Below are 63,226 nucleotides of genomic sequence, written 5' to 3' on the forward strand. Positions count from 1 at the left end.
TGCACAAGACAATTTTTACCAAAATCCTACAGCATTATTTAACCGTCTCTACTGGACTCGATTAAGGTCTTTACATACAGTATATGGATGTGTACAGTATATGAATATACCGGATGTATGTGCTATAGTATGCTAGGGTCTGACAGTGTCCTATGCTTGAACAATAGTCATAGAATCTGTAGCAGCCAAACATTTCTGTCTGTCATCAATCCAAGGCCAGCATTCACAAAGGTTTATCACATCACCTTTCAAACCATTTCAAATTCATAATTCTGCACGGAACAAAGAAAAAAACCTCCTTCAAAACTTGTGTTTGTGAATTTCCCCTGATTTTCACACTTGCGTTACTCATCTATTTAAGCTGTTTTCCCCTCTATGGTCAAGCAGCCAGTGTTAGTGGGTGTGATTTCTTGTCATAATTAGAGCATATGAAAATTTGCAAATGAGGCCATCATTTGTCTGACTTTATTAGCAAAGTGAAATTAAAATTTCATCCCTCTATTTCTTGAAGGAGCCTAGAATATTGGCTTTAATCACCTGTCAGAGAAGTGTGTTCAAGAAGCAGAAAACGCTTGGTGAAAAGAGTAATTTTCTATTCTTCACTAAAATAATTTACTTTTAAATTCCATCTGTGACAGTAGCCTTGTTTAACTATCGAGTCTGGATTGCCCCCCTGGGTTGATTATATCCATTCTTTTTATGATTTATATACATATATTACTTTCAAATCTTCTTTATTCTAGACTGGAGGTATTTTCTCCTTTAACCTGAATGTACAATCACCTAAGACTGCAAATAGTTACACATCTGTAATAATATTTATGTGGTATGGTGACCAAAGGTGAACACAAAATATCCAAACTGATGTTTTACTGTTGTGTTGTAAACATTACATAACTTTCTCTGATGCAAAGCCAATGTTTCTTATATACCTAAGCATGGTTTTTGTTTTTTTTATATTCTATTACACATTGTCTTAATTCTCTCTTTCTGGAGCAGTGGTTTGCACTGCTGCCTCGTGGAATAGGGAGCCTGGGTTCAATTCCAGACCTGGGGTGCCATCTGCGTGGAATGGATGTTTCTAAATTTGCCATTCCCCCAATTCCTGTATCATCTGCAAATTTAACTGTTTTGCTAGCTACACTGGAATCTAAATCATGAATACATTGTACTGTTTATCGGGAAGAGTCCATGGACCAAAAAAGCAATTAGAGGTGGTACCCTTTAAAATATTTCCTATTTGTTAACCAGTTCTTGAGCCACATGCATACACTACTTCATATTGTTTTAAGTGGTCTTAACTTGTTGCTTGTTAAAACAATTGTAGTAAGTTAGCTTTTTATGAACTGATGTTACATTCGTCGTTCTCCAAACTGTGTGCGCAAATATCCTAGATCTACTAGCCTAGGAATAACAAACCTTATTTCCTTGAGAATTACTGGGAAAATACTACCAGGCCACAGCAATTTATTGGTTTTAAGCCATCGTGACCCCTGTACAACCTACAGCATACAGTATGTCAGTTATGCTGAAATTATCCAGTAATACTGGGGCTTTTTCTAGAATTTTGGACATACTGTATCATTGGCTTCTTCTTTTAGAAAAATCCTGTTTGATTTAATGTAGAAATCTAAATTCCTTTAGATACAGGTAGTTCAGTGAAAAAATGTAATTGAAAGTTGTAAATGTTAATTAATATCACACACCTTGAGAGTCAAGAGCCTTAATTCATAGCAGTGATCTTCAGCTTTTTTGAGACAGGAATGTTGTTACTCCTGAGATGACAGCCAGGCAGCGCGATCCATGAAAAATAAATAAAGATATTCATCAAAGTGAAAAATATGGCTGGATTCCGAGAATTACATTTTGAAACATTAATTTTGTTTTTGCGTCTTTGTTTCTTTTTATACCCTGAAAGGTTAGACAGCCCCCATTAATCAACATGGAAGGTGGCTGTATATCACACCACGACACACATGCCAGTTCATGAGCCACTGTGCTGCTCGGTCTGGGTATATTTGGGAGGCGCTGGCTGTGTTTGGAGAAGAAACTAAGTGTGTGTAGTGTATGTGTGTGCGAGAGACAGAGAGTCAGTGCGGAGGGGAGATCAGGGGAGGAGAGTATGAGGAAGAAAACAAATGTTTGTGTTTGGGGAACTGAGCCTGAATCAAAGCATGTGACAGACGAATAATTGAAAGCTATTATATAATCGCAACAGATCAGCGTCACGTTTGCGGCTAGCCGAGGAAAAGGGGAGGTGCTGTCTGAGGTAAATTAATGAATGAATAAACAGCGATCGGTGAATCGGAAATGATCAGTGTCATCCGCTCGCCTGCCTCACTCCCTTTTGACAGCTGTAGGAGAAAATCCAGGCCTTAATCCGTCAGGGTAATGTTGGGTACGTGCCTACCTGACAAGCGGCTCTGGGATATGGGGCTGTATTTCGCTCCCTGTGTCACTTTCTATCTCCCCCAACAACAATGGCAATTAGAATACCTGCCAAAGACATCCGGGCCTCTCTGTGTTCCTCAAGACTGGAGATGCAAAGCTGCCAGTGTCTCCATACAGCCCCTGTCAGTGTCACTTTTGTGTTTCACCAACTGAGGAGGAGTGGGACCAAACAGTGTACAGCCTGGCCTTGTGCTACGGCATCCAGGAGTTATAAAGGGTGCGAGTGCGAGAGAAAGAGAAGGGACAGAAAAACTTTGTTTCTTCTTTCACTGCACAACTAAACGTTCAGGTGCAAAACCGTATATGTGTACTGTACATATTTTCTGCATCTTCTGATTTTAACATTTGGAAACAAATGCATACAAAGCCCTTTTATACAAAAATCAGAACTCCCAAAACAGTGCTATTACCCGCATTTCTCTGACACCATTTTGCTTAGCATAGTTGGATTCTAGGATATCAGATTCGTGCTGCAAAGTGTTTCGGCAGATTCGAAAAGTAATCAAGGATGTTCATTTGCTTATGGAAAGACTCTCTTGTTGTTGTTTGTTTTAGAAATGTTCCCCTTTGTTGTTGAATAGCAAATGATAAGTCCCAGCCTTTAGTGAAAATGTATTTTAAAAAAAAAGCAAGGACTGAGCTTACTTGCAAAATCCCAAATATCGATGAATTCAGGTTAGCTGTCTACTGATGAAAACTTGGTGCATCTGAATATGCTCTGTCCTTAAGTACCGTTCGGTGGTATAACATTTCGGAGTTATCTGCTCAAAGACGTTTTCTGTCTATGGAGTATGAAATCACACAGGAAATGTTGGGAAAACTTTTTGTTCCAATCTGTTCTTTTTCATTTTAAAATAAGCTTTTGTGTAGCCCTTTGGGGCTGTCATAATGCCTGTGAGCTAGTCAAGAGATCTACATTAGACAATCTTTAATCTTCAGCACCTGATGTGGGATTTGGTTTCTCTCCACTTCAGTGCTTGATCCCCACCACCACTGATTCACTGACTAAGTCAGGCTCTGGAACACACTGACGGCCCCCTGCCACAGCCTGGCTTCTACTGCTGCTTAAGCGGAGCAGAGCCCCCACCAGAGCTCTTAATCTGAAATCACTTTTATGTTCTTATTGTTTTCATGTTTTATGGTCGTGGCAATATTACCCTTGCTAAGTGAACGTGCTTCCTTGCTCTTAATGGTGAGACGTGTCTTGTCTAACCAGGGTGTGCTTGTAGACAAGAGTTCTTGATCAAGGAGATTTCTCCTGGCCCAATGAAGGCACGGAGAGTGAAAATGGCACGATTGCATTTAACGAAGGAAAAACATTATATACAGTAGATGCAATGCCGTGGTCTAACCCATTACTGAAAATGTGGGCTTCTCCCAGAAATTCCTAAACAAATGTGCAGTTCCACGTTTTAGAATTCCCACAGACAATGACTCTGCATTACGTGTAGGATGTAATCTAACAAGGATTTAGTATAGTGTGCACAACACAGACTATATGAGCTTTTCTGCCTCTTAAAACCAGTATGGTTTTAAATACTGTCGATACAGTATGGTTTCAATAGGTGTTTGTATAGACTGATATGCATAGTTTGCTTGGAAAAGATGTACTGTACATCAGTTTCTCAACAGAATTGCATAGTTCCTTATTTTTGTTGTAGAGCTCACAGAACAGTGCAACTGGCCCGTAGGTGTTTGAGGAAACTTGAATGCCTTAGCACAGAACTGCTGTTAGCACAGAGCCCTTGTAGCAGCGCAGATTGGATACTGTCACGCTACACTGAAAGGCACCAAATAAAATTCCCTGCCTGCAGTGGCTGAAGCTCTAGCAGGGTGACATGTCCCAGATTAACTGTGCTGTAGTTCAGGGGCTGGAAATATCTGATTGTTCCTGCCTTTTAACTTTAGCTTTAAATAATTATAAGGCCACCTTGTGGTTAACGTTGACATGCGATCTAGTGGTTACAGCCACCAGTGTGTTGTGAAATGAAAGGAAAATTCGCAAAAGCTCAACTTGCTTCAACTGCAAAGTGAAACTGGTCATGGTAGTTGTCTTAATTAACTGACTTGAAAGCAGACACAAGTGAAAATCCATTTTTTTTCAGCAGCATTACTTTTACCGATTTCAGCAAATACTTCATTTTGTGTGTTAGTTTTACTTCAGCCTGCAGCATAGAATATGATGAGGGCCTGTGACCAAATGCAGCACACTGGGAAAATGTTCTGTTCTCTGATGCATGCACCTCTGGCTCTTATATGAGCTCTGCAACCTTTCACACTGATTAAAGAGATCCGTCTGCTGATTCTGTATTGCACACGACTGGCGTAATGACCTAATGACATTAGCATATAGCTCACTACTTGCCCTCATTATAGCGTTGTCCCTGGAAGCTGAACATCGCTGCACGGAGGAGTGGGAGCAAAGCATGAGCGAGATTTAATTTAGTAGAGAGGTGAGGTATATAAAAACCTGATAGCAGAGGGAGAGACAGCCAGGGAGATAATGGGATGCCTTCTAACTGGAGTGAAGAGAATACCTGGTGTCATTTGCAATTTTCATCTGGGGCACCCATGCTAATTTTTCTGCCAAGGCGGGGGAATTAAGTGGCCTGATTTTTTTTCCCCTGTTGAAAATGAATCATAAAAAGTGAAAAAAAAAAGTATTAACCTTTTTAGGCTGACACTTTTATGTGGGGTGTGTATTACATGCTCCTGCCACGGAGAAAGTTTTGATAATTGCCTAGATTTGCATATCATTTGAGAAGTGTCACAGGAAGCGAGCATATTAGAGGGGCACTGGACTGAGAGATTACAGAGAAGGATGAATGACTCTTTAATCTGAATTCAGTTTGTAAAACAGTTCGATTTTGCAAGAAACACTTTTTGGGGACATGGTGATTTTTAAAAGCAAACTCCTACAACGAATTATGGGAAGGTGAATATCAATTAGCTCTGGAAGTTTCACAATGCTAGAAAGCTGAAAGGAATCAAGAGAGAGATATTTTGGGAATGAATGTTAATTAGGCCTCGCAGTTTTGCTAAGCGACAGTGCTGTCTACCTGTCTAATCGAACACAGATTTCTAATTATGTTTTTTGCATATATAAACTCAAAATTAGCAGTTTTGCCCTTATTGGTGCTCATCAACCTGACATAGCTAACTTTACTGAACTGGGTGTATATACAGTATGTGCCTCACAAAGAACACCTTTGACACTTTTAAGAGCATACAGTAGCTTAAAAGTCTTTATTTCCTAGCTTTGTCTTTATATATAAAAATATGCATAAAGACCAGAATTCTGTTTAGATAGTTATGCTTCTCAGTATTGTGAAAAAGCAAAATCTAATTAATATTAATTCTCATGATTAATAACTACAGTATGTGCTCTTAAAAGACACTGTAATCCTGAAAGGATTTTCTTTTAAGAGAAATAAGGGACACAGAATTTAAGATTAAATTCATTTTTGTATCATTAGTTTGAATGTATTTAAATCAAATAGGACTTAATTAAAAGGATACTTACTGTATTTTTCATCTAGTAATAATAATCTTTAGGTAGTATACTAAATTATTACCATATACAACTAAATATGAAGTAAATAATACTGCTGTAATATCAATAAATGTGTAAAATGTTTGACTGACAATAATCCTTGTAATTCTGTCAGAGATAATGAATGATATACAGTATTGGTATAATAGAGATAATATTCAATCACATTTCAAGGGACCTTTAAAATTAAGATTAAGTTTTTCACTTCCATTTTTTTTCCTGTCACTTTATTCTGATCATTATCCATATTTTTAAATAGGAGATGTGTGAAAAGCCTAGGAATCATATCATTAGTTTGATTACATAAGAATTTGATTGTTACATTCACTTACTGCATGCAATCAATAAATTTCTTGCAAGGACATCTCAGTATTATGGCTGCTTTTATGCAGCATGCAGTGTTGTGAAATGTCAAAAGCTAATTCTTATTTATTCCTGGTATTGATAAAATTCACATTAATTGCATTTCAATTGTATACTATTTACAACAGGTCTACATATTCCAAACAACATTATTTCCTCATATGATTATAATTCAGGTTAATCGTTTAGCTGAACTGTATCAGATTAGCCCAGCATTTCCAGTTATAATACAAATCATACAGGGAGTTTCTGACTCCACTGTGCATAAAATGAAGTTAAGGAAGTTTGTAAGTTTGCAGGTTCAAATCCTCCTGTGCCTGTATTTCCTCTCCTAGTGCACCCACAAAAGGGTCTATCCTGTGGTCGTGCTTTGGTCCCTGTTGTATGCCTGAATATCAGTTTATGAAGGAAGAATTTGCCTGATAGTTGGGCTTTCATCAGGACAAGGAGTCAGTAAATTACTCAGTTTAATGGGAGACAATAAGAGACTTCAAAATATACAATAAATGCTGAAAGCAGGTCACTTACAGTATACAATATATACAGTACTGTGCATGAAGTAAAGTATATATAAACATAAAGTATATACAAAGAAACAATTATCATTAGACCACATCCTTTGGGTCTTAGCAAAACTTTAAATAAATGCTGTACTTCCAAAGGATCACATGACAATTCCAGGGAGAATATGGAACAACACTGACATATTATAGACAACGTTCAGACCACCAGACACACTACTCTGCATTTTCCTCTCACTCTCACTTCTCTTCCTTAGCTTATCTACTATTTGTTTCTTTCCTTTCTTTTTCGTATGGCCACTGTCCAGAAACCCAAAGGAAAAAGAAAAAAAATGTATAAGCCAATAAGAATGAGAATAAGACTTTTAAGCTCTTTTGGGCTGTGAGACATATTCATTTATGATTGTATTATTTGAGCTGGATTTATGTACAGTATGTGATTGTATATGATTCTTCAGATTGTATTTTTTATCTTTAAAACAAGCCAGACTGGTCCTCAGGCACTGTTGAAACCACAGAGCAAAATCTATGGAGAACACAGGAAGCCCACTTCAAGAGTTGGCAACAAAAGAGCCTGGCTTGACTCACAACCTCTGCACGTTTGGCTTGAAAAATGCTGTTTCAGGCTTGGCTCACAGAAGCACTTTCAGGAACAGCCTGAAAGAGAGCTGGAAAGGGAGGGAAACTGCACCCTGCATGTACCCTCTTAAAAAACAAAAGTGTCCATGTTTTAAGGTCTTGTAGAACCCTGCTGAAACGTGGGAAAAAAATCTGTGATTTGACATTTTATGCCATTACCTCACTATCCTATAGAAAATTTTTTTAGGTTCTTTTGTTAGGACTTTGGAGAGTGTTTATGAAGGAGATTGAGTCAGACAATGTTCACCCTCCTATCCTCTCACATACTGTAACTCACCTTCTAAGGTTGTGTAAGCCTATATTGTTTTCCTTGTTCCTTGCCGCATGAACTAGCTTTGGAGCATAAAGTACAAAACTATCTTACTGCAAAATTAGTACAAAAGACTTAAAAGTGCAATTAAGGTGAGTCATGTTGTGTATTTTTATGTATTGTAGCAGTATATTGAGCCTGATATTGTAGTCATGCATATTGAAGTAATAGTTTTTGACAGTCTGTTCCTTTGCAACAAACTGCCATATAAGACCCATGTCTCTGTGTGTGTGAAGCCTCCACCTTATCTGTCAGTGTTAATAACAGTGTCAGGACACAACGGATGAGCCTCTCTCCTCAGCTGCTTCCACACATGGGAAGTGCAACTCTTCTCCTCACACTTGTGTTAGCAATAATGCAAAGCACATTGATAAGCAGCAGTCTGGAAAATTTGATTGACTTCCGCTGTAACATGAAGTGAAGGTGGCGTGCTCCACAGATAAGCACGACCAAGATCAGAAACATACGGCAAAGCCTCACAAACAAAGAAACAAAACAAATTGTGCAGTAGAATACAAGAAACTTAAGCTGATGTTTTTCCTTTCTTTACCACATTAATTTTGTATTAAAAAGTGTCTATAAATTTGACAGGGGCATTTCTCCTAAGTAACTTATATTTTTAGCCATTTCTGTACAATAGACGCATAGCTTTAAGACACAAAATTGAGTCACATATATTGCTCATGGGTACAGTGGCAGTGCTCCACCTGGAATTTAATCACACATTTTAGTTAACAGGTCAGAGTTGTGTCCACTACTCCAGACTGATACCTTAAAGCCTACAATTCTGGAATAGTCAAGCATTAATAACCTGAAACAACTGTTTCTTAGCATGGGAGAGATGCAGACAACAAACCTTCAGACAAAACCTACACTGTCAGACCATCTCCTTAGTTATTCTCAGAATCCACAAAGCAAACAACTGCGTTAAGACTTTGAGTGGAGGACAGACACAGCTCTTGCTGAAAACAGGGGTTGCTGTTACATGTCGAGGAACACCTAGAGAAACCACAATATAAATATAAACCCTTCCCATCCCAACATCCAATGGTGTGAATCAGCTGTTGCTGGGCTATACTACTCAGCCCACTCTCAGAGCTATGGTTAGGGCACTCACAGTTCAAACATCAAATTTCCTTCCTAAGTTACAGACTACGATGTGTAATTTTTCCATGATTTGAAGCTATTTGCTATTACCCAGGTTGGTTTTTTTACAAATCTCTCTTGAATGTGCACACTAATCTCAGACAGCATACTCTTAATTGGCTGTTCCCATAAGATTGAGCTTTTCAAGTTGTCCTGAAGGGCATGTTCTGAGAGACAGTTTCATATTTTAGGAAACATCTATATATTATGAAGAAATGATGAAAGAGGTAATCATTCTCAACATTTCAATATCTGGGGTGGTGAAATAAGGACAAAGAAACCTATGAAAACAAAGAGAAAAAATACAAGACAGAAAAATTAATTGAACTCTTGGTTTTCAGACCCTGATAGCCAGCAAGATTCCTATGTCATACTTACATTAACTGTACAAACTGCACTATAAAGGTTCTCTAGGATGTCCCCATGAAAACTGTAATGTAAAGAATGCAGTAATATAATCAAAACCATGGCAACAACTGTTGCCTCAGAAGCATTGGGATGGAGATGTTAAACTTTTTTCTTTTAATCATTTAACAAATTAAAACTTACTTGGGGAAAATGAGAGAAGGCAACAAAAAGCTTGCTAGTGAAACTGTGTATCTAAAACCATCCTGTGGAGCTACGTTTTTTCTTAGTGATGTGACAGCCTGATGGGCACCACTGCAAAACCATGCCACTGTCATGCATGGGATGATGCTGGCTTAGCATGGTCCTGGTACATCAGGGTACAGAATGTTTTTTTTACTACAATCATGGAAACAATATGGCATACTGTCACAGTGGTGCCAGCACAGCACAGCTCTCATGCCAAGTCACTAATATGCCTCTTTTGTCCATGTAACCAGCCTGTCATGTTTTGAAACCCATACACATCATTACCCAGGATGAGCCATGTTTACTGAACTATCTCACTGAATCTCCAACATGCATCTGCTTCCTGCTGCAATCAACAGGGTGAGGAAAGGTAGTAATGAGAGGAATATGTCTTTAGCAGGAGATAGGATGAAAGCACCAGCTTCATTAGCTGTTTTTTTAAAGGGTAACCATGCAGTGTTGTTTTATGTCTTAATTTAGCGGAACAGCAGCAGGCTGTACCCAATGAGATTCATTAACACTGCTGGGGAGGGGGGCTTGTGATGTCAGTGGAGTGTATCAGTTTACACAGCCACAGTAATGTGGCAGAGAAATGCATCACTCCTTTCCCCCCTGTGACAGCTGCACCCGTGACACACAGCTGATCACCCACAACTGATATGCACGGTGGAGGGAGGAGTGGTGCAGTAATTAATAATAAGTGTCCCTAGGCTGAGGTTGTTATCATTGACATTCAGACAGCAAGTAGGGGAAACCAGAGTTTTACTCTTCAATATCACTGATCTGAACTTTCACCTAACATTGGGATAGTTCAGACGCTTGGCTTTTTCAGACACCTGTATGATAAAAACTGTGCAACACTATACATGACAGTTTTGTACTCTGGATTATTGCAAAACATGTTCCCATTAAACCAGTGATGTAAGTGCCCCCTGTGATGTACTGTGATTATCCTTTGGAATGTGTTCCCCCAGTTCCATTTGAATGTGTACTGAATGTCATTGCTCCACAGTGCATGAATAGCACCTAGCATATTTTGTGGGAGGAAATATCAATATGAAAGCCTATTGCTTGGAACTGGCTCTAACATTTATTTATGAAACGTATTTAAAATGAATAGGGATCGACCGTGGAAGTAAGGCTCCTATTGCACAGCAGTTATTTCAGATTTTATCAGATGTTGACTATTCAATACAGTACATCAACACACCTGTCAAAGCAATATTAAAATATTTTTTCTGCTTCATTAAGCAGGCTATAGCCTCTGTGCACTCAAGATGGTAGAACACTGATTTGCATTGTTAACATTCCATATTTAAAAAAGATCTTTACCAGACAAATATGGATGAAAAATGTACCTGTCACAGGTAAATTTATATCATTTGTAAAATAATACATATGTATAAAAGCTTTCTGGGCTTTATAGGAAGCCTCTTAGCTTGTGTATTCTAGGTCCTGGCATTCTGTTACATTTTTACGTTTCCTGCAAGTCAGGTCTCCGTTTTATAAATAATCTCCTTTATACGGGTATGTACTGTAGCATATCGAAGAAATATCGCTAACAGACCTTAATTTCAACTCAACATTTTAGAATTGTCTTTCCCAAAGTTTTCTGGCGTAACAGGTTATCAGTTAATTATGTATATACACAGGTGAGAAAGACATGGTGTCAAGCACTCATTTTTCATGCTGTAGAGATCCATTATTTCCATCTTGACATAATAAACCTAAATGAAAGAGATTCTGAAACCCATTTTCTGCCACAGGCCTATTGTTAATTTCTAGCCTTCTCTTTGTATTCAAGAGATGAAACTGAATTCTGAATTTGAAACTCAAACAGTTCAAATAAATGCTCAGTTGAAACAAGTCAGGAGGCACGGGTGTCATGGTATACTGCATTTCAAATAACACAAAGCAGGAAAAGATGGAAATAAACTGCATTTATAGTATTTTAAAGGAATAAGAAGATAAGAAATGCAACAATCAAGAGGACCATTCAGCCCAGTTTTGTCTTTTGATAGCTTCATATCCAAGTGAATCTTAAATTTCATCCAAACATTTCTGAAAAGTGACCAGATTTCAGATGCCCACACTCTTTATGTAAAGAGGTGTTTTCTATTCTCCATCTTAAGTAAAATAATTTAATATTTCCAGTTTCATCCCATGTCCTTTTTTCACTACTGAGTTTGTAGAAGTCCTCTGGGTTTACCCTGTCTGTATCCAATAGACTTTTATATACTTGGATTAAATCTTTCAGTCTCCATTTTTCTGCACTAAAGACATCTATTCAATTTAACCTGTCCATAATAACACTCTCCTGAGACCAAGAATCATTCCTGTTGCTCTTCTTTGAACTGTTTCAACGGTTATAATAACCTTGTTACTGTGGCATACTGACTAAAACTAACTCTGTTCTAAATGAGGTCTCACTATAGCATTGTAAAATTTGGGCATAACACCCTTCGATTTAAATTCTTTATACCCAAGTGTAGTGCATGTTCCTACTTCCTGCATGGATCACTTAGCTCCTGTCAAGGTTTTCAAGTTTATTTTTCTGTACAGTTCATAATGTAGCTGTGTCTTTTTGCAATTCCCTTGCTGCTGTTAGCTTTTGTAATGGCCTTGGATGTTACCTCCATCTGCATATTTTACTGCAAACAGTACCAGAATATTAATAACTGATACAGATCAGGATGAGCAATAGACCTAAAATGGATATCTATGGTGCTTTCATCGGATAAGTTAAAGGTTATGTCCTTTAACACAAAGTGATTCCCAATCCTGGTCAGGGAGACTATTTTGTCTTGCAAGGTCTTGCATTTTATTCCTTATTCTTCTAGCACTGAGATGTACTGTAATACTTTCATCATAGTCTTACCTGATGTGTTATTTTTTGGTATGTTTTAGTGTTGGCCTGGGCTTTCGTGATCTCACTCGAATAGATCTGTGAACTCCACGTCTCCCTTTTCTCCAGCTTAAATGCCCCTCAACTTGCCTACACAAGTTGGCATTGATGCCCCTCTGGTTCAATTGCAGCCAGTTCCACTGCTTCACATTCCATTTGTTCCAGTAGAACCCTCAATATTCCAGGAACAAAATCTCAATCTCTTCACCAATCTTTTAGCCACATGTTCAATCTCCATATCTCCTCTTGCTTCCATTGGCTTGCGCATGGCACCTTTACAATTCCAGAGGAAACCACTGTTGGTATCCTGCTTGTAAATGTGCAGGCTAAGTCCTTAAATTTGTCTTGTAGATTTGTAATCCTGTTCTTCTCTTTGACCTTCATTCCAACCTAGGCCACGACACTTGTTCCACCCTAGCTACAATCAATAACCTGTCCTTATGTTGCACATTAACACGTGCATCCTGTCCTCAAAGCAGGTGTGCTTATAGTATAGTACATTTACTCTCTCATGTGCACGACACTACCTACACCTCGGACAGTTGAGGCCCCCACCATCACTATCTCAGTCTAGCTGACAGAGGAGGGCACCTGGGTGCCTCTAATGTCTCAGTCTGCCCATTTCCTGCCAGGCAAGTGTTGCCCAGATCTGGCTCATGTAAGACATAGAAGCTGTGGATACAGTGAAAATGACTATACAGCCCCTGTGTGGTCTGTACAACCTTCCATGTTGTGTGGTGTAGAGTCGCGCAGTTACTGTACAGTATATCTCTAACCATACTCTTATGCCAACATTTGCACATACTGTACAACCTCTCGAAATATCAGCTGTCTAGTCCTTTAAATTCTGAAAACAATTGTCAAAACAATTGTCTTGCTGTAAAAATGAACAAGCAGGGTCTCGAGCCCAAGAACTGTAGTACCAAGCTGCTCTCCAATCTCATGCTGTTCATACAGTAGATGAAATCTTTTCCATCCAGAAAGTATTTTTTTTTTATTTTTAAGATCAGCAAATTCATGTTTTTTCCACAAAGTGCTTTATAGAACTGTCAAAGAAGAAGAGTTTGATTTTTTTAAAGATACCTCACTCACACCTGATACTAGCCTTTCAGTCAGATTGCTAATTGTGAAGAATCATTGACAGGAGCAGAGTGTTCTTCATGGCTGATGTGGAGAAAGAGCATTTTTTTGTAAAAGACTTAGGCAGATTTGGGATTTTTATTACACCTGTTGTGACAACTGCTACGTCTGTGTGATGATATGATAATACACAAATGACATTAATTGTGGTTTGCTGCTGAGCACTCTAGTTACAGCAAACTTTGTTCACGCTAATCTCTGCACTTCAGTTGGGAAATCTGACAGATGAGGAAATCACAAATGTTTGCTTTGTAGCTGTCAGGTTTCCCGTTTTACCTTGTTTAAGTTCATATTTGTCGATGTGTTCTCTTCATACAGTTAAAAATGTGTTCGACATTGTGTAACGCTGTGGCGTCTACTAGTGCTTGGCCAAAAGATTTTGCTACCCCCCTCAGGTGCCCTCTAGCTTGACATGCGAATTGATTGTTGACAATTTTGCTGTTGTTATGCTTTTTTTCCCCTCTCCTCAGAAAGCAGGCTAAAAGCGTAGATGATGATCCTTTCTGGAAATTTCCAAATGTCACTCTAGCACCACAAGTGCACTATGTGAACTTAACTTCCAGGACTTGAAGCAACATGATTTTGAGTTGAGCTGTCGTGACTTTTGAGCTATCCCTGCAGGGAACAAATTCTGACAAAGTCAGCTACAAAGCCGTGGAATGTGCCAGGACAAACTGGAACGAATGATTTTTATTCCTTTCCTTTTTTTTTTTGCTCCAGTATGTTGTCTGAAAGTCTTTTATCACAAAGTTTTTCAGGTCACTTCTCTTCATAAAGTGCACCAAAGCCCCAGGAATGGAGGCACCAGCTAAACAAAAATGACTTTTTTCAACCGCTATCCCCGCCCGAGAACAGTGGCCCTGCAGGGCTTTTGGGACTGCGTTTGAGCAGAAAGTCACTTAACTGGCTGCCATGGTTGGCCTTTTATCAGCTTATTCAGTGGATGCCATTAATATGACACATGCTCTTCATGATCCTTTATTGTTCATTTTTAAACCCTTCTCCTTTCTCTCTCCCCTTGCTTCCTCTCCCTCTCTATTTATGTGCCATTTCCTTTTGTGATGGCTTCAAAGCCAAAGGGTTAGGAGGCTGTTTGTGGCTTGGAGTGAGAAGGCTACATTATCCAGCACTTCACTGGGCAGACATTTCTGCTCTCTCCCTTTCTTCCTGCACTGTCCTCCATTGTGAAGTTATGACTGCCCTACTGTGTTACAAATGGGTTACTTAATAACAGACACACACTGGACAGTATCTTGCTGAAATGTGTATGTGGCATTTTCTGAAGCAGAGAGTTCCTACAAAACACAGTGTCCTCCTAGGAGCTGTTCCTTTATGTGTAAATGTGTGTTAATATAGTATTAGCACAATTTTAAAAAAATAATAATTTTTCCCTTCCATGCTAGAGAAATCTAAACTTTACTAAATCCAAATTACAAAAAACGAAACCTACTGACACATGAACTACACATCTTAGACCTGTCAAAGTAATTGAAATATTCAGGGTTCAGTTCCATTCTCTGATCTACTGTACAAATGAATAAATAATGGAAGTAAATGGTGTACTGTCATAGCTGAAAGCTGGAGTACAAACATTTCTGTTTTATGTTGATGCTGTAGTGCAATGATGGATAATTAACAGCAGAAAATAATCAATATATTGGATCTACTGTAAATTACACACATCTTGTTTTTAAATTTTGAACATCTCCACCTCAATCACCCTCAATCTGCTATTTGTTCTTAACCATCAGATTTAGCCAAATTCCTCTTTTTCCTTTGTGCAGGGGATATTTCCATATCTGACCATTAAACGTATATGTTATATGATAAACAATGATCTCAAGCACCTGAGATCTAAACCTACTCTCGTCTCTCACGGCATCCATCAGAATTGCTTTCATTTGCCTCTGTGGTGCACAAACAGCAGGCAGAGCTATTTGACAAAGCTGCTGTTTAAAATGTTAATCAACTCCCAGGTGTCTATGTTCTGCAGGCGCTTCAAGAACCACAGAGTAGTGATAAGATTCTATACAAGCGCATCCGACACACTGCTAAGTTTTTTTTGTTTTGTTATTCTCCCCATCATTTTCTTTTACCAACACAAAATGATATAAGAAGAAACGTTGTCTGCCTGGAGAGGAATCGCGGCTTGTTGTTCTTTATTATTTATTTAAAAGACAAAAATCAGCCATCTGTGAACACAAATTTAAAAACAAAAAGTGAAAAATCCACAAAGCCATATCCCTTCCACGTCTCAAGTACGCACCGGCGCACATCACGTTTCGTTAGCCAAGAGGGTTCAGATGCTTCGCTCTCGAGTTTGTCACGGAGCCATGAGAGAAAAAGCACTCGTTTCTCTTCAGAACAGAATGAAGAGAAAAAACTTGAAATGTTGCGTTTCTTCCAAACAGATCTATTCGAAATGTGGCAAAGAGATTATACATTGTATTAGAATTGTAGCTGCATCATACTGTATGATTTTTACTGTTCTGTGCTCAGTTTGATATTTTGCACAATTCAGAATATCATAATCACTGCGCTAGCATTATCATTGCTCAAATGTCTTTATTGCGCGCAGGGAAGTAAATTAATCAAATGTTCTCTAAAATTAGTATACTGAAACTCAAATCATTTGCTCTTCGCATTCGGTCTCCAAAACTTTGCCACATCAAATTACCCAATAGTTAATACAGAGAGTATATTCTAATGAGCAGCACAATACGTGCAAAAACATACAGTGTGTTAGCAACAAAACCACACAAACACCTGTCTATCTGGTCTATTGGACTGCCGTGTTGAGCTGAGTTTACAGTACAGTAAGTGCTCATTTTAATATGACAAGGATCAGTAGCCTGAGACTGCCCTGCATGTTAAAAGTGTTATCTACTGTACCATTCAGGTTAGCTCAGTCCTGTCAGAAGCTATACTACTTTGAAGCATGAGCTTGTCAGAATTTAGATGTTAAGCAAAACTAGACTTGGGTTGGAAAAGCAGGTTGCTTCTGATAATGGTGTCCTGCAGTAGGGCGCTGGGGGTCTTTATGTGATGTAACCTTATTGCTGCAGAACCATAAGATGGATAACCTTCATGAAGCTGCCTCTAGGCAAATCTGATATACTGCAGCTAGGGAGTTTGGGACTTTGTCGTCAGGTATGACTCTCAATGTCAAGCAATAGGAGAGGTCAGTGAGCGGTCATCTGGAAAAACTCTCCATTGATCTTTTATACAGAAACATGAACAACATGTGGACTTCTTAAAGGGCATCCTATACAGATACATTGTCAGGTTTGTGAAAGACAAGGAAGTCTGGGGAACTATGCATTTCCCTTAGCAAACAGTTGCAAAAGCTGGAAGACAAGACAATAATGTGCTGTCCATAAAAAATAAACCCATCTCTAATATTTTCTACTTGATGGAGCATGTAAGTGTATTTGACTTCTCTTTTTTTATAGATCTGTATCGATCACTTTGAGGAACACACACGCTCCTCTCCAGATAGCAATCAAACCCAGCATTATCAAGCTTCCATTTCCTCAGCTCTGTCAGGGAAGATTGATTTTTATGGGTCTAGATTTTTTTTAGAACCTCATCTCCCATTTACTCTTTATTAAAAGCAACAAGCATAATCTTTTCTATGGCATGTGGTAGCACTGTAGCTGCACAACAGTCCTTGAAGTCATGCTCTGGGCTTTATAGAAGAAAAATAAAGCTACATTCAGAGAAATGTTAGGGTATCTGAGGTAAATGATGGCCAGGGAGATGAAACAGATTTTACACTGGTGGCATTTTCTCTTTAAATTTGTTGAATAGTACGTTAGCTCATTATTATAGCAATCCACCTTGTAGAATTTATGGTGGTTAAATGTTAGCTGATTACAGTCTACAGCAAAATCCAGAGCATCAAGAAAATACATTTGTGACATTAATTAGAGATCACAGATTCATTAAAAAACACAGTTCTAATTCTGCAAGTATGAGTTGTTGTTAAGCACGCATCATGTAGCTATAAATAAGAAAGGATATGTTTAAGATGTTTAAACATTTTTTAGCTATAGTGACAAGATCAGTTATGCTCAATCAAAGCATTCCCTTATCTTTAAAGATGAAGAGAAGTCTGACTCTCACCTTCTCATCTTTACTCTTCAGATCTCCCTTTCTTCCTGGTGATTTATCTTTACTGCAAAGACGAGCGGCTGAAGTATGTTACAGCTGGTTCTGCCAATTAACTTGAATTCTTAGGTTTTGCTAATTAGCAGGAAATTACTTAAGTGACTTGGCTGACCGCCGATTAAGAAGAAGCAACTCCAGCTGGAAGAATTTAAGAAATGAAGTGCAGGTGGGAAAAGGTTCTGCTCAGCATGACACTCAGTAAAAGAGAAAAAAGACAGTTAGATGCTACGTAGAGCCTTTGTGTCTGAAAGATATATAGAATATAAGCCACTTGACCTACAGTATGTTGTTCTTTACATAGAGGGTGAGGTCCTTCAGGCAAGGCATAATCATTTCATGAATAACTTTAGTAGCAGATGTTATGCCAAGGAATTTCTAAGAAATTCCTGTTGATGTTTGTTTGCTGCTATAAACATACTGTATGTACTGCTCTGCTAGTTAACAAAATGCCATACCTAGTATTTGCAATGAGTTCACAGGAGGGTTAACAAACGTTTCCTTGCTTAACCTCTCAATATATATGCAACTGTATGTAAGCCTCTATACAGTATGTGTAATTTTATTACATTATTTCTACATATCCAGGAGGTACTCTGAAACATATGCTGCACTTTTCTCTGCAAGCGATTTCAAACAACTTACAAGAGCGCTGCACAATGATTTTCCTTTGCCATGTGACTTCCTCCATTAATAACAGGCTCTCCCTGCCACACTTCTCAACTGTGCGGCACAGCATGTGGCTAATGCTGAAACAGAGCTGTGCGACTGTCGGATCCCTGCTGCGGAGCAATTCATTAATCCAATAGGACAAACAGTGCTGAAGTCTGTAATTTCACAAAATCTAAACTCCAGGCCTTTCGCACATTCCAGTAAATTTGCGTCTTAATCAGCTTATGGGATGCTGCTAAGCTCCATCCCCATTTCCATAGAAAATCCATTCTTTTTTTTTAATTGCAAGCTGCTGAGATACATCTTTTATAAAGCTGACAAACAAAAGGCTTATTACTTGCTAATTTAATTACGGGGGAAGCAGAGCAGAGCTAGCGTACTTTTTGCGAGCAGTACTGGCCATGTTTGGTCTGAGGAATTTTGTCTTTTAGTTGGGTTTCATTCTGAGGAGCAGTCTTTAGTTCTACTCTTACTTTAATGAATAAGATTTCAAACTAAGTAGAGGCCATTATTCCCATCTATTATGTGTGTTATTTAGGTAGCTAATTAATCAATATCTGCCCCATCCGTCTCTTGGAAGAATCAAGGTTTTGGCTTCAACAACATAAGTTGTTCCAGACTCCCACAAATCTTTGTGTAAAGTGGTGCATCTTATTCTCAGATATAAATGCACTCACTCAGAATATCCATTTGTGTTCTCTGGTTCATGTTTCGCTGTTAATGCTGGAGATATTTTCTCAGGTTTTGATTTATTATTTGAGTCACTGCTTTCTAAATGTGGAATGATTAAGAACATACTGTAAACCCCAAGAAAAGTAATTCATGTATTTTGAATATGCTCTGCATAGAGCAGTTATGCAATTTAAAAGCCTGATCTTATAAGATTTCAGAAGCAAAACAATGTTGCGTCTGTTAATGCTTAGTTGCTTCCGAAAGTGGTGCCGGTGGATGAGTATATAGCTATATTTTCTCTGATCTAGAAAAGCAGATGCTCAGTAAATAGATTTTGTGTTTAAACCTTTAGTGAAGTTGCAGAAAACCTGACTGCATATTTTAACACCAATTAATTAAAAAAGAAAACATGCATTATTCAACCAGCTCACAAATTTCTCAAGGCAGTCAGGATATTAGACTCAATAGTGTGCAGTTTGGATTTGGATACCCGCAAGTTAGATTATATTTCAAGCTTTGAAGATCAGTGTAAATCTGATGTAGTCAAATACAAATAGTATGCATAATAAAGGACAGTGGAATGTGCTGTGATGAATTTTGGAATTAAGTTAAAAAAAATATTTCCCAATTTAATACCAGACTAAACAGTGTTTGTCTGTTGCTACCAGTTCCTTGGATGATGGTTTTGTGATAATTTGGATGATTTTGTATGGGCAGGTTTTCACCATGAAGAAAGAACAGAGAAACCGACTGACAGTGATTAAATTTAACAGCGAAATACAACACTCTGGACCCCTTCTTTCACTGAACTGTAAGTGACATTTGCACGCTCATTGCAAACTGCCTTTTCGTATTTTTTTCATTAAATTGTTTTGAAATACTGTAGGCTTCTGCATGTTTGTGTTACTGCTGTAGTCATTTTTCTGCTTTTAATAGTTTTCATCCCTTCAAACAAAGCAAAACTATTATATTAACACCTTATATACTGTAGTTTACATGTTCCTGATGACTGTTTAAATTTATTGTTGTGTTGTCTGTGATACTATGTAGTGTCAAAGCCCATATACATTGCTGTTAGTTTACATATCTATGCACCTAAAGTAATTAAATGACTAATTGAGATGATTCATTTACTGCACTGGGATGGTGAATAAATGGTTTTAGAAGATGCTCTATCAGAATTAGTCAAGAAAATCTCCAGGTTCATACACAGTAGCTAAGAGCAGTCTTGGTTCAGGTGTTTAAAATCACTAAACAAAGTTTGCGAAATCAGCCCACAGAACTATGACATGCTCAATATTAAAACAAGCAACAAAGGAAATTAAGTGGAAATAAAATTTTAACTTAAATAGAGACCATATAGTTGCATTTCTTTACTTGAAGGATTGCAATTGTTTTAGCATCAAATTGCTCAGCTATTTTGTGATTTTGTGAGGATTATGCCTTGAGATCAAGAAAAACTGAAGAGACTTTCAATAAATAATCTACTAGGAAAGCAAATGAACGAGATGGACAAGATGTCACATTTATTAATGTATTAATCTATTGTTTTTCTTCAGCATCCACTTCAACTTCCAAATGATGCTTTTCTTAAGCAACTAGAATATCCAGAATACTTACTGTAGGCTGTTTGGGTATTCTGAATGTGGGTTATGAGCAATCTCTGATTCCTTCTCTGCAATGCTTAGAAATGTTTTAAATGCCTTCATATTTGTAAATGCCTGTCTATAGGTGATGCGATGCAATGTATGCAGAGCAAGTGGTGAGCATTTGTCTCAATAAGTGCCATCTTCTTCTCACAGCTTCGGTTTCGTGGCAAGTATGTAATTAGGTGCTTTAGATGAGCTACGGGTCACTTAAGCTTTTCTTGTTTTTGTGTGTGTGACACACTGGAGCTAGTGAGCACTACTTGTGAAACAATGCACTGTGCTATAAATACCCAGCACAGCAGACAGGAAAACTATAAAGGCAGGGAGTAAGAAATCATTTTTAATTTATTTCTTAGGGGGAACATATAATAAATATGATACAATAAAGATATAATAAGGGGGCATCTGAACTGAATTTTGACCTGAACCAAGAAACTGCAGTCTTACTTCCATCACAGGGAAAAGATTTGGAAGTGAGCAAAAACAATGGGAGTTTCAGACAGTGGAAAGAAAAGGAAGATTGTGTTTAAAATCCTACAGCAAGAATAACAGCCAAAACTAAAATGGTGTATTTGTAGCGGTCTGCTTCTTTCTTGTCTATATAAGTGATTGAATTCCTGATGTCGTTAGCATCCTACTTAAATATGCAGATGATGTGAAAATAGTGGCTATGGCAAATATAGAAATAGCAGCAAGGGAATTACAGAATGACTGATACACAATCGTAGAGTGGGTAGATACATAGCAAATTTCACATACTGTATAAGTACAGTACTGTATATTGCACAAGAGATACAGAGCTGTAGGAGCCTTTTGGCATTTATGTTCTGTAGATTGGCCTCCTCTTGTTTGTTTATGTTCTTATTATTGATTTAAAATTAATAATTTGTTCATATCATATCATATTTCCGTACTACTGTCATTAAATGGAACATGTTCTGGATTGCACAAGAGGACCACAGTCATCCCACATGACAAAGCCAAGCAAACACAGTATGCTGAGTTTGAGAGGAAGCAATATTATGGTTTCTGTCAGGAGAATCCATCTGTGGAGTGGATGTACAGAATGCAGAGAACAAAGAAAACATTCAGATAAACTAGCGTACAATATACAGTACTGTATATTTATAGTATGTACTGTACATGCACTTAGGAAAGTTAAAAACTAGGATTCAGTATTGTATTACTGCTTTTTAGCCTGACATGGTTAAGTACATATATATCTCTCATTATTAATTTCTTTTTTCTGAACTAATTCAAATTACATGCAAAACAATTAAAAACTCTAAACCTTATCCTACTAAATAGCCCTGCTGCTAATACTGAAGGACTCCAGGCCCATTTTACTCAGATAGCCTATCAGATGTATTTGACATTCTCTGTACAAGATCTTCATTGACAGTAGGGGGAAGCTGTGGCATGAATATGCAATTTGGGTCTTATATTTTTCTCCGGTAAAATGAGCTTTAAATGGATGATGACCGTCCACTCTTTAAAGCTGTGTAAAACATGAATCCATGATCAGGGCTTTTTCCGACATCTAATAGCACCTACCACAAATGCCTGGTCTAATGCTTTTAATCCTTAATGTTCTCATCTTAATCAAGGGAATCTAGTACACGTTCCTGACAGCATTACAATTAGTTTTATTCCAATTAAGAATGAACACTTAGCTGGAGGCCTGAAATCAAAAGGGCCCTTCTAGTGCAAAACAATATTGGTGCTGCCAAATTACTGGCTAAATGTGTGGTTCAGGAAATGCAGAATTATTACCTGTGAATTGTTAAATATGCTCTTAACTGCTGGACTCTGAACAGCCATGCATATCCATATTTGATAGCTGTCATTAAGTTTATTTCCTCCAGGAGAAATGGAGCATGTTTTTCATTATATTTGTTGTTGTTTTTGGCACATTTCCCTTCACCCCAAAAAACATACATGTACAGTATTTAAAAGTTTAGGTGTACTGTAGATGGTTTTCTGTTAGAAGAATACACATTTTCACAAATACAGGTAATGTTTCCTCTTAATTCCTTTCCTTCATGGAGCCTGCAAAACAACTTCAAAATACCTTCTTATTGAGTACATAAGATGAAATAACACAGCTGATAATGCTTTATGCCCAGAAACACATAACAAGCCCAAAAAGCATAACTCAAACCCTAATTCTTGCCCTTACCTTAATCCTACCCCTATCCTTAATTCCAACCCCCAGCTCTAGGCCTAATCATAACCATGGCAGTAAACCTAAAATATTCCATAATGAGCGCTTAGAAAAAATGTTATTAACAGTTGTGTATTTGCTTCTGTACAGTATGTCTTTTTTAACAATGGTCACACAGGATTTTAAATGTTAAACACCTTCTTCTAGGCTACATAAGATGCCATGAAGTTTTTTTTTTTGCATGCCACAAAATAGAGAAGAGGAATTATCCAAAAGATAATTTAAGGCTTAATGTGTTGTGATTAGAAAGGGTATTATACATATAGTTGCATTGCAAATTAAAAATTAATTTTGTTTTAACTGCATGATTAACCTGGAGCCTTGTGGACCTGAGTGTAGGTGCCTTTGCCACAGCGTGTAGTGCAATTGAACTTAGCATCCGAGTGCACAGACGGAGACAGTGAGGCAAACCTGGGGAGTTGACAATATACACCAGTATACAGAATTAACAGTCAGTGATGTAAAGTTGGTTGACCTGTTCAATCACCTGCATCATAAATCACAAGCACCAAGGAGCAGTAAATATGATGCACATTTAGAGTTTGTGATTTTACTGCTTGCAAGTAACACTCTCCACTTGTCTGCATTAAATGTCATCTGCCAGGTGTTTTCCCAGCACAGACTTTGGTCTAAATCCTTCTTAATTTCCTTTGCTAATCCTCCTATTTCATAATGATCTTCAAAAACGAAATGTTTTCTGACTATGCCATAATCTAGATAGTTAATAAAAATCAGGAAATCACTGGTCCTAACGGTGTGGTGCTCCACTAATATCATTGGCATATTCTGAGCATTCACCCCTTATTTCTATTTTTTTATGTGACCATGTGTGAGTATTAGTGTCTGTGTACATGCATCAGGCATGAGTAACTCCAATTCTAGAAAATCATAGGAACTTTTGGTTTTCATTTCTTCTGTGACCTCAGTTATTAAACTGGACTATAGTTTTTAAAAGACTAAGATTCTGTTTATCGAAATGTCTGTGTGAAGACTCACATTGTCCATGCCTCATACAGTTCTGTACTGTATATACAGTGGGCTCAATAATTATTTGCACCCTTGATAAAGATGAACAAAAAAAGCCATATAAAATAAATGGCACAGATAATGAGCTATATTTTATGTCCCACAAAATGGGAAAATAACAGGCTTTTAATTTAATACAATTATTTTAAAATACGTTTTCAAATGAATATTTTTTTTCTCAAAAACATACTGTAGGTGTCAAAATTATTTGATCCCTTGTTTCTAGTACATAGTGCAACCTCCTCTGCCGTGGATAACAGCACAAAGCCTTTTCCAATAATGTTTAATAAAGTTGGAGAACACATCGGGAGGGATCTTGGGAGGGAGGGACCATTCCTCTATGCAGACATGCAACAGATCCTTGATATCCTTACAGCAGGTCTACACTTTTAGACTGCTCTTTTTAATTCAGACCGGAGGTTTTCAATCAGGTTAAAGTCCAGAGACTGAGATGCCTATTATAAAATGTAGATTTTGTTTTCAGTCAGTTATTTCTTTGTTGATTATGAGGCGTTGTCATGCTGGAAGGTTCACCTGTGACCAGGTTGCAGCTTTCTGGCATTGGCAACCAGGTTGTTCACCACAATATCCTGATACTTAGCAGTAAATGATGGTGATGATGACATTGAGCTTAGCAAGGGCTCCAGGGCCAGTGGCAGTAAACCAGCCCCACAACCTCAACAATCCACTGCCATTTCAGTGGATTCTTTTCCACAGTGAGGTTCTTTTCTTTGTATGCATTCCTACCTACTGATGGCACAATGGCCAAAGAGTTCAATTTTGTTCTCAACTGACCAAAGTCCCAATGACGTTTGGCCAACTGCAGCCACATTAGTGTCTTGTTGTCAGTTAGGGCTTTCTTCTGGCATCTCTTCCAAATAGCCTGTTGGCATGGATGTACTGTCTAACTGTTGATTTGGAGGTTTGGTGATCTCCAGATGCAACCAGACAGTGCTGTTCTCCAATGGTGACTCTTGGATTGTTTTTTGCCTCACTGTGTGTAGGGACAAGATGCACTTGCATCCTCTTCTTTTTACTGGTTTTGAACTTATTGATTATTGCCCTTATAGTGCTGAATGGTATATGTAACGTTTTATGCACTTTATATCCATTACCTGATTTGTGTAGTTAAACAACAATTTGTCTCTTTTGATTTGTCAGTTCTTTGCTTTTTATATAGTGATGACCCCATGGTGACGATAAAAGATTTTCCCCTTTTCTCTCTTTTTTATCTTTTTGTGAAAAAGGACTGAGTTGAATTTAAATAAGCAGAATTTTAGTTCAATTTTCTTTAGAAAATGTAGGGGATCCAATAATTTTGACTTCTACAGTATGTGAAAACCAAGATACAGTCGTATTACTAATTTAAATACATTTGTCTTGAAATAATTGCTTGTAGCTTTCCAATTTTGGCATGCATAAAATATAGATCATTATCTGTGCAGTTTATTGTCACGAACAGTTCTTTCTGGGCCCTATGCAGACGACACGATCTGGAATTGTGAGGAAACACTGGGGGAGCACTAGGGGTGCAGGTGTCCAGGGGAAGTGAGTCCGGGGCGAACAATCCAAGAAGAAGTCCAATTGGGGAATCCAAAACAGAAGCTTAAGTCCATGGCCAGGCGATCCATCCAGAGGATTAAAAACCAGGAACCAGGTCGGACCCGGTGGGGGGGATCAGGAACAGAAAGCTAAAACCATAACCAAGCCAGATGCAGCACGACCCAGGCTCTCACGAAACAGAATTCAATGAAGAGCCTCGACTGACGTCTGCGTCTGGCTTTTAAGGGGGAACTGAATAAGGAACAGGTGCGGGTAATGGGGCAGAACAAGGAAGGGCTGGAGCACCCTTAAGAGGAGGAGTAGCGATCGTGACATTTATTTTATATGGCTTTTTTGTTGAACCTTATCAAGGGTTCCAATAATTCTTTAGCTCACTGTATATACATTCTTATGCAAAAGTCTTGAGCACTATCAGGAGTGACAAGATGTATTTGTTGTGAGCATCAACAATTTATTCAATTACTGCACTGCTTTTTGCTACTTTTATAAAAAATGTTGTTAATGCAGCTTAGTTTGAGTGGAAACAAATCAAGCTTGTCATGTAACAATAACATCTAATAATTTAACCTCGCATTGATCAGAGTCTGAAAACACATCATCACAACTATTCACGCTAATCTTCACATGAGCAGCTAATATAAAGTGTTCTAGTCACTGATTTATTGTATTTACCAACTGCGTCTAATTGACTCATCGTCTGGGTGTTTATCATTAACATTGTTTGTTCACATGTAAAGCTAAAAGGCTACTTTTCATACTACCAAATACAGATCTATTCAGAATTTTAGCTTAAAATAAAATGATTAAAATTTCAGTAAAAATCGCCATGGAATTGTTTTCTTTTTTGCATAAAAAAGGAAAATTAGGAGTGAAAGGGTAAGAACAATGAATATCTAACCTGAAATGGTTTACATCAGTCTATCCATTGTAGTATATACTAGAAGCATTAGTAAACACAAGTTGACAAGGCCTGTAGAGTCAGAATGTTCACAACAAATTTGCCAAGTTCAAGCTCTGGGAGACTTTTTAAGAGTCACTTATTGGCTGTTTCTGGTACATTTCCATCCAGCTGTTTTAAATCCATTTGCCTATACAGCACATCTTTATGCATATCTGGTTGAAAAAAAATGTGACTTTCAAACAAAGGTTTAAAAAATCCACCAAAATATATTTATTCCCTTTATGAATGATCAATACAGGCATTTTAAAATAATTGTATGTACACTGTAAACTTGCATCTGATTTTAAAGATCCTTCTAATTTCTAAAGAATCACAGTGTTCACAGTATCCGAGCTGGACACTGTTATGGTCAGTATTCAATTGTTTACTGGATTGCAACTTCACAAAAACTGGATTATCATACCACATCCATAATTATTTATTATTAAATTAATTTAACCTTTTATCCATTCTTTTTTTAAATAATGTAATATATAAACTCAGGGGCTCTGAAAGGAACAGGATATGGTGAAAGTAATTGGTGTCTGAGTGAAGAGAATAACTCAGCTTTTCTGATGACACATTTTCAGCTGAATATTTTGACGCTGGTTAATATATCTGTAATGACAAATCTCTATACCTCAATTAAAATGTAAAATAGCCATTGATGTCAGTTTCCTTTTTTCTTCCTTAGAGAAACTCTGTTCAAACCTCAGAGAGAATTACACACATTTCGATTATCTGGAGGGTATTTGATCATAAAGCCCTTACATAAATGTCTGGAAAAAAGGTCAGGGTTTATTTAGGTCTTCTGGTGTTTAGATCATTAAGATTGGCTCTTTTATGTGAAAATACAGGATCTGAAATTACTTTTATGAACACAAAGTGCTAAAAATACTTTAATAGCCAGTACAAAGGGTCTTTTTATTTTATTGGTGTCTGGGGCAGTTTGTGAAATGAAGAAAATAATGGAAAAGCTAATGGAAATTGGAGTCCTTGCCAAGTTCAGTGGTAAAGGTTTAAAGGTTTAAAGGTAACTAGCTCTTAAAATTGTAATAATGTAAGCATTAACTTTTTTTAAAATCAATTACAGTATATAATTTACTGAGAAGATACACCCATCAGGTTGCTGCTACAAACCAAAGACAGTCACCCTGTAGCCTTTGTACAGTAATAAGACTTTTGATTAAGACTAAAATTCAGGATGGAGAGAAACTTTTTTGCGCATTACTATGGAAGGCAGGTCTCCAATGGCAGCCCAGCTGTCCTGAAATCCAGTGTGACATACAGATGAGACAGCACAGACATTGGTCCTCCTCTCCTGTCAATGAGATTCTCCATTAATCAGGATCTCTACTGTACATTCTCTTCATCATAGGCAGACCTGAATAAAAATAAACGTTGTCCAGATTGGGTCTCCTCAGTATTTCAGCTCATAACAACAGTCACTCAATGTGAAGGTTAAGTCCTATACCCTTGACAATGTCAGTGTCATTAACTAACACTCACCAGGATGCTCCAGATATGAACCGCTGACACATGGTCGAAGGGTTGCAGTGCAGTCGGTGAGAGATCTTTCCTCTAGTCTGTGTTAACCTTCCTTTGATGCACCTTGCAGCCTGGTAGTGGAGTCCAGGTACAGATCCACATTCCAGTGTAGGGGATTAGCTTTAATTTAAGGTGAAAACCCATTGCAGATTCTTAAATGAAGGGGTTAACACTGGAAATAAAAACATTTGGCGATTTCAGTTTTTGATTTCAGAGGTTGAATTTCCCAGCCAGTTCAGTTAGGGAATTATGAGCCAGCAGGTCCTTTGGCCCTTGAGGACAGCACCCGAGGACCCTAGATTCAGAACCTATGCTGGGGTGAGTCCCTGGGGAGCAGGGGCAAAACTGTTCTGCACATCAGTGCCTTGTTTCTTTCACAAATATCTCATTTCCCTTTCTCATTGCTTTATAAACCTTTAGTCTAGTACCATGACTGACAAAAACAAAAACAGCCAGTACTCCCTGGTGGGGCCTTCAAGTTACTGTTTGAATAACACCCTGTAATGTGTGACAGAAGCACTTTTTATAATAAAAGCTGCAGCAATGCACCTTATAAACCAAAAGCAATTATTAGATGCGGAGACAGGAGCTGTGAAAAAAGACTGAGTTGCGAATCCATGAAAGAGCGGCACGTGGGCACTTACAGAGCGACAGTTTTCCCTGTGCAATTACGTACAGTATCTGCTTCAGCTCCAGACCGTTTGGGCAGGTTATGATCTTCAGTGTTGTAAAAACACTCAATTGCTGCTGTTGAGCTAATGATGTGCTCTTTGCAGTTGGATAATCCCCATCCATTTTCAAAACCTGCAGGCAAAACAACAAATCTCATACTGGAAACGCACTGGGTTCATGTCCAGCTGGCACAGGCTGCACTCTGCTGCAGAAGAACAAAGCCAAAATAAAAAAAGCAAAAATACAAGCGCTCTGTAAAGGTATTTTACCAGCATTTGCAGGAGAACAAGATAGAAGGGTGCATCTACAGTATATACACCCCAGTTTATGTCCTCGTCTTTTCTTCCTGTTGTGATTATTTGATTGGTGAAAATGGGAATATTCTCATGAATGGCAACTGGTCGAAAAAAGATCCCTATTACATATACTTGTACCAGAGTATGTGGCACTAATCTTCCAAATTTTGCCCCTTTGTATCTGCTCATTTCAGTGCACAAGTCTGGTGTTAGTGTAGCTTGCTGTGGGTCTTTGCAGCTATCTAAGAAAATCCAGGCTGTGCTACAGTATGTGTCTTACTGTATGTATAAGCTCTTTTCAGTAGGGTGCCTCCCTCACTATTATTCAAACCTTTACGGAAAAACTAAAGACTGTATGAATACAAAAAGACAATAAGAGACATAGAATAGCTTTAATGTAAACTTGCATCTGTAGATTAATTCTGCTTTCTGTTGGATGATGCTTTGAAAAAATATTTTCAACACTATGATCTCTTTGTAGATCAAAGCCTTTGCCCCAACACTCAACTTCCCTCACTTCCCAATTCTCTGTAGATGGTACTACAAGTTAGCCACCTAAGCAAGACTTAGACAGCAAGGAGGGCTTATCAATAAAGATTTGACCACATCACCTTCCAAGCCTAAACAGTCCACTGTTTGTGCTCTGTGACCAAGTAGTAGGAAGCTTTACATACAGAATAACACATGTTATGATTCAGTGATGCCAGTGCATTCCCAACATTGTCTTAGATGTAGTGATAGCACCCAAACAAATTTGTTTCTGCCACTCTTAGAGGACAAGATCCAAGCTCTCATTTAGCAAAAGTACTCAGGTAGAGCAAAAAATATCTTTATATAGATGTTGTCCCCTGTTCACATAGAATCCAAACTATGTAAATGTAACAGGCAAAACGTGGAGCTTATCTGCATTTGATAAAACAGCAGTACCCTCTGTACTGATTAAGCCTCATTAAAAGCTTTTGAAACAGAAAGCAAACAGATTATTGCTCTTCCATTCAATAAGAATTCAATGGAGAGCCCTTCAGCCCTTATAAAGGATAAACTCCTTCCTTCACCAGAGCACACAGATGCTGTCCGCTGCCATGGAAAACCATAAATGCTACTGGGTACTAAACATATGATTGGTCGCTTAGCGCCCTCAGGGATATTCTCACTCCCGCAAATACCTAAAATGTGGCCTAAAACATAGCACAGATCCCTTAGCTGATTGACACGGATTGGTATTGCCTACTTTCTTTCAAAATGAGCTTTGAGAAGTGAGATCTGCATATCCTTTCTGCACTCCATTCCTGCTGCGTCAAATATGGAAACCAGATAGGGAACCCTTTTTCCAAAAATCCAACTGGATTGTCACACCCAGTGCCTAGTGGGAGACCAATGGTATTAGGCTATTACTGTGCCGGGAGCAATCTAGTTGATAACTTCTGTTCCAGACTCTCTAGCTTTATTGCATGAGTATTCAGTATCTTTTCCCTTTGTTCACTGGAGACCAAGTCCTGTTTCAGGACCAAATTCAGAATAGTTGAAATCTGAACATTTAAGGTCCATGCCTATTACAGCAGTGCCTGAGCTCTCTGCTGACATCTCAGTTTTCACAAGCTGCTCTTGCTGGTCCATTGCCTGATCTAGCAGAGTAAAATGATAGCCAATACAGGCAAATCAAATCCTTTCAGCAGCATCTTATTTGTGGAAAAATGAGCAAGGGATCAGCCTATTTTGTAAGCCTCCTCTGGTATCTGAAGACTCGCAAATAAATCTGATAATAAAGACCCGTGGGATAAGAAGACAAAAGATGTGGCAGGTAGCAGGAGCTATGGGCTACCATCCAAGTATGCTGGTCATTAGAAGACAGCAGAACTTGAAACAAAAAAAAGAAATGGGATCTTATAATCCTGTAATAAGAATAGCACATCCTTCCTATACCTATATATATCCTATATATGTTTACCTCGATTGTTCTTGTGATTTTAGTGAATCATCTCAAAAAGCTAAAAAAAAAACTTTTTCTCTACCTGTCTTAAGCTCCAAGGGTCATTGTTTGTTCTGCTAATTGGACAGTAGTGACTGGGCACTGCTGTGAAGTTAGTCAGGTCAATTTTATATTCATTTATACTTTTTTCTGATTCCCCTTATTTCCCAGATATCTGGCTAATGAGCTGATGAGCTATCTAATATAGTAATAATAATCTTCTTTCACCTCTTCTCCTGCCTTGGCAGGAACTGTAGAGTGAATTAAATTAAAGAATTAGGAGCAGCAATACACATCTTGGGAAAGAAAATACAGTACTCTCTCATTAAGAACATCACTGTGCTAACATCTCTAATTAACGACAGCATGATATTAATTAGATGTTTGCAGAATTTTACTTGGCATCTTTCTTTTTGGGTTGGGATCCCTTCCATTAACACATTGCTAAGTCATCAGAGGGTGCAGTATATACGTATGACATCTCTTCTTATGAACCCTTTAATCAATGATAACCATAAATTTTGTATTTTTGACAGTTTTCTGTAGTGGACACAGAACAGTAAGATTCATTGTAGGGTGGTGTATAGGCAAGTATCTTGCCAAGAAGACCCTTGGGGTTTTTCATGTGGGTTAAGAGCATGTGTGTGCTAGGAATTATGGTAATGCATATTAATTAGCTCTTGCTACTGAAAGGCGTTGAATAGCAGCACCATTTAAAATGGCTTCTGATCCTGGCTTTTGCATATGTTGCGACTTCCTCCATTGACACTTAATTCACAATTATAAAGGCTCATCAGCATGATATAGCTAACTATGAATATTGAAAATAAATGTTTGTATCTAATAAATGCTTAATATGTAACTATCATATATTCTGTATGTAATAATTATAATAATTGCTTACACTTATATAGCGCTTTTCTGGACACTCCACTTAAAGCACTTTACAGGTAACGGGGACTCCCCTCTACCACCACCAATGTGCAGCATCCACCTGGATGATGCGTCGGCACCCATAGTGGGCCAGAACGCTCACCACACATCAGCTATCATTGGGGAGGAGAGCAGAGTAATGACACCAATTCATAGATGGGGATTATTAGGAGGCCTTGATTGGTAAGGGCCAGTGGGATATTTGGCCAGGACGCCAGGGTTACACCCCTACTCTTTTCGAGAAATGTCCTGGGATTTTTAATGACCGCAGTGAGTCAGGACCTCGGTTTAACGTCTCATCCGAAGGACAGCGTCTGTTTACAGTATAGCGTCCCCGTCACTATACTGGGGCATTATGAGCCACATGGACCGCAGGGTGAGCGCCCCCTGCTGGCCCCACTAACAGCTCTTCCATACTGTATAGGAAAAGCATGGTGGCACAGTGGCTAGCATTGCTGCCTCACAGTGCTGGGGCCCTGGGCTCAATGCCAGACCTGGGGTGCTATTTGCATGCAGTGTGTACAGTTTGCAGACCTGTATTTGAGTGGGTTTCCTCCGGGTACTTCGGTTTCCTCCTACAGTCCATAGAGGTAGGATGCGGACTTATGTGGCCCTGGATTAAATTTGTGCATATTTGCAGCTGTGTGTGACGTGCAACGGACTGGTGGATCCTGCCTTGTACCCATTGCTTGCTGGGATAGGTTCCATCTCCCCCACAAGTCTGAATTCGGTTAAACAGTTAGAAGATGTATACTGTGGCTGGATATATACTCCATAACTTACAGTATATACTTGGACAAAGCTGGCTTTGTTAGCTTTGACACATAAGGCAGAATAAGAAGAATCTTGAAATGAAATGAAATGTCAGGAGCTAATTTGTAAAGATAGAAAGCAGACTTCAAGACACTATGAGGTGCTCGTTCTGAGTTTAAGACAGCTCTGCCTTCAAGTCACTGCATGCTACTTTCCACAAGTTACATTCCTTGTTCTCTGTCCCCACATGACACTTAGAACCAAAGACTTATTGTCAGTGACTCTACACCAGCAGTTGTTCATGTTGGAGTTTATGTACTGTAAAGCATTTTAGATAACGTATCTTACAAACTGGATGTGCACATATCAAATTGTCTTTGTATTTTGATTTTGTTTTCATTGTTTTTCAAAGCTTTCAGATGGTTTACTACAAAAGGAGCTACAGAAATGAAAGTTCTTGTTATAGTGGGGCATTTTGCTGTAGCTGATGAAATTCAGGTGGAAGTGCTCTTTGTGGGGTGTGCTGGAAGAGACACGGAGTTATATAAAAGAAAACTGCTTACCTCATCGAGGTCTGTGAGACTACTGCTAGAACTTTCTAACATTGTAATGACAGAAACTGCACATAACAATAGGAGCAGGTGGGTAATGGAATCAGAGGCTGCTGAAATTCAATTAGAAGCCACTGCAGGCTTGAAGTCAGTGTATTATGCTGCTGGTTACAAAGTCCTGATGGAGCTGAGATAATATGAAGGAGTCAGTGCTTTTGTCAGCCCATCAAAGCTATTCTAATAAAATGAGCTCCCTAGGTCTTTTGGGGCAGGTCATGAAAATTAAATGCACTTCATTCAATTTCACATTTTTTCTCAAAATAACAATTTCCATGGCAATTTCTGCTTTTCAAATTTCATTAAGAGTTTCTAGTACATTAGCTGCCAAGTAAATCAAATTCTGATTCTCAAAGACACTACACTTAAACGAGCCATTCAAGAAACGGACCTGCTTTACTTTCATTAGTTTACGATGTGCACTTTCACTTATATTATAATGATGTGCACTTACCCTTATAATACCTTGTAGGCTTCTGTAAGAATTTTCGGATTTGTTTACATAATTACAGGGAAGAATCTATCAATAGGTTTCCAATGCAGAAAATGTTCACACTATCTTTTTTTCCCACCCTTTACTTTTCTGTGCTGTGGTTTAGTATTTTTTCACCTTGGAATTGCCAGTTTTTGTGTGGTTTTCATTTTGTTTTGGTTTCCAAACTCCAAATTCAAAGCGAGGTTGATTTGAGGGTCACAGCTCATTTACATGGGCCTAATTACCGAACAACAAACACTTGACCAACATGCAATGCCTGTCTGATGTCATCTGTCATCCAGTTGCCCCAATATTTGTGCTCTTTTAAAGGGGCTTCAACACTATCAATGTGTTTAATTGTCCAAACGGGAATAAAACTTAACTGACTTTATTAAAAATAAAGTTGTACTTATAGAACATAACACTTTGTATTGAGGCCAAAATATTACAGCTGGGTCTTTTGTGTTGGGGGAATGCAAAATCTTTTGCAACATGTTTATAGTATTGCTTAGGTACTTTGTTGCAAAAGTTTCACTTACAGTACATGTGGGTTCAAGTCCATATAAGCCCCCTAAGTGGTGTGATCACAATATTGCTAACCCATGAACACTCTAAATCTAAGTTTGTCGCTCGTCTCTCGGTGGCATGCCTATCCAGATTTCTCCTTTCCCAAGCCTTTTTTTTGGATGCCTTCCATTTCTTAATGGTCAACTGGACCGTGTTCAAAGAGAAAATAGTGATCTTAGAAATATTTTTATACCCTTCTTCAGATCTGTGCTTTTATATTGAGTTGTTTTGAAAAGCTCTTTGGTCTCCAAGATTGAATCTTTGCTTGACATTCACTGCCTGACTGAGGGTGCTTACAGATCCAGGTGTACTGTACTGCACACAGACTGAGGCCACTCAGGTAACTTTGTAGCTCATTTGTGCAATAAATTAATGTAAATGTGCTACAGCAAAGGATTTGAATACTTATGCAATAATTTTTCTTTAATATCATCTATTTTCTTTTTGTTTTTGCTTTGAATGTGGAGTAGGTTGTGTATTCTGTACAATATAATGCATTTTAATTGTTACTGTACTTCAGAGCATCACAGTTGCAAACTTTAAAGCAACAACATGCAAAAACTACACAAAGGGCATGAATGTATTCTGTATAAATTTGTGAACTGCATCAGAGTTACACAACAAGAATATATTGTTCTGTTTTAAAAATCAGATTTAATCAGTAAAAATCAAATAGGAAAATGTATAAATATTCCCCATATTGCGAGATGTATTGAATATGAATGCCTTTTATTCTGTAGGCAGTCTCAACAGACGTGAGCTATGCTATTTATATCAAGAAATGTAAGTGAGCTAACTGATCAAATCTGTGAGTTAACTCTGAAGAAAACAAATGAATTTACAAACAGTACCACCAACAACATATATTCTCATCTTGATTATATTCTGCTGTAAAACATAATCCAATTGCAAAGTGCAGAAAGGCTTAGACCTATATATTTTCTTTAGTAAATCTGTATTTAATGGTTACATTTAGCATGTTGTATATAGCAAAGCAGAATTTAAATTCAACCCCTCAAGGCCAGGAGAAGCAATGCAGCTTTATGCATAGTGTGTGTTTTTCTGGGAATTTAATCTCTTGTCCAGGCATCTGTATTTATTGAATTCAAAAAAAGTCTTAATGCAGGCCATTTTCATAAACATTTAACTCATCATGCAACTGGTGCTTTGTTAGTTTGTTATGAATTACAAAATATGCAGTAGACCTGAAATGTCAGCAAATGTCAGCTGTTGAAAATGCATGACTGAGCCACAAAAAAAAATTGTTTGCATATTGTATTTACATTAAATTGATTTTTCTTTTTTTCCCTTGTGAAGTGCTTTGAACAGGGGTCACGGCACCTCCACTGTTATTTCCAAAGTGGGAGAGGCAGTACTGTAACTGAGTTAGCTGGTCTCGATTCAAAAGTTGTTGTTTTTTTTAAATAATACTTCTATTGTATAACTTTTTTGAGAGACCTAGGGTATGCATTTGATATAATTGACCATGCAATCTTGTGAAACAAGCTTAGCAGTTTTCAGCTTGAAGCAGGCACTTCTATTTAAAGCACTCTCAACACTTCAAATCTGAGTTATTTGTCTGTAGTGTTGGAGAATTTCTTAGAACCCACTTGCTACTTTCAGAAGCCCATTATAGAATTAAGTGCAGGGGCTATTTTACTGTGAGGTGCTTTTAAGCACTTTATCAGTGCTGTTTCGAGGGTGCTGTTTCATGTCCATTTGCACTGTAACACTATTGTTATATTGTGCTGTATATCAATACTGGCTTGCAGGTTTGTGTGATGAATTGCTAAGCTTATTTTAGAGCCACGTTTCTTTGAAGACAGTGTTATAATGAGGAGATCTGCTTGCTGGCGATGGGAGATAGCAGTTTAATCATAGCATCAGAGCTGGATTTGCATATCACACATTAATTGGCATTGCACAGATTGCATTATGTAATGTTTTAGAACAGTTTTTTAGAACACATTTCATTCCCAGTGTTTAATTGTCACAAAATGTTCTAATTTGAAAAGGCATTTACCATTTTTTTATTGCTTCACTGCTTGTGAACTCCCACTGGTGAAACATGAGTAATAAAGGCAGATGATCTTTATCTACGGAAGGCTAGGTCATCCAGTGGTTGCAGAAAAAGGGCTTGTTCTTGGTTTATAAGCCCCAGATCTGTCATTCTCTTGCTGTGTGTTAACCAGAACTTGTTGATTACTGTACGTCTTGTGCTCTTTAAGTTATTCCACATTGCTCACTTCACTAAAGGTGTGAGCTACTGTAGATGAGCACCACAAGTCACAATTAAGGATATTGCAGTATTTAAATTCAAATCATAAGCAAGGCCATGCAGTAAGTCCCTTTTCACCAGCAGTCCAAAAGATTTCATATAGAAAAGGAAAATAAAATCAAACACTTTTTAGGGACACAACAATCAACTTTTACATAAACATTTTTCCTTCCCAATTTGCATTTTTTTAAAATATGTTCAGACAACAAAGACAAAACACAAATTTGTCTGTGGCATTCGTATGCTTTCCTTTATATTTTAATAGTCTAAACATAGTATACTGTATGTGGGAGTATCCTGGCAGTAGCAGTTAGAATTCATGCTTCTGGGTTCAGCAGGCAGACCTCCATCTTTGCTGCAGTTAGCCCTCTTACTTCAATACCTCACTGTGCCAAAACACATTAATGAGCTCTGGAAAACTGTACCACCTGTTCACTTCATTGTGTACCTGCTTATCTTTATAGTCTTGCAAAGAAAAGCAGCAGACAAAATGAATCACCATTGCCTTGCCAAACAGGGATATCCATCCTGGGTAATTTATTTTTGTGGGTTAAGAAAATAAATCAGACTCCATTTCAACAGGCATGACAGACACAGACGGCCTGTATGATGGAGAAAGCACTAATCAGGGTTGAAGCATACCCAAGTCAGCCCACACTGCCTTGGCCATTGTTTATAATTTATTTGCCTGTGGGTTTATTCAAAAGAGCTGTATTTGTACCCATTAATACAGTAAGACATGTAACTCAAGCATCCTTGGTAATGGGCACAACAGCAGTGTCCTGACCAGGGTTTGAACCCCAAGCCCTAAACAATACTCTGAACTGCTACCTTCTGTGTCATCCCTGCCTTTCAAACTACAGTCTCCTTCCCGGCACCCTGTACAATAAACTGAATGCCACTGAGAGATAAAAAAAGAAGACAGAGAAAAGCTGAGACTATGCTTTATTAGGGGACGGTTGCTAAGTAACCTAAAACATCAGGAGTGATCAGCAGAGGCTGAGCACCAGCATGTGTATAATAATGTTTTCATATTCCAGTGTAAATGCTAGGGTGGAAAATGGGGATAGAGGTGTGTTTTCACTGACTGCTTGCTGAGGAGGCTACACCAGAGCCCTTTCCAGATCACTGCTGGGATCCTGATTCCGAACATTTTTCTCTCCCTTCTGGGATTGGCCATTTAGACTGTTATGCGGCCTATTCTGACAGAATAAGAAAGAAAGCTGCAAAACATACTTATTAACTATTGAGACATTACAGGTCATTGTCATTGGCACACTTTCTTTCTGTGTGAAAAAGCAGGACCCTGGCACCCACTTTTAAATTAGCTTGCCGATTTTTTTGAAAGCCAGAAACCTGTAATACTATGGTGAACTGTATTATGTCTTACCTGAGCCTGGATTTATTTGTTTTTCACATTGTCACATATGGAAGGTTTTTAGGTTATTTTTGCAATAAATACATGTGAAACTATAATTTCTAACTATTTACTGTACATATATACTGGATGCAGACAAAATAGCACTACAAATCCTATCTATCCCCTTGCTATACTTCAGCATCTCAAAGGCTTAAATAAAGTATGAAGAAAAGCAAACGTAAACAGCAACACTTTGAGATGAAGATGAAACATTCAGGACCATGTCCCATCTTCCTCTTTGTCTTTCACTCTGCGATCTGCCGTCTGCTTCTTCAGTCCCAGCGTGGGCCACAGCTTTCCTCTGTGAAACAGCAGAAGTGATAACTGTATTGAGCTGCAGTGCCCACTGAACTTGGCATCTCGCTTGGAGGGACAGCAGAGGGGGTGATCACAGAAATAAAGGGAGCCAGCTCTGCACAGTGTGACTGACTCAAGACCTCCGTTCTAATGAGCAGCTTCTTCTTGGGCTGCAATGGAGACCTGAGGTGACAACAAAATACCAGGCAATTTACTCTGAGGTTCATCTGTTATTTATTAGCTTCTAGTTCTTTCCTCTACCTGAAAAATCAGATTTATTGACAACAAGAATAAAAAGGCAGTGCATGCAGAAAGCAGGAGCATGTACAATAAATATATAATGGGTGGAACTATACTAAAGGAAGCTATTTAAAACATTTAAGTGTTTAATTTCTTTTGTTATCATCCTGAACTAGACAGGATGTGTGGGGAAGTAATATGAAAATTATACAATGCACTATACCTTATTGAGACTAAATGAGAATTATGCAGAATTATACCAGAGGATCCATAGTAGCCAAATGTTTAATTGCTCTCACCTGGAGAAATACAGTAAGAATCATGTAACTTGTGACACACAGCTTCATGCTTACTTGGAACTGCTGGCTTTGATAAAATCTGCCCACAGTTCGTCAGAGTTAAGAAATGGATAGTATTAGATGTGCAACCAGATGGAAGAAGAGTAACAAGTATAATGATGTATCCTAGACTCATTTTAATATACCGTACTAACTTATTAACAAAACATCTCACAGCTAACATACAATTTAAATGAATTTAACATTAGCCCATTCAACAAAAATCTGTTCACCATTGTATTGCCAGATATTCTAACCTAATCCTATCCCGTCCTAATGGATGTGGTTTCAGTCTAGTACCTTGGATGTTTTTAGTATTTCTAATTTTAGAACCCGTTAGCTATTCCCCAGCTAGCGAGAGTGCCTGAATTCACTGCATTATGATTATTATTTATGGTCTACAAAAGCCTGTTTCTCAACCTGGCAATTAGAACTCCCATTTGTTTCTAAAGGGATCATGTGCTTAAAACCAATCAGAGGAAGTGTGTTTACTCCTGTTTAAATTCAGCTCAACTACTGCAGGGTCCGGCACAGCCAATACAAATAAACAAGCCATGCACTCACAGATACACAATGTCAAACACAGCAATAAAAAGGCACTAATCCACAGAATATATTAGCCATTGAGTAAGACAGTGTTTAATGACAAATGTGCAGTTTACATCTAAGCACTGACCAGGCATTCCTAAAGCATTTAGCAGAGAGGGATTCACAGGTCACGGGGGACATTATGCCTTTTCTTGTGAGGTGAGTCGAACCATTTTTCCATCACATCTCTCCATGAGATGTGGTCAGCTTTGCGAGACATTAAGCCCGAGGCTTGTCATGGATTTTACATTTAAAAGAGATTACGAGGCTAATGCAGTAATCAATACCTAACAATAACGCTATCTTTAATCGCCATATAGGAAACATCCCACTTAGTTTTGATCTGGCATGTCTTAAGATTATCTTGTCCTTAGCTCTGGACTGCCGAATCCTGTGGAATGAAGCTTTTTTTCCGCAGAAGCGTGTGAGTGTGTGTGCATACTTCTTAAGCGCTGACGGCCAGACAAATAACGTTATTAGCAAACCCCGTGGGAGGAGGTAGGGATCTTACTGGTTCTTAACTGCTTACAGTATATCCTATGGATCAAGCTCCTTTAATGCATGAACGAACAGACCTCTAATGTCATCCTGACGATACACTTCTTTACAATTAATAATTCAAAATTAAATTGCAAACGGAAACATTTCAGTTGGGAAAAGAATGCATACTATTTTAATGTCATACAAGAGCTACAGTATAGCATAAATGCAGCTGTGTTTTTTGGCTATATGGCCTTACTTTGAATGAGATAAAAAGGAAGCTTATAAATAAAGCAGCCGTCAGCAAAGAGGACAATTTTGTTAAGGCAAATTGAGGTCTACCCACTCAACTTCCGTCTGCCTTTTCTGTTTCAGAAATACCAATACTCACCGTATTACCAATACTCAGTCTTGTCATAGATTTGCATTGCCAGTGCAAATGTTATCTACTTAACTGAATCAGAATAACGGAATAACGGACATAAATCAAACTTGAATTATGTCATATACCCATTGATGTGCACTCATAAAATATTGTTTTGAAGGATCTTAAAACAGGACATTGTATGGATTTGATCAGTGGTGAGAGTTCTCACCTGGAATCCATACATCAAGACTACACAATACATTTGGATAACCTTGACTGGGATGTACCCCAAAAAAATGTATTTGCAGGCTTTGTTTGTCGTACTAAATGGCTTCTGATGATGGTGATCTTGAACAAGAAAATAGTTGGTGCTTTCCAAATCCTACCAAAAACTGTCAGGATAATAAAAATGAAGTTTTTGATATGGTGCACCAAGGCTTATTGTATTGCAGTCATGACCCTATAAGACTTCCAGACAAGATTAAGAATTTACAACTGAAATTCTTCTCTCTGTGTCTCTTTCTTCCTTTCTCCTGCGTGTGAATGGAAGTTTATGTTATCATAAAACATCAACGCATAAATAACATACGTTAGTTTGTCAGTTTGTTTCAGTGGAGCTGGAATGGAAAGCAAGTAATGATCAGCAGGACCTGTACGAATGTCCCTGAATGGCCATGAATCAAACACAAAAACACAGGGAAGACACTTAATAAGATGACAGAGTTTAAACACAAACAGCTGTACGTCTCAGAGAGAAACTGCTTAAGGCTCCAGATGCACTCTTTTTGTGAAATCTCTACTGAAGAATGCCTTATAAAACAGACATCTGTGACCACATGCTTGGTCTACAATAGATGCAGAGAACAGCAGCAGATTTATTAAAAAAATACTCTTTCAAATCCTGCAGGAACTGACTTATTTTTTTACGATTTTCATTTGTTTGAGATTTTGGAACGCATTTTTACTGCTGCCTTGCATGAAGATCTTTGTGAAGTTTATATTTTTCTCCACAGCCAGATTGTTTTCTCTGTTTGTTTAAATAAAGACTGTGCAAGAGGCAAAACTGAGCATTTGTAGATAGCAAGGGATTGTATTATAAAGGGAAATTAAACTCCATTTGTGGCAAACAACAGAAATTTACAGAGCAATTAAAAGGGCAATTAAACATAATTTTCTCTGTTTCTCCGTAATAGCTGTTAATGATAACTAGCTTTGTGATGAGACAGGAGTGCCTAGCTCCAGACTAATCCAGCTGAGCCTCAGCACTCTGTTATTTACAGTCATTGATTCTGGTACTTTTACCGGTTGCTTTATATAAAAATTTGTCTGCAATTTTATGCTGTTGTAAATAGTGCAGAAAAGATGCTGCACACAACAGGGAGTCTCCAAGACCATTTCACTCTGAAACAGCACTCAGGACAATTTGTTTTCAAATGAGAATGGTCATTTCTGAAATATTCAATAACAAGCAATAAAGAGTATTAAAAAACATAACAGCCACTTAAATAATTTAGGTGTTTTTATTTTTCTTCCCATTTTTGAGTTATGAATTTTTAGCCTTTAGCTTTGAGATTTGCAGTCTCTCCTGTTAGCCCTGTGGTTTGCATACAGCAGCTCCACAGGGTCAGATTGATCAGTGACATCTACTTTCCAGAGGAGGGATCTGAACTGCATGCAGACAACTGCTCTGTCTCATTTATTACGCTTTCCCCTTCCCCTCTAAATGACTGCAAATTCCAAAATGCTATACTTCATTAATTTTTAGAGCTAAGAGGCACATAAAGATGGTAATCAAATCTATCGTGATTTAGTGCCAATGAAGGCCCTGCCATCGTTCACATGACACTCTGTGTGTGCTCTGCTGTCAGAGATGCACAGCAATGTTTAGTGCAGGACAGTATATTTCAAAATTTTGGAACTGGAAATATCATAGGAAACAGTCAGACGTTCAGTCAGTCATTAGACAGTCAGTTAAACTGTTTTCTTTTTCAGATAAATGTACAGGAATAGAATTTTGAATTCTCCATTTTTATTGACAAAATAAACTAAAGAAAGTCACTTGCTATTTATTTGTTCTACTGTATTTGATGGAGTTACGACAGAAGCTACAACAGAAATTTGAGAGGAAGGTTAGATCATCATCTTAAACACTTTAGTTCACCTACAGTATGTAGAGTATATAAGTCTCAAACCCAGGGCTTATTTTTGCATTTCTCTCTTGCATCCCCATTTCCACCCTTGCAGCAAACACCCTAGCTGAATCTTCACAAAAGTAAGTATTTGGGCCGCCTATCCAGCCTCTGATTGACTGCTATTCTTGTAGCAGTCTGTCAGCGGCTGGTAGACTGTTATTCTTTAGGCTTGCTGAATACTTTGCACACATTTGTCTTTCTCTCACATTCATTAGGATCTAACCGGACTACCTGAAATACATGTAAGAGAAAGGCTGTGTGGTCAATTAATTGCTACTAGCGAATTGATTGGATGAATTTATACAGCCATGTCTTGAAAGAAGCCAGGATATCTGGTGGAAAGAATGTGAGACTTTCACAGTTTGTGTTAAACCCTGGTGTTCTCCTGTATATACAGTATGTCAATGTTAATGGTAAAGGGACTCCATTGGCTTGACCTTGTCAAAGTCTACTGTATACTGTATGTGGATGTACCTTTAATCCAAGCAAAGATCCAACATGTTAGCCAAGCAAGTGTCCTTACTGGTTGAAAAAGATGTGTTCCATGAAAGAGATGTTACTTTTACATTGCATTAGCATTTGTTAATCTCATATGAATGGTACATAGTGCATTGTGTTCATTCATTCTTCTACCAATGCAGTAGTTTTGACTTTTCTTCCAGAGAGAAACCAAAAGTGAATTCAGATGTAATGTGACCAGCTGCCAGATGAGGTGTGTGTATATAATTGGTTCCCAAAAGCAGTTCGGAAGGAAGGATATCTGCTGGTTTTCATTCCATCTGAGCTCTTGTGCTAATGTACTGTTTGCTTTTAATTTATTTTTTGCTGGTTTAGTTGTTTCTATACTCAGACCCTTTTTTTCTCCAAAATCGCTGACTTTAAGATTGTTGTTTCAAAAACTTTACAATAGAGAATCTAAGAATCTCTTTAACTTGCTCTTAAGAGTGTGCTCATAGACAGATGGTTTGATAACCATAAATTAATGATGACCAGACAGATGTAGGAATGACAGATTATCAAACACACATTTGTATCTAGAATCAGGATCTATTAGGGTCTTTGAAATTAATTCTCCAGAGGACTATTCTCACTCTGTTTTCCAGATTTATGAAAACATGGTAGAAATACAGTATAACACACATCCCTCTTATTTACAGACTGTCAGTGAGTTTAATAAATTAACAGAGATTTATCCTCGAAAACCCAGTTTTGGACAAGGAGAATCCACGTATTGTAGCTCAGGAAAATCATGCAGGAGATTGGTCTTACATCTGCAAACCCAACCAAATGCAAAACGTGACAGGACGCTGGGAAAAGTCAAGTTCGAAAAGGCAGAAAAGCAGTGGGGGATTCGGATTTCTTTGGACAATAGGTTATACACTGTTTCCAGGCTTGTGTTCAGGGCTACTCTTTCAACTGCCAGTAAAAATAACCTGGGTCCTGCGGGTCCAGCTGACTGGCTGTCCTCAGGGAGAGTTCTGCTTACTGGCGGAAAGAGACCAAACCATATAGAGCAGAAGTGGCCACTACAGAAAACAAGTTTGTACAGCCAGTGGGGCTGTAAGGGTGCAGCATGGGACACAAGACCATGCTCTCTGCACAGGCAGTCAGAAAAAATTACATCTTTTACAGTGAATAAAAGAGACAAATAAAACAATTTATATAAAAAAAAATCTAGGCTGGAATGATGCAGAATTTGACAGGCCAAGCCTATGCCTTATCTTTGCCTAGGAGACTTTAGTACAGAAAAGACTCATGTGGCAGAACATACAGTATTTTAATTAATACGCTGCAAAGGCTAGGACGGTTACAAGAGGTGTGGAGAATGGTCTAAACCAGTGGTCACATTTCTGGGACACTATTCGTCTGTGGTCTGTGCTGAGAACTTCACACACTTCCTCTGTGGTACTGTGTATCGGACTCACTCCCCTTCCATCACCTTTTTCCCTTTCAATTATCTCCCTTGGTGTTTTATGTCAGAAGCTTCCTTTCTTATGAGGAAATCTCAGCTCGTAGAAAGAAGAATCTATAGCTCAGATGGCAACAGCCTTTCCTTAATAGGTTGAAAAGAAGAAAATGAAACCTTGTGTAATTACTTGATTCATTCAGTATTAATAAGTGTATATAATTTCCCTTTAGGCATGCTTTATTGCACATTATCATATATGTTATATAGACCAACCAAATAAATTACTGCCCTTTTTAAGGCATTAGCGCCTTTCTCTGGTACAGTTCATGTGAACATTCATGTTTTTGAATGGGGCAACAGAAATTAACAATGCACAATCTGAAACATCTTGTTCATGCCTTATATAGTGTGCTCCTGCTGCACACCTAGTACCAGACCTTTTCTAAGATAACTTAAATAAGCAAGTCGAATAAACTGGCCATTGCACCAGAGGACAAATTTCAATATGACACCCTTTGGCTAATTTAATATCTTTAATCCTACTTTTACAGGGGATGATAATTTACAAGACTAACCCTGAGGATACCTTTTTTGTTCTTTAATATTATTTCATTTTGAATAATTCATAAATAAAAAACAACTACGAATTAATCTGATTTCCCCAGATTATACTAATTTTAAAATCACCCAGGAGATTTAGTATAAAGATCATGCTAGACAGTGGAGAGAGAGATATGGACAAGTCATTATTTATTTTCTCAATCATTTGCTTATCCATTACTTAGGAAATACATCACAATATATTTCTATTTTAGGTAAAGCGACACTGCAACCTGATGCAAATCATCTGATTAATATTAATATATGAGAAATATTTAGCCAATCTGAATATGGTTTATACTGTATCATGAGAAGAGCTTCATGCATTGTTCTGATGATCATGTAATGAACACAGGCCTCTGAGATGAAGAGATGGGACTGCAAAAAGGGGTCCTAGTGGACATGATTACCATATAGGCATGATAGAAGCCATTCTAAAGGGAAATCATTACCAGGATTGTGTTGTACATATGTGTGTATCTCTTCACCCTGGACATCTGTAGTGGGAATGAGAAGTGGAGTGGGGAAGAAACTGGAACACACTGTTTGGTGAGACTTGGAGAGGAACTCTTCTCCCTGTTATACTGTGTTCTGCTGCCTAGCAGAACTGTGAGCTCACCTGGCCATGGCAAATAAAGAACAGCAATTAAGAGCAGAGATTCCTGTCTCTGCAGTCTTCAGAGCCCACATGAGCACTTTTAACTGCTTTTAACTGCTGCAGTAATTTAGTAGTCATCTGCTTTGATTTCTAATTAGCACAAGTTTTGTTCTCCTTATACAACACTCTTCTGTAACACAGATATACAGTAAAATGCTTTTTAAGATAATTACAATTTTCCCACCATCCTCCTTATTTCCATGTTAGATTATTTTTAAATAATAATAAAACACATCCATGTATAATGTACATAGTGACATAAGAGGGGAGCTGCATCATCATGAGAGGAACAGACAGGGGTTAATTCAACTTGGATAAGTAGAGAAAGGAGAAAAAACAATGTTTAGGCTGTGGAGAGTTCTACGTATACTGTAAATGTGCAAAAATATAGGTCTTATTTTAAAATAATTGATGAGAGGTTCAGCTTTTGCATTTCTTTTAAGTTGTTCTTGCTATGTTTTCTCTTGTAAGGACGTTATACTGGGGATTAAAGTAAGTTCACATCAGGCAAACATGATCTTGAGTGCCTACTGTAAATCCTGTGAGACGCAAACACAGTTTTACCTCTGGTTTATGTGATATTTCTAGCTCTCATAAAATTAAGATTTTTAAACAGCTCTGTCCAGTGCACATTACAATAAACCTGGTGTTACATCCCTATGAAGGTAATTTTGCTACCCTGAAACTCACATCTGGCAACCCACTGAAGCTCAGCAGGTGTGAGCCTGGTCAGTACCTGGATGGGAAAACCTCCTGGGAAAAATTAAGGTGTCTGCTGGAAGAGGTTTTAGTGGGGCCAGTAGGGGGCACTCACCCTGTGGTCTATGTGGCTCCTAATGCCCCAGTATAGTGATGGGGACACAATTCTGTAAAAAGGTGCCATCCTGCTGATGGGACATGAGTTCCTGACTCTCTGTGGTTATTAAAAATCCCAGGGCGTTTCTCGAAAAGAGTAGGCGTGTAACCCCGGCGTCCTTGCCAAATTTCCCATTGGCCCTTACAAATCATGGCCTCCTAATAATCCCCATCTCTGAATTGGCTTCATTACTCTGCTCTTCTCCCCACTGATAGCTGGTGTGTGGTGAGCATTCTGGTGTACTATGGCTGCCGTCGCATTATCCAGGCTGATGCTGCACATTGGTGGTGGAGGAGAGTCCCCAATACCTGTAAAGTGCTTTGAGTAGAGTGTCCAGAAAAGTGGTATATAAGTGTAAGCAATTATTATTACTAAAATGAATCCATGTAAAGCTGTGTGGCTCCCACGAAACTGAGTTTTCTCATACACGATTCAAAACTTAAATGAATGTGATATAGATAAGCTTTGACCTACAGTACATAATACTTGTGTGTCTTGACAATAGGTTCCAAATTTCTAGCATTCATCTTCACCATAGAATCAAGACAATGAGTAGTGTAAGGTCAGCATCAGCAGAGTTCAGTGCAGAAGGTCTCCTTCAGTCCAAGAGCTGTTTCTGGTTGCTATTAAGGTCTTGTTTGAATTCCTATCCATCCTATTCCATCCTGTATACTCAATCAGAGCTCTAGCAGCTATTTTCTCAAAGGATGTTTAGGCAGTTGAATGAGACCTTCAATCCTCTTGGTCTCCATGCCATTGGATCAAGATCACGCTCTGTCAAAATACAGTAAGTGCACAACTGGGTCTCCAAATAAAAGATGTACCGTAACACACAGGTGTCTTCCAACACATTCTCCAAGTTCTTAGTGACTAGTTAATGTTGATGGGAGGGGGACAGTGTAGAAACAATGTCCATAGAAAAGCATTCATACTATTTTAGAAGATCTCAAGACAAATATCACCAAAGCCAGGGTTGGCACAAGTTAAATAAGTTAGAAAACCTACAGAGTATCAGAAGGCAATTCATGCAAATATTGAGGCAATATGTTCTCAATATGTTTTGATTGATAGATGTGAATGCATTTGTTTCTGTCTTTTTCCTGATAACATTAACAGTGCCCTGAATGTACATTCGTATACTGTACAACCTTGTCCGGGTTCACCTTGCGAAAGAGAGTTTCATGGCTCACCTGCAGCTTTGTTGGCATCGGGTTTTCTGAATTGAGACAGAGCCATGAGGTAATGGCAAAGTCTATTCCTGATCCCCAGATTTCACTATCGACGTTGTCAATCCCCTATTTACATTTCATTACTATATCAGCTATGGTAGAGGCATTTTTAAAAAGGCCAGCTTGGCTTAAAGTCTCATCATCAACTTGTTCTTTCTTAGACAGGCACCAAAGCACCTTAAATCCCTGTCTGAAAATGAATTGAACACATGCCACAGCTAAGCTTTCATCGGACTTGTATTCTTTTCTTAATTTGATTTATTATTTTGCAAACAGGAGACACAGCAGTACATTGGCAGAGACTGTACACTGCACAAAATTAGTTTATTGATTTTTTTTTCTTTAGATAGAATATTTTTGGTTATGTTATTTTAAATAAATGTCAGTAGAGGACAGGCAGTTCCAAAACACATCGAGACAGTTTTGATGCATTTTCAAATATTTTCTTTTTCTTGCATAAAACCTAAGTTAAATGTGACTGTCTCAAAAGTGTGAGGAACTGGTTTCCTTCTACTTCCATATTGTGCATCAAAACCCAGTGTCATCAATAGTAGCAATCAGTCAGTTTTGTTTTTGTTTTTTGGCCCACTATCCACTATCAGCTCTGATCAAAAGTGGAGATTAGTGTTGATAGGTGTGCATGTGTAAAATAAAAATGGAGTTTTGTATATGTACTGATATTGATGCAATAAATGCTTTGTAGATCTCAGAATTCGATACTTTATCTGCCCAGTACCTCTGAGTGCCCAATCTGCAGAGCCCACACAAGCAGCAGATAAGACCACGTGACACTGGCCTCCCACTGTTGGAGACATATTTGGAGTTCTTATTTACTTATTTCATTCTATTGTACCAGATGGGAAATTTGCTTTGCAGACAGGTAAGATACATAATGCAATACACAAGACATTTAACACAACATGAACCCACTAACTAATAAGAAACTCACATGTAAGGTATGAAAGAAAATAAATATATAAATAGAGTAAAAAACACAATTCATTGTCCAAATTAAGAAGGTTGATAGGTGTGGGAATAAAGGAAAACGTAGTTCTATTGCACATTACCCAGGAAGGAGCTCAGATTCGCTGTGTGTGCAAGGGTGGTTTTCGGTAGTGAAGTCACCATAGACGTCTTATCTCATGCAGCGACCTACAGTAATAAACTCTCCCCTTCTAAATTTCTAACAGCAGTGTGGGCTGCATGGTTTAAAGAGGAACTAAAAGTTAGAAAGAATCAGCATTGATGAGTGCATTTCAAACCACAATAAAAGTCAAATGAAAACAGTGACTTGTAAAACCTTCAATTTACATCACAAAATAGAAATTTCCAGGTAAGCACAGCACCGTGTTCTGTGATTCTGTACAAGGCAACAAAACCTGTGGTGATGTGTTGTGGCCTTATTACATTGTAAACAAGCAGGCTTGTGAATACATCTCTTTTAATCCAATAGAAATATTGCTTTAAATTTCAAGACGCTTTTGCTGAAAAAATACTACTTACTTGTTAACTCTGCATGCAGATCCCGTTGGAACATTTCTGTGGCTAAATGTCTGCTACACAACCTGAAGTTATTCGCTTGTACTGTATGTCACATTACATTAATCATTACAGTGACTAGTGAGAAGGAAGGGCCACATCACATGGCAATCTGTGGAAACTCGAATGCCAGTTTGAGACAACATGGTGATTTAAGAGTACTTTCACAAAGTTAATGATTTTGTGCTTAATTCGAAATCTGTACATTTTTCTATAACATCAATGAATTAATTTTGTTACTGATATTTAATAACCAGTCTGAGAGATTGGGACTGCAGTTCCCCTGCAATCAGCCCTAAACATACATCCCACACAAGTAGGAGAAAAGCTCACCTGGCCAAAGGCTTGACTTGAGAAGAATGCTCATGCACCCGAAGAAGGCTCCACAGGTGAAATGTTGTTTCTTTTCTTCTCTTTTGAGCATGGAATAAACCTTAATTTGTTCCTTTGCAGCCTATGCATCCTGACACAGCCACCTACCTGAACTACTTAATCTGTATGAGGCTTGGATACTGATGGCATTGGCATTGTCAATCACTTATTTACATTTCATTTACAGTAGGACCAAGAAGTTAGGACTTGGGTATCATGTCACCGTACTGTAAGAGTCAGTTCTTATATTGTACATCCACTACTAATACAATTCTGAAGCCAAGTTTTAAATGCTATCTGAGGCATACACTGAAAGACTAGTCCCTACCACAAGGATTTGGATGCTTTAGAAAAATGAGGACAATCATGAAATCATGGATCATCAGCTTCATTATACACTAGGTGCAATTTTACAACTTCTATACTCCATAGCAAACTCAGCATTTCTCCACATCACTGTGCATGTTCAAAGTCATATTTGGTGCCAGGAAACCACAGCCCATACTGTATAAATGCCAGACTGGCTACCCAAGAAGACTAATCATTGAATGAAGGGGATTTTAACACTCTTAGAAAAACAAGACCATGCTGAGCCTGTTCTGTAGTGTTGCTAGTAGCAGTAGTTGCTGATGACAATTTTATGGGTGGTTGTTTAACTGGAAGGGAAATTGAGTTTTTCACATATTCAATTTACATCATCAACTGTAAATTGAATTGTTTACATTACAATACAATTCAGTGCAGCAGTATTGTATATGAAGACTTGCTTGGCAAACAACATTATTTCCAATTACCCAGTTCAAAACAAAAACTTAGTTTTTCAATACACATAGGGTATAAGAGATAAAATGATATAATGGTACTGAATTATCTCAGCAATGTTTCTATCACCTGATAAATACTCAACAGTGAAGGATTCAAATGCCATTGAACACTGAATCCATCTGTCAGCATGACTAACAGAAAATGTTGATGGGCAGCTAAAAGCACTGACTATCAATATATGACAATGAACAGAGCTAAGAATCAGGTGAGTGAGTGATTCACTTCCTGTCTTAGCACATTTTGGTTTCCAATACAAGTTGATTTCTTCTTTTCATTCTCGTAGAAGAACTTTATTACATTCTATCAGATCATTTCATTTGCTCTCTCTTGTGCTGGTTGAATTGAAGACACAATTTGTTTGTATTTTTGGATCAGTCCTGTGGGTGGAATGAGGGTGCAGTGGTTAGCTTGGCTGCCTCACAGGGCTGGAGCCCTGGGTTCAATTCCAGATCTGGGGTGCTACCTGTGTGGAGTCTGTATGTTCCCCTGTGTTTTTTTTGTGTTTCCTCCAGGTGCTGTGTTTTCTTCCCACAGTCCGAAAACATACTGGTAGGTTAATAGGCTTTAACGGAAATTATCTCTGGCTTTGGTGTGTGTCTGTGTTTGTGTCTGTCCAATCTGCAATAGACTGGTATCCTGTCCATGCTGTACCCTGCCTTCCACTTGCTGGGATAGGCTCCAGGTCCACTGTAACCCTGAATTAGAAAAAGAATGGATGAATATCCTTCTTGCAGTCCCAGTACAAAGTGCTTTAGTTTAGAACATGGGAACATATGAAAGGTAATCAAAACATTTTTTCATTCAGGCTTATAGAATTAAGAAAGGAACAATTGCAGCTTTAAGTCTGAATTATCTTTCATCTTCATGCACATACTGTAGTCATTGTGAACATCTGACAGCCTAAGGTAAGAGGCAATCAGTATGGAATAATTGTTCAGGTTTTTGTTAACTGAAAATGCTTTTTTTTGACCAGATGATTCTATTGAGATTTATTTTACAATACAACCTGGGAAAAAAACACTTTTTAAATCAGGGCATTTTACTAGAGAAATCGGAATGAAGTGCTTTCCTCAAAGGCACAACAGCATTGTCCCACCCCGAATGTGAACCTGATCCTCTCTGATCTCATATATGGTATACAGAATCATATACCATGCAGTGCAGAAATTGAAACAAAAATGTCTAGTGGGGTTATGTCAGGTTTATATTTTCAACCTTTAGTCTGTTAATTAGAGACATGTGATTTATAAAAAAAAATAAAATAAAATCCCCATTCAGGATAAACAGTGCTGAAGCAGCCCTGTTAACACAGAGTAATGTTTGTGTCTGCTCAAAAGCAATCTAATATCTTGTGAACCTCCCTCAGAAGGTACACTGAAGCTTGGCACAGCTGATAGGCAACTTTGATGGATATATTTTTTTGCTGCGAATTGCTGGTTTAGCACCCAGGGGAAAATACATTTAAGAAACCTTAATGTACTGGTACTGATGGGAAAGGCTTTTATTAGCCTGCAGTCTGTTTTATTTATATGTATTTGCTGCCTCTTAAAAGTGCAGATCCGGTTTGGTAGGATGCAGAATGCACTGATTGAAGTTATACTTTAGATGTACTGTACTTCTGAAGAGCTTTTACATCTCATAATGTTGACCTTGGTTTCATTGTTGAGAAGACAAAGCGAGAATGATCAGAAAGAGCCTCAACACAAACACAATTTGAATTAAACTTCAAGACCTTTAAAGTTATAGTTATATATTAAATGTGCCAAGAAAATTGTATTTCAAACTTTTTCCCCCAAATTCAAACTCTCAACATGACAATATTAAAAAGAAACAAAAACAGTATTTTATTAGTATAGAATAGTATTTCTGTCTCTGTTCTCAATGAAGGGTTTCTCAATTTGTTTCCATAGCAGAAAAACAACAGAAATGAAACTCATCATGAAACTAGGTTCACACCATCCCTCTACTCTCAATGACCGACCTATTTTCGTGTAATCTTCTCTATTCTCATGCAGGTTTTGACTTCACACCTTTCTTCATCCTTCTCCACTTTGCACTTCCTGAGTGACCTCTGTGCCTCCCTGCCTCTCCTGCCTCTTCCCCTCTCCCAGCTTTTGTTCTTCTGTGTGAATTCAACTTTACTGTCTGCCCTGTCTTTCTCACAACTGAAGAAGGCTTCACAGCCGAAACGTTGTTTTCTCTCTTCTCTTTTCAGCATATAATAAATCTATTACTTGTTCCTTACAATTTATTCGTATTCCACACATTGCATTAGATAGCTCACCAGGCATGCGTCTTGATTGCAGGGTTAAAAAATGAAGAAATCACCAAGAGATTGCCCCATTAAACAATTCAGCTGCACTTAATAGACGCTTGTTTGATGTAGTATAATTGTGTGAATGTATGTGAAATTATTTGGATGCGTATGTGCTTGTTACCAGGAGCTCCTGGCTCTTGGTAGCCAGGCATTTGTAATAAGAGGGCAGCCCTCGTTTCCGTGCAGAAATGTGTCTAATTAAAATGAAATGCATTGTCAAGACCCAAGACCAAGTGTGGTGCTTCAATAAATAGCTCTTTCTGCTTTTTTTTATATTAGTGTTGATTTTTTTGACAACCGCCCCCTTACAAAAGACATTTTTATAATGACAATGTGCTCTGCATGGTCTTAATCAAGTTTTTCTTTTTGGGAAGGATTGGGAGGGGGGAGGCTTGGTTTTCTTGAAACACATGCAAGGCCTTCTCATTCTGATTTTATTCAGCAAAGTGGGAGTGTAAATTACTTGCTGCTGGGAGTGCAAATTACTTAATTGTTTTTTATTATTATTATTCATCAGATCCTGACAGCTTGATTGTGCTGCCGTTGTGTTCAGTACCGTGCCATCTGTACATCGCTGCATCTTGTGCTGCTATTTTGAGGCATCGTGTCTTTTTTTTTGCTTTTTTGCTTGACGTTGTCTCCTGACTTGTTATGGTAATTTGAATGTGTTAGATTGCGCAGAGCTTTCAGCATTCTGTCTCCAAAATGCCTTCAAGCAAGGACATAATAATAAACACTCAAGAACAATGGCTTAGACTCCAGACAAATCTGAGCTGTTTGCAATTACTCAGTACCTTGCCAGTGCAATTTCGTCTGTAATAATGAATTTGGGTTCTTGATGAAGTTCTTAATTTGCTCAGGTTGATCCATTAAGTCCTTACTTGGGTATATTAAAGGGCTTTAGATTTGTATGATGCACACCAGAATTCTATTATTTGAGAATAATTGTGATTTTCCAGAATGAGAAAATAATGTAGTCTATTGAGCAATGAGTCATTTGCAACATTTTTTTTCTTTTCACAGATGTATCCACTTGTTTCAGACACAGTGGTGTCTGAGGACCTCTGCAAGATGTATACTCTCATGGATTCTGCTTTTTTTGACATCATGGATGTAAAGAAACATTCTTTTTGATTTGTAAATGCTCTGTGGTCTTTGGTTAAAAAAGAAACACCTCATGTCTCAGGGATGCAGGAAACTGTCATAGGAATTGGCATTTTGCATTTGGAAAAAAGGGACTGCCACTTGAGATCAACAGCGTTATTATACCAAGAATTTCATTCATAAGGATTTCAGGGCCAAATCTATATTGAATCATGTACACTGCTGTTGTGTCTGCTATACACTACACAAATCTCACTGAATACAAACTAAAATGGAGATTGAGCATGAATCTAAACTATTTGCTGTTTAACTGCCACTACGAGAAGTATAAAAAGGTAAAATACTTACATTGCAGACCTTAAAAGGCTACATTACCCCTTGGGTTGCTGTAAATGTTGTAAAGGTTGTTACATTGAAAGGCTACTATTGGGATAACTGAAACAGATGCATTCAACGCAGATCCAATTCAACAGTGTGAAACCACACTACAATTTGGAATCTTTATTTGATTACTTTTGAATACTCCACACCTTGCACTGTCAAACCATGTTTGACCACACCCTCTTCTTTCACACTCCACGCTAAAATGTTTCAACAGCAGATTAAATTGAGGATGGAGGTGTGGTTCAGGTCCCACTGATATTAACCTCTACCACATAGTTGCCTGGCAGCCAGGGTGCCCTGTTCAACAACAAACAGTGAAAACTCAAGGCAGGCTGGGAAATTCCGGTCACAGCAGGCTAATCATACAGCCAAGATGTGAATCAGCAATCTCAGGACCTACAGTAGGCCTGCACAAGTATGCTGAATGAAAACTTTCTTCATGTTCTGTAACTCAGGATGCCCCAGTCTTTTGTTTTTCTGGATAGGGTTAGATACACAGCACTACCAATGTACCTGGCCATGTATCTTCAGACCTATAATTTCATACTAAAAACAAAAAGAATAGCTGTGTCATCTGGCCAATTTGGGTAGGGTGGATTTTACAGATCATCATAAATCCAGGGAGGGATTTCAGTGAGGGGCCACATCTGTTTGTTAAGAGGGTTAATTGTACTTCTATACACCCCTTGTATATTACAGCAATGCAAACAGTCCACTGTGAAAAATGATTAGAAGAATCCCCATGAGATATTGTACTGCCAAGTATTTATGGTTAAATGGCTTGGTCATATCTATCTGAAATCCTAAATTACTTTTATCTGCATGTAACGTATGGTAGCAATATAACACAAGTAAACAAACATTTTCAACACATCAATTCCAAACCTTCAGGTTTATTGAATATTTAGTGTTTTAATAGGCACATACCACATTTATTAAAGAGTTTTTCACAAAGCTGTAGATCTTGAATATGTGGACCATTCCTACAACTTTTGGAAGATCTGATGTAATATATGGTCTTCAAGAAAAGACATAGCATTAGATTTAGCTGTATTATTGGAAACAGCAGTTCTCCTATAACAGACATCGCTACTCTTGACAGTTCACATTCCACATTATCAGCTGTCTGTGAGCTTCAGGCTATTCCTGTAGACTGTCTTCAAAAACACTCTTGCAAAAAACACAAGGATTCCAGTCTTGGAGAATATGGAGGAGAATATTTAAAGTCACTTGATAATCTAAACTCTCAACTGATTGAGAAATTTGAAATTGGCAGGAAAAAATGACTCGCAGTATTTATTCCATTTTCATCTACTCCGCATGTGAGAAACAAATTCATGCAATTCATTTTCTTAAGCAGTGCTGTTTTTCTGAAAAGGAAGGAACGCTTTTTTTAAAACCCATGATGTGATGGCCATCCATAACCTCATTTATTCCTTGAATGAACATTTCCTGTTTTCACACATCTTGTCAGGGAACAGACAGCTCTGGCTGAAAAGGACAAAAGTAATATAAGCAGAGCTGATGTGCAGCAGGTTTGTCCTGATATCATGTGATGTATTTAATATCATCATTAGAGGAGAAAAGAAACAGGTTCTTAGAAACTTTCTAGCTAACTATGAAATTGCCCCACTTGAATGCTTTGATCACTAAAGGGGTGAGTAATGGGTCTGGAATTCACACATCACCTCCTGTTCATGTTTGCCGGCCATATCTCCTCATTGTTGGACTTGCTAACTGAACTGATCACACTACAAATCAACCTCTTGGCTCTGCCAGCTCACTGGCCCTGTTTCCCCTTGATAAAAGCCATGCCTGATCTCCAGCTCCTGGTGTTTGCAAAGACATGAACACTTTCAAATTTACATCCTTAGCAGTCTCAAACTCGGGTGATTTATGTGGAATATTTTTCAGGCTTAAGCAACTTCTTAAGCTTGTGCCAGCAGCAGCAGAAATAATCTGATTTCCCTGCCCATTAGATTAGTTAAAGTGACCTGCTGTAATTAAACTGTTCTGTTATACTTCTTTTTTTGCACAAACCTATTAGTTTTGCCAATGGTAGTAATTTTAAGAGTACTCCTATTTCAGTTAAACACACCCAGGTGCAAATCAAGCACAAGTTGGCTGGTAACCCTTACCAAATACAGCAACAAATGCCATGTACCTGTACATTGTTTCATGTACATGTCAAATGTGCATTGTGTAATGGGTTAATATATGTGTTGTATAATACAATGTTTAGGTGCAGGACTATACAAACAGTTGAAGAAATTAAACATTGCATTGCCCTGTACATAATGCTGCTCCTACAATCTATGATGGAATTGTGTTTGAAAATGTGAGGCCTCTGTGACATACTGTATGTCTGTCATGAGTATGAAAGACCTTTATTTGTGTGTAGGACTGAAACCTTGAGGAGGATTTAAGATTTCCTGACAAGTATATCACAGAAAAGAGGCATTCTGGTCAACTGTTTTTCTTTAACACAAATATAATCTTTTTTTTTTGTTCTATTGTATTGGTCGAGGTGAGACTGAACACATCACTGTATAATTACACACTGTGTCAGAATCTCTTCTTTAGCAATTACTGCCTTGACACAACAACCTGCATATTATTTGTTGCTAGTACTGCTTTTTTAAATTTGGATGTTGTTTCTTTTGTGGAAACTACCAGCTACCAATCAACTAGGGTCTTAGATACAAACCTCAAAATATGAGTGAAGTAATGGAGCCAAAGTCAATGTGATTTTAAACACAATGAGCCACACAGCAGCTACTGTACAGGTGGCATTGAAGGAAGGACATCAGCAACACTCATTTATAGTGATTCAAGCTCACAGGACACTGGTTAATACAGGGGTCATGGAGGTTCAGCAAACCAAAGATACCACAATCAATTCAAAACCCACCAAGGGGGACGTTCTTGCCCCTTTGTTGGGCACCTAGGGTATCGGTTCACCTCTGTTCCAGCACCTGCTATGCCATTAGGTGATTTATTTTGTTGTTATTTCACACAGTGTCACTAGCAAAGGGACCAGCTACCTTTAGTTTGAGTAAACCTTCCTGAGAACCCACTTAACTGCTAGTTGAATCACAATATTATAGGGCTGCCTATTTTACAGCACATAGCACAGCAAAATATTCTAGCACAGCTGACTTACCGTGTGTTAGTATGAAGATGGGCTATCTTGTTCTCAGTCTGACAAAGAGAGAGAAGGAGCTGGTTATATGGTTAGCACTCCAAGTTTTCTCAGCTTCACTGAGGCTCTGGACTGAGGCCCAGATGTGTATTGAAACTGGCACTATGTGAATGTATGACAAATTGAGTAATCAATTAACATATGCAATATCTTTAGCAAGTGGGTAGATGAGAAAGGGGCGTATCAAAGATGCCCTTTTGAAGTCAGCATCAACTGCAGGCCTTCTTCTCATCTATTTGCATCAAGGTTAGACTAGCTATTTCTCAGGACACCCGCGATATTACTTAGCAATGAATGGCTGTATGCAATGTGTTTACGTTCCAGTGAGCGCGGTACAATTACAAACAATCTCCTTTACCATCTCAAGCCATTCATTCACTGCAGCCCACTCCCCTTGAGATCAGGAAGACTCTGCTGGTCGAAGAACGCACTCACCATTCAGTCCCTCCTAACCAAAATAAATTAATTAACAAGCAATTTTAATTCCTTGTCAACCTTCATTAATTCAAACAAACATTTTTGTACAGTGAGTGTTTCAAGCTGTAGTAATTCTTTCCTTGAGCATTGATAAGAAATAGATATTGTTTGCATGTTATAAGATACACCGTATATGGAGATATACAGACACTAACATACATTATTTTTCATGTCCAGTATATTGTGTGTGCTCTTATGATGTACAATTAATATTGATTATGTGTTATTATATACTGTACAATACAGGGTTTTAAAGTCAGGCAGTTTTTGTCAAAGTGAACAACTTGCAGCAAACTTGAAAAGGTACTTTTGCCTGTAATCAAACTAAAAGGATGAGTTTCACCAGCAGTCATCACCAGACTGCAAAAAAAATCAAGTGCATTCAGCACCATGATTAATATGTGTAGACAAGAGCAATGGGTCATGTCCTAGAGATAATCCCCAGTCATCCGCTACTCTGTAAGAACCTGACTGGCTCCCTCCAAGACCTAGACCACTTTCACCCTCTGTCTTACAGTATGCAATTAGCCTGCACATGACCCTGGCCTTAATAAAGCCAGCCATTTGAATATCAGCTTGAGCAGATGTACTTAAAAAACAAACTTGGAAACATCAAAAGCCAATATAAGGAAGAGGTTTGTGAGCATTGATCTGGCCATACTTAAATGACCTCACCTTTTGTGGGATTGGGAAGTTGTACTTTCTCTTGGTGCTCAAAAATCCAGAGACATGCTGTCCAATTTACTTGGACACTAAAAATGACTGTACAGCGCTTTATACATGTTCCGTACGTATGTACAGAACCCTGTGATGGACTGGGATTCCATCCTGTTTGTGCATTCCTTCTAAGTTAAGATCAGGTTCACCATGACTCTCTAAGGACAAATATGTTACTGATGGATCATTGAGAAATAACACATCAATGCGATTTAATGTTTTTGTAAAATAAGGCAAAAGCAGGCAGTTCTCGAGGAATAAAACCGACAGACTGCTAGGATAAGAACATCTTAGAAATTGCAACATTTGGTATTTAATTCAGAAAAGATGCAACTTGAGCATCTTGCAAATCAGAGAAACAGTTTGTTATTAAGAAATTAAAAATGTTAAAAAAAGAATGAACCAAACAAAAACACATGGTGTGTAGCACAAGTCCTAATACAAACGAGTTGGAGAGGGGAGTGGGGGGTATCTTCATAATCTATCTGTAATAACTCATGGTTTTAAGACAATGATACTTTGGAAAACAGCCCAGCTGGTAATGGAGAATTAGGGAGCAAGAGAGGATTGATTGGCATTTATGCAACATCACCAAATGGCACACTAATGGAATCAGGAACATTTCCAGTAAAGAAAAAAATGTAGTTCAGTGTTTAGGGAATTATGCTGAGACATGTTTAATGATTTCCATTACTTTAACTGCATTGTTTCCCCTCGTGTATGAAAGACACAGAGCACTTGACCCTGTGAAAGTTATAGTGGATTATCATTACCAAAGCAGAATAAAGTGTGCAAAGCCAATCAAAGCACACTTAAGCATTTTAAAGCAGAGCATTGAATGAAAAAGTGTTCCTCAAATCTGATTGGATCAGTCTAAGCCCTTTAGAAATTTCAACTCATGGATGTAATATTCTCAATACTGTCTTTTACAAAGACACTTGCTACAGATTGAAATCTCACGGGATTTGAATTGCAATGATTTCTGGTAATATTGAGATACCTGAACTGGTTTTCTATTCTACGGCTTCCTGGCTTTACTATGGATATTGTCTTAGATCCCCATTGTAATTTAGGATAAAATGCTCAATCATCTCTATCATTCATACAGACATTGTAAACTCAATTCAGTTTAATTAAGGATACTTTAGGATACCCCTTGTCACTTGGCTTTAATTTAAGGTCAATTACATAAATAATTAAATTGCAAAGAAGTTTATATTAAATGTATTATATAACTTGTAAGTTGAAATAATAAAATAAAGCTATGGTATTTTTTAAAGGGCATTTTATCCCTCTAAAATTGTTTTGCAATTTGTGGCATTTTAATACAACAAAAATATATCAATATGTAATAAAATGCTAAAAACATAAAGAGCAAAAATCCCAAGAATAATAATAATAGTGTTTCAGATAAATGAAAGAACAGACAGCAAGGAGGAAAACGGTTGTTATTAGTAACAGTTTCATCCTCATAAGCGTTCTTTGCCATCTGACCAGGTCTCATAATGTCAAGTGTACAAGGACATCAGTAATTACCAGATGGTACAAGATGTCAATTCTGTATCTTACTGCCTCAGCAAAATCTTACTGTCAGTCTGTCTGTTATATACTTTATCACAAAAAAAAGGCAAAATTACAGTGACAGTCTCAGGTGGGCTATATTTATTGATGTTTTTTTCACTTAATTGCAAAATTATCTGTTTTAATTACTTTTAAACAGAAAACATCCACCTAAGATCAATAAAAGTATACACCTAAAACCAATTAGGCAGTACTGTGTTCAAACTGGATTAGGATATCATAATAATCCCTCTGAGATCCAAATGTAGGTTTTCTTTCTCAGTTGGATAAAATGCATTTTTAATATCTTAATACAATTGCATATATACTGTACAAAGCAGGGTTCTCCCAAAGTTTGGGAGCCCCGGTATATTCCTCACATTTCCAGGTGTCTGTGGCTGCTGAGTGGTTCAGCTCCTGGCAGTAAGTACTGAAAAGCCTTCTACAGGTGAGTCAGGTCAGGAACCACCAGCCCTCTCTGATTCTGCTGTGTAATTGGCTAATCATAAGAGGAAAGGTATAGAGCTTCAGCACTATGCTGACTTTTCCTTCAGTTTAGCGACTGAAACAAAGGAAAATATGAAACAACACATTTTAAATCTGTATACTGTATAACTGCATGAGATAATAACAAAAAAAAACATTAATCTATCGTGGATCTAAAACCAATGTGTCTCAACTAGTAAAAGCCTACACTCAGAGAGCAGGTTCATCGTGGACGGTGTTACTAGCTGACTGTGACCAGGATTCACAGAAGTTCTTAAGTGAAGTTCGGGAGGCACGGCATGACAAAAACTAAGCCTTTTGTTCAACATGTTCTAAATCATAATCATTCCTGGCATCATTTCTCGAAGGTTTATATACATAAGGCATACGCAAATCCCTTTGCTTTTTGCATTTTCTCTCCTGCATTATTAATTTACTATGGTTTCCCACCACAGTCCAGTTAACTGGCTTTTGTAAAAACTTGGCCCTGGTGTGAGTGTATCTGTGTCTGTGTCTATCCTGCAATAGACTGGTGTCCCATCCAGGGTATATCCAGCCTTGGGCCCAATGCTTCCTGGAATAGGTTCCCAGCCACCTTAATAAATTAGATAAGTGGTGATGATTATTCATCTTAATGTGGACCATGCGCCAAACAACAAATACAGAAAGAAAACAGAAGGAAAGGAAACATTTTTTTCTCATACAAGTACTTGATTTGTCAAAGCATGGAACATGGCCTGGAATGGAACAAAAATAATCTACTCTGACCTCCTGAAACAGCATTCATCAGCATTTACTGTATATATGAGCATTTAGAAGAGTCCAATTGTTCTTGACATTATTTTCCTGTTGCCTGCAAATTTCTGATCTTCCATTCTACTGTACATTGGTGGTTTTGGGGTTCCGCTTTTTTAATTCTTTGGGGTCCTAGGTTCCTTGTTCTTTGGTCCCTCAGCCAAGCCATATAAGCCAAATTCAACAAACATCCAGAAACATGTTAAATTGGTGTGTGCTGATACTCCTTGTGAACCAGAAATATGTCTTAGATACACCAGGATCTGGAGAATGAGCTTCAGTCAGCCAGGGTAACCATCTGTTGTTCTATGTATTGATGAATTTTCAATCTAAACTGTAATTTGCTCTGTGTATCCATTATTATTGCTTGTTCAAATAATTCTAACAAATTGAGTCCAATCGTTTATAAAACTTTTCAAATTGTTGATACTATTTCCATACAGGTGATCCTCAGGTTTAACTCTAATAATCTTTTGAATAACCTTACATTTAATAAATGCCTGACATCAATTTACTTATAATTACTTGATTCAGTTTTCTCATGCATTTTATGGATGGAGGCTACATTAGCAATTCTACTACAATCAGGTATGACTCCTGTCTTGGGACAACTGTTGTCTTGGGGTAAATATTGGGAGAGTTGCATTAATGGCTTCTGAATGAAATATATTGATTCCTTGAGTATGATTTGTTCAGTCTTGATTGTTTGAAAAGACAATATATATATACAGTATGTACAAGCATTTCCTTTCCTAGGCAGTCCAGCAAACTGAGTAAGAAAACATTACCAAGTCTACCATTTCACTTTCAGCTGCTGACATTTCTATAGGTTTTCACCAGTCTACAGTATGTGGCAAAAGTTGAGGTCTTCCATTAAAACAACTTCTTCTTTAACATGTTGATTCTTAATTTCATTATACAGTATTGAACTGTAATCAATATCTGCATTTGGTGGTCTATTGCATACTCCTAGAACTATACCTCTGGAAATTGTAGGTTCCGAGACTCTTGATTCCCCTAGCTTTAGCTCCTGACAAGAATACTCTTTTTTATACATAATACTGCACCTCCACTCTTCTATCCATAATACTACATTCATCTCCATCATTTTCTATTAGCTCTGTTTCTGCGATTCCAATCTCATTTAGGTGTAATTTAGGTGCATCTGTACATATGTACATATGTATAGAAGGGCTCTGCCACTAAAAGATTTTGAGTTGTCAAGAATGATGAAGGGTTCTTCAGTATACCATGTCCTCATCGGTGTGTTGTAGATCCTGAAAAAAAAAAGTTAATTTAGCCCGTTTCATCAGTTTCTTTCCAGGTTGTTTTAATTTGTTCTGGATGGAAAAATATGTAGCATATTTTGCATTGACCCAATCAGTCAGTTGTGCTCCAGTGACTGGTGACCTTTGGAATGTTTTTAGCTTACATAATGCATACGAAGACCTTCCTCTTGTGCATGTTGTCCAGGCATTGTTGAAACCAGTCAAATTAGTTTACACGGCTCAAAACACCGTAGGCAAACTGTGGGATCCACCTTGAAGAATGACATGGTGTCTTTTCAAAGTTAAGGTCTGGCATCACAACACAAAACCCACCACCACATCACATTGTGAAGTTTAAATGGCCCTTTCGAG

General features: G+C 38.0%; 1 long non-coding RNA gene across 1 annotated transcript; it reads left to right on the forward strand.

Annotated features, from left to right (window-relative positions):
* Window positions 1-17,889: 17,889 nt before the first annotated feature.
* Window positions 17,890-55,074, forward strand: LOC138239149 (uncharacterized). The gene is made up of 4 exons (XR_011189574.1): window positions 17,890-17,958; window positions 19,851-19,944; window positions 51,057-51,093; window positions 53,885-55,074. It is a non-coding gene; the product is annotated as an uncharacterized lncRNA (long non-coding RNA).
* The last annotated feature ends 8,152 nt before the right edge of the window (window positions 55,075-63,226 follow it).

This window comes from Lepisosteus oculatus, chromosome 5, assembly GCF_040954835.1.
Source record: "Lepisosteus oculatus isolate fLepOcu1 chromosome 5, fLepOcu1.hap2, whole genome shotgun sequence".
NCBI classification, from domain to species: Eukaryota; Metazoa; Chordata; class Actinopteri; order Semionotiformes; family Lepisosteidae; genus Lepisosteus; species Lepisosteus oculatus.